Raw genomic sequence first — 72089 nt, forward strand, 5'->3', positions numbered from 1 at the left:
TTTTTTCCCTGTATTCCAGAAAGATATGAAAACGAATCTACCTTTAGGTTTGCACATTGACATACGTGATCTTGTTGAATTGTGGGTTTAAATGCAAACCTTTTGTATACCAGATATATTTTACTGGTGAAAAAATGGTTTACGGGCAAAATTCTGCCAGGCCTTTACCACAGACTTATACCGTAAGGACACAGAAACGTTTTTTCTTTGGTGCCAATAAAATTATCTAAATCACTTGTTTTTACCCTTTTTGAAACCTTTTTTATGAAGTGAAAGTATCTTACGATGAGTCACTCCACGATTGCGTAACCGTGGTGTTACATCATCACGTGATACTTAGTCAGACTAACCCGTCTTGTAACTGATGAATAAAACCGGTCAATATTGCTCCGTTGAGAATGGTGTAAAAACGCATTTAACACACAAACGGAAAAGCAATAAATTTCCTCTCTTAAAATCTGACAACATGACACATTAAAGCGATTTCAATGTGGTTTTGTTTAAGCCAAGCGCTGTAAATCCATTACTATATGCCACTAATGCTTTAGGACGATACGTGTGAGCAGTTATAGAGTTTGTCCATCAAAGTGTACGAACGATGAACGACGCATTAAACAATTTACTTTAGCTGCAACAAGTTTCCTGCACGCGGAAAACTTCTGTTTCATGCTTCATTTTGTTTTATGTTATTTTTTTTTTAACATTTGCTGTTTATCTGATTGCTTGAAAACTGCGTAGAAGCGAAATAAATACTGGTAATCTATAGTCGAGTTAACGAACCCATGTACGTGAAGCGCCATACTGTCTGTGGATATAACCACTGTCCAATCCACACGCAAGGAGAAAGGTGCGAGGGACGGCCTTGCAGCTTGTTCCCTGATTGATGAAATGAGGCCTGCTTATCTTATTGCTAAATTTACATTACCATTAAAGCCAATTTTATTGGTAATTACCAGAAGAGAATTTTAACCCAATTGCGTTGCAACAAATACCAAGTGCACAGCGCACATCAGCTGACTTATTATATTTTCTATCTAATTGTTGCAATATTTCATTTGTGTTAAGCGTATAAAATGGATTTAATGAAATATGGGATTTTTGAGAATACGTATTGAGTTATCGAATATAATTGAATTGAGTTCACCATTTTTCTGCTGTTGGCTCCAGGAATGTAAGGGACACATGTATATCCCTGAACTGTTTTTGTGCTCCAAATGTAAAGCCACGGAGCTATACATCTTACTGTTTCACGTGGGTCAGAAAACTCTTCATAATTAAACTATAGTAAAAATTCGTACAAAAATGTAGCTCATGACGTATTATATTAACTGGCCCTTTTGGGAAATTTGCGTCAAGAAACTGAACGTTTCAAAAATACTTCCTTTGTGACTTTGTGACATTTAATGAACTATTAAGAAAGAGATGGCATGCTCGTGATGATTTTACAAAATGTTTACCGGTAGTTAAAATTATAAGCAGATTAGTTTTTTTTAATCCGTGACGAACTATAGTTTATGAAACATTGTCTTTGGTGCTTTTATCTAAAAATTAGAGACACCATATTTGGACATCTACTTTTTATTTATGTGATTGTTGTTTAAATATGATTAAAGACGTACAGCATAGAGGGTAAACCAGAGCAGCGACGACATCGTGACAAACGTACAGCATAAAGAGTAAAACCAGAGCAGCGAAGACAGTGTGATAGACGTACAGCACAGAGAGTAAAACCAGAGAAGCGACGATAGCGTGACAAACGTACAGCATAGAGAGTAAACCCAGAACAGCGACGACAGTGTGACAGACGTACAACATAGAGAGTAAAACCAGAGCAGCGACGACAGTGTGATAGACGTACAGCATAGAGAGTAAACCAGAGCAGCGACGACAGCGTGACAGACGTACAGCATAGAGAGTAAACCAGAGCAGCGAAGACAGTGTGATAGACGTACAGCATAGAGGGTAAAACCACAGCAGCGACGACATTGTGATACACGTACAGCATAGAGAGTAAACCAGAGCAGAGACGACAGTGTGATAGACGTAAAACATAGAGAGTAAAACCAGAGCAAGGAAGACAGTGTGACAGACGTACAGCATAGAGAGTAAACCCAGAGCAGCGACGACAGTGTGATACACGTACAGCATAGAGGGTAAAACCACAGCAGCGACGACATTGTGATACACGTACAGCATAGAGAGTAAACCAGAGCAGAGACGACAGTGTGATAGACGTAAAACATAGAGAGTAAAACCAGAGCAAGGAAGACAGTGTGACAGACGTACAGCATAGAGAGTAAAACCAGAGCAGCGACGACAGTGTGATACACGCACAGCATACACAATAACCCAGAGCAGAGACGACAGTGTGATAGACGTACAACATAGAGAGTAAAACCAGAGGAACGAAGACAGTGTGACAGACGTACAGCATAGAGGGTAAAACCACAGCAGCGACGACAGTGTGATAGACGTACAGCATAGAGAGTAAAACCAGAGCAACGAAGACAGTGTGACAGACGTACAGTATAGAGGGTAAAACCACAGCAGCGAAGACAGCGTGACAGACCTACCGCATAGAGATTAAAACCAGAGCAACGAAGACAGTGTGACAGACGTACAGCATAGAGAGTAAAACCAGAGCAACGAAGGCAGTGTGACAGACGTACAGCATAGAGGGTAAAACCACAGCAGCGACGACAGTGTGATATCCGTACAGCATAGAGAGTAAACCAGAGCAGAGACAAAAGCGTGATAGATGTAAAACATAGAGAATAAAACCAGAGCAACGAAGACAGTGTGACAGACGTACGGCATAGAGGGTAAAACCAGAGCAGCGACGACAGTGTGACAGACGTACAGTATAGAGATTAAAACCAGAGCAGCGACGACAGTGCGACAGACGTACAGTATAGAGAGTAAAACCAGAGCAGCGACGACAGTGTGACAGACGTACAACATAGAGAGTAAAACCAGAGCAGTAAAGACCGTGTGATAGACGTACAGCATAGAGAGTAAACCCAGAGCAGCGACGACAGTGTGACAGACGTACAACATAGAGAGTAAAACCAGAGCAGCGACGACAGTGTGATAGACGTACGGCATAGAGAGTAAACCAGAGCAGCGACGACAGCGTGACAAACGTACAGCATAGAGAGTAAACCAGAGCAGCGAAGAAAGTGTGATAGACGTACGGCATAGAGAGTAAACCCAGAGCAGCGAAGATAGTGTGACAGACGCACAGCATAGAGGGTAAAACCACAGCAGCGACGACATTGTGATACACGTACAGCATAGAGAGTAAACCAGAGCAGAGACGACAGTGTGATAGACGTAAAACATAGAGAGTAAAACCAGAGCAAGGAAGACAGTGTGACAGACGTACAGCATAGAGAGTAAAACCAGAGCAGCGACGACAGTGTGATACACGTACAGCATAGACAGTAACCCAGAGCAGCGAAGACAGTGTGATAGACGTACAACATAGAGGGTAAAACCAGAGGAACGAAGACAGTGTGACAGACGTACAGCATAGAGGGTAAAACCAGAGCAGCGACGAAAGTGTGATAGACGTACAGCATAGAGAGTAAAACCAGAGCAACGAAGACAGTGTGACAGACGTACAGTATAGAGGGTAAAACCACAGCAGCGAAGACAGGGTGACAGACCTACAGCATAGAGGGTAAAACCAGAGCAACGAAGACAGTGTGACAGACGTACAGCATAGAGAGTAAAACCAGAGCAACGAAGGCAGTGTGACAGACGTACAGCATAGAGGGTAAAACCACAGCAGCGACGACAGTGTGATATCCGTACAGCATAGAGAGTAAACCAGAGCAGAGACGAAAGTGTGATAGATGTAAAACATAGAGAATAAAACCAGAGCAGCGAAGACAGTGTGATAGACGTAAAGCATAGAGGGTAAAACCACAGCAGCGACGAGATTGTGATACACGTACAGCATAGAGAGTAAACCAGAGCAGAGACGAAAGTGTGATAGACGTAAAACATAGAGAGTAAAACCAGAGCAAGGAAGACAGTGTGACAGACGTACAGCATAGAGAGTAAAACCAGAGCAGCGACGACAGTGTGATACACGCACAGCATAGACAGTAACCCAGAGCAGAGACGACAGTGTGTAGCGTACAACATAGAGGGTAAAACCAGAGGAACGAAGACAGTGTGACAGACGTACAGCATAGAGGGTAAAACCAGAGCAGCGACGAAAGTGTGATAGACGTACAGCATAGAGAGTAAAACCAGAGCAACGAAGACAGTGTGACAGACGTACAGTATAGAGGGTACAACCACAGCAGCGAAGACAGGGTGACAGACCTACAGCATAGAGGGTAAAACCAGAGCAACGAAGACAGTGTGACAGACGTACAGCATAGAGAGTAAAACCAGAGCAACGAAGGCAGTGTGACAGACGTACAGCATAGAGGGTAAAACCACAGCAGCGACGACAGTGTGATATCCGTACAGCATAGAGAGTAAACCAGAGCAGAGACGAAAGTGTGATAGATGTAAAACATAGAGAATAAAACCACAGCAGCGACGACAGTGTGACAGACGTACAGTATAGAGATTAAAACCAGAGCAGCGACGACAGTGCGACAGACGTACAGTATAGAGAGTAAAACCAGAGCAGCGACGACAGTGTGATAGACGTACAACATAAAGAGTAAACCAGAACAGCGACGACAGTGTGATAGCTGATTGCAACTGTTCACACCCAATGTGGTGATAGTATTCAACGGCAGGTGAATAGGGCTATTGTTCAGCTCGGCTATTGCTCTCGCCTTGGATGCACTCGAAGACTCCGTGCTACGAATGTCTTACTGTAGAGGACATGTTTGTTCATTTGTGAGCACACCGCCACTGGACAGCTGATTACAACAGAAATCGTTACCACATGCGTGATCCATAGACTGAGGAGCACACTTTAAGCTGTTTTAGTGATATCCGAAAGAATGCATGTATGCAAGGTTCTTGCCAAAGCGAAGTCCAATCGCCGCATCCAAATCTATCCTTGTCTGTCGACTTGACATGCCATGACTGATAGGCAAACTGAAACAAAATCGACACAACTATCCCGGCGTACTAGTATACTCTGATATGTGAATCCACCATGTGAGCAAGCATCACAAGCCGGAGAGCATGTTAGTAATTAATGATGAGCCAATGGTTTAGACATTTTAGACAGTTCTTCTTCAGTTCCAATTGAAACTGGGTAGAAATATTAAAATAATAGGACGTAGATCCTATGGAAGAGAGCTAATACCATAATTCGGAAGGTTTTACGATGCTCAGCACGACTTAACCCCTACAATTTTATCTTATTTTATTTACTTTATTTGATTGATGTTTTACGCCGTACTCAAGATTATTTCACTTATACGACGGCGGCCAGCATTATGGTGGGAGGAAACCGGACAGAGCCCGGAAAAAACCCACGACCATCCGAAGGTTGATGACAGACCTTCCCACTTACGGCCGCAGGGGAAGCCAGCATGAACTGGACTTGAACTCACAGCGACCACATTGGTGAGAGGCTTCTGGGTCATTACACTGCGCTAGAGCGATAACCAAGTGAGCCACAGAGGTTCCCAACCCCTAGAATTAAAGTCCTCAAAAGCAAAATTTTCAGCAGTTCCTGTAAAATTTACCTGTTGTGGGGTGGATATTTTTGTGACGTTAATCAAGCAGATGTTAGGTCGAACATGCTAAAGGTTCATTTAGGCCATATACTTCAGCGAATGGTTTGGCGCCATGTGCTCGTGCGTGGCGTCACACCACGTAAAATTGGAGCGGACAGCAAATTTTTTTTTCTGCATTATCCTTTCTGAATCATACAATAGCAGTTTTAATACGCGGTCATTTTTGTGTGATTCAGTAACGCAACTCAATCTATCATTTCACCTTGCTTTGAAGACAACGATGTCCTGACACTAATGTAACTAAGCTATACATGTACGTTTAAGTTTAGGTTGGTTTTATCTGTATAGATCAAATACAAAATACAAACAGATCTTAACAAAAGCGATATACAGGAAGCGTCTCTAATCCCTTTATTGTAGGTATATGCCCCCTGGAAGCTTATTCACTTTACAGCAATGTCCCCCAATCACTGACATGACACTTATGATCCGGAGAAAAATTTAACATGATTATTTAGTTTCTGTAAATCGTTATATTTAGTGGATCTGTACGTCGAAACAGACTTTCGAATTCCAGTCGTCAACTAAAATGGACGTTCCGGGTCAGTAATAGACAAGGTAAATTCCAATAAAACGTTTACCAGAAACAACTGGAAAAACTAAGAAAGTATACAAAGTACGAATTTTGGATGGAATCATACAACGAAAATTGATTTCCGAATTTTGCAAGCCACATCGATGGTAAAGTAACTGGATCACAGGTGTTTATTAAGAACCTCAATATAACTAAAAGAAAAAGACATAATGAGATAAAAATTTAAAAATACACTTTATATAACCAAAAACACTATGGTATAATAATAAAAAACGGATTTATTCATTTTCTATCTCAGGCCTGTCCACACAGCGTGACACTCATGAGCGGTGTTTACTTGATGTTTGCTGCAACGCAATTTGCTGCACTTGCATTAATTATATAAAGTTGTCAACATGTAGAACAGCAGATTTAATGCATGTGACATAAATCTCCAGACCTGCAGTTTTTTCCTGCTGCAACACTTTTTCTCCAGTTTCATTACCACATAAAGATCGACCTGTACACGTAATGTCGCACATGTATAGACTGAAAAACTCTGCCATTCTAAATTATCTGATTACTCAGACTGGCTTATATTTACGCTTCTATTACAATCCACTTCCATACGTCAAGCTGTTTCCTAAAAGTTAATTCCGACTGACCTTCCGAAAAAGTTCGTATTTGCGCATTTTTTAAAAAAATTCCAGTGATTTATCTTCGAGTGAAAAGAGTGCGAGGTGATTGTTTACATATTTACTTATCCGTCCGACTATCAACATTAACCTCAGTAGACTTGTGTAAACGTTTATGAAAAATGGCCAGTGTGTCCGAGTCGTAAGATAAATAAAGTATTCGCCTAGATTCAATATGCGCAGAAAGATAACTCTGTAGAGAGCAATTAGCTAATTTTCACACCGAGCTATGCGGGGACAATCTAATTTTTTCTTTCCTCAGAAGCTGAACTGCGTGGATTTTTTCAGGTAAACATTACGGTGCTTTACTGACGAAAACCAAATGCACAAAAAACGAGCGGGTTATCATAAGATCATAGATGCGTAATTACTACACCAGTGTGAAAGTTTGTTAGAAACCAGGCCATTTTCACGCCTGTGCCCTTGAGCTGGAAACAGTCAGTCCTGACTCACAGATGAACCCTTAGCTCGCTCAAAATCAGAACATTCCTACCCCCTCGACTATCCCCACGGGAAACTCCGGATGCAGACAGCAACTGCATGGGCATCTGGTTGTCAATGTGACACTGCACCACGCTGTCCCCTGCGGAGATGCAAGTATTAATAGACATACCCACAGGAACAAGCGAGGCATCTTGACAGTGTAACGGTGATTGCCGACAGCCTTAGGGTGCACACGTACTTTAAATTAATGTGCACAACTAATCATAAAGCTAACACAGCAGTTGTATGCAGTTCATATTTTCAAGAGTTAAAACAACTCGAGGGCCAAGAATCTAGTAGGATGTGACTCATGTTGCATATTTAATGTACTATGCATACTTTCTCAATTTTTCAAGATCAGCCGCCATTAAAATATTAAATAATACAACACCGCATACTCCAAATGACTGTCACTTTCTGTAACTGTCAAACAAGATGAAAGTCGCAACAAATATGTCCCTCTCAGTCTAAATCTTACACACGTATCCCCAAGTCTTTTCATTTTGCGCAATAAAATAATCGTATTTATCGGTATCACTATGGTGCTGACTGAACGCGTACAACTTTACAGAATAGTCTTGTCAGACTAAACATTACGCTATCCGTAAAAATGTTGAAAGAACGGACATATATAATTTGTGAAAAATATAACAGAATTTGAAAGATTACATGGTCGGTCGAATAATATAAATCTATGTGTCGAAACGGATATTCGCACGCCAGCCGTCAACCAATAAGGACGTTCCAGGTCAATAATCGCAAAGCCAATTCTCAAAACACAAACCACCAGAACTAAAAGAACTAAAAAAGTATGTAAAGTACGAAAACAGGACAGAATCATGCAAAGACAAGCAGTCAACAGATTTCAGTGATGTTGGAAAGACGCAAGGTTATATTCAGGCGACTTAGCGAAATCAGTATTCAAATCGTGTACCATGCTACAATATCAGTGGTCGACAGGAAAATATACATCTCGGTTGCGCTTTGATTCCAACTGTTCATATATCCAACTTGGCGATTTAATTCAACACGAGGAATATACAGCCCCCTAAGCCTACCGAGAGCCTTATACTGTGATATAACTCTGGTACTAGAAATACTAGAAGCCATATTTCACCGGTTACGGGTGACCGTTTGCCAGCCATCACACTGTCGCTAATCTGGTTTTACTCTTTTTGTTATCGATCTTTATATTTTGATACATTTATTATTTCACAATAATGCACTTATTTATATACTATGACAGTAAAACAAAAAATTAAACAGTGTCGTTTGATACATATGTATCATGCATTATTAAGCAAATGTTTTATTATTATGTCGAGGACGTGCTATAAATCTGTAACGATTATATACTTACCAGTTTAAGACAATTTACTGTTTGCTTTTTATGGTATATACATAGTCGACGATCACAAATGATACTAAAAACAAACTGATGCGTTTTTTTTCATTTTCACATGCCTATGTTAGCGGCATGCATCGTTTCATTCTTGCCGACTTACACTATCACCTATATACATATGACAGACTTATTACTTTAGTTTTACAATTACAATACAAGTTTTTACAATATAGTTTGTTGTGTTATAATTTGTGGACTAATTTACCAGAATGGAGCCTCTTGATTGATGCACTTATATCATGTCAATATCAGAGCTAATGGTTTTGTCAGAGCTTTTCTGACATGCGTTTATGTTAAGGGAAGAAATATATTACTTTGCAGTTATCAGATGGAAATATATATTCCAGTTAAAATGTTTTATCCAGTCAGCATTGACCTAATCACGCCCATCAGCGACAGTTGTTAATAAAGTAATAAAAAACGAAAGAAATTCATAAGCTTCAACCGCAAGATGACAGTAAACCATATTTAAACAACTTATTATTCTTATTATTGCTATTATTATTATTTTCTGGTTTGTTTATTTTTGTTAAATTTGTTGGTATGCTGACAATAAACCGATGAAGTGCTCTATGCACTGTTTGTTCAGTCGCACATGCTGTACGCTGTTTGCAAGACCGCTTGTCTGCAACCAATGTGATGTGCATACATGCGTTCGTCAGTATCAAGCCAAAGGTCGGTACTTTACAATTCACTCCGGTTATTTTACCCATACACCTAATCGCTATTGTGTAAGTGGAAAAAGTCTTCAGTATAATATAAATCAAGCCTGCTATCAATGAGAGTCAGTAGCTCTCGTGGCATCTGGAAGAGCTTGAGCCGTCTCAGACAAGGAACCTAACTAGAATTATACTTGGTGTAGAAAATAATATCCAGTTTTATTATAACAGAAAGGTACAAGCTGTTTTCATACTATATATATATCATATATTTAAGCACGCAGGTTTAGTTCCAAATGGACTCATGCCTGTATAGCCCTTAGCACCGGTTCATGCGGAATTAGATCAGTGAACGATAGAGTATACGTGCAGAGAAATTCAAGATGCTCTCACTTCATCTGGGCTGTAAAAAAATTCTTCAAAAAAAAAAATCTAGTCCATGCATAACATTAACCCAGTGACAAATTTAATCACAGCGTTATATCGAACAAATAAATCTTTACTGGCGGAAGCTTTTCTTGCGTGTAACGGTAAATGGCTATTTATCATTACAGTACAGGGCGAGGGAGCCTGGACGGCGAAGGGTTGGAACTATCGGATCCGGGTATAATGGCCAGGGCTGATCGACTGCTTTTCATAATTAGGAGACCTACACCCTGGTCACGGATCAATATTTCTTCTTCTATAATACACTCAACGTAATATTTCAAGCGATAATTTATTTATTTTATTTATTTGATTCGTGTTTTGTAAAATACTCAAGTATATTTCATTTATACGACCGCGGCCAGCATTATGGTGGGAGGAAACCAGGCAAACTCTATGCGACGAAACACATTCGTATATCAACCGTCAACCAAAAAGGACGTTCCAGGTTAATAAGCGCAAGGCCAGTTCCCCAAACGACATTTAACGCAAATTACCAAAGACGTAAGAAAGTATATAAAGTACGGTCAACAGTTTTCAATGATGTGAAAAAGACGCAAGATATGTTCTGGGCGACTGAGTGAAATCAGTATTCAAATCGTATAGCATGCGAGAATATCAGTGGTAGATATCAAAATATGTGTCTCAGTTGCGCTTTGACTGCAACTGTTCATATATCCAATGTGTCGGGGAAAACCCACGGCCATCCGCAGGCTGCTGCAAGACTTACGTACTACAATCCATAAATCGACCAACATACATGTACATAAACTTACCGGTGCCGTCAGAGAAGTGAATGAGATTTCGCTCTTTCCGCACAAAGACGTCTGAGCCATACGTCGATAGACCATTGTTCTCGCACAAGTGGTACATACAGAGTGAAGTATGTCACTGGGAAACATGATAGTCCGCATGTCTGTACGCCGTCCGGTCTGACTGGCCAGTGAAGCCATGTTACACTAAACTTAGACATTGCGCTACTGAGGAATTATTGGAAATACTTTTTCATCAGTTTGTTGTTGAATCCGATGCTCAAACCTCAACTCATTTGACTGTCTAGGGTGCTGGGACGAGATTAGTTGTTTTGTGATGCAAATTGAGGCGAATCCGCAGTTCTTTTGGCGTCTTATTTCTTCCAGCGTTTAACCCTTTTACATGTAAAAATTACCTACCCTAATGCATAGCGTTCATTTATGTATGGAAATGTGACAAAATTTGTTAGCGTCGTTGTATATGTGCCAATGAAAGAGTACTGGACTACGTAGATGGGAATCACATAAGGGCAGCGTGGCACACTTCTCTGTATTTATGCATAAACTACATAAGCAGTTTTTCCATCACAAATGTAGGAACGAACAATAAACAACACAGCTTTAACCTGAATTACTTTTGGCGGTGGAGGTTCGCCGTTGAACTGAGGTAGACGTGAAACACTATTATGCCTTTAACGTTGTAAATCTATAGGCGACGTATCAGACATTCGTATACCAGCCGTAGGCCCAGATTGACGTTCCACGTCAATAATGGCAAACTCCCAAAGCGACGCCCAACACCAACCACTGAAGAAATTGGAAAGTATATAAATTAAGAAATTAGGACTGCTTCTTGCAAAAAGAAGCAGGCAGCATCTTTCGGTGATGACGGAAAGATGTAAGGAATGTTTTAGGCGAATGAATTAAGTCAGTAACCTAATCGAGTACCATGCAATAGTTTAAACTTTTGTCATTTATCACATTGCTGTTAAATAACTGAGCAACTCGATAACGAGCTGGCTCATGGGTAAAGCATGGGTCAACTTTATAAATTACAACAATGGCTCATGGTTAAAGCATGGGTCAACTTTATAAATTACAACAATGGCTCATGGGTAAAGCATGGGTCAACTTTATAAATTACAACAATGGCTCATGGGTAAAGCATGGGTCAAATTTATAAATTACAACAATGGCTCATGGGTAAAGCATGGGTCAACATTATAAATTACAGTAATGGCTCACATAAATTATTTTCAGGAAAATTTGAAGTTTGAAATATATTAATGCTAGGGACTTACACTTCGTACTTAGAGTACAGATTATAGTACAAACAAATTGGCAGCTACACCATTCCTGGTTTCGAACCAAAGTCCACAAATCAATAAAAGCGTAACTGAGATACGTTTCTACTTTTTCTTGCTTCATAGCATGTTATTTTGTGTAATACATGTGTGGACCTATCCGTGTTTTAAACATGTTGCCATAGTTGTGGACGACGCACAGATGTTTACACGTATGTCTATCCAAAGTCAATGACAACTGCAGACTACTTCTACTTCCAGCAGGTAACTATCTCCTGATACATATATCATACATGATGCAGTAATTTTTTAGACATTGTGACGCTAAAGTATGCATTATTGTTATTGAGATTGGTCTTTGGGAATTTGACTTCCCACCAAGTAGGAGGATTATTTTCCCAGTCCGATAATTTTCTGCATTAGAATCAACTAATTTTCAGTATTAGAATTAACTAATTTTCAGCATTTAGAATTAACTAATTTTCAGCACTAGAAATGTGTAAATTGGAAATAACAGTTTTGTTACCGTACTTAAAGGTTCTTTATAAATCTCCTTCAAACCACAGGCCGCCGTATCGATCCAACAAGGCCGGTGATACTGCTATATGAAAAATGTTTTACCCATTTTAGAAATGGAGCATTTCTCCGTTGGCGTTATAGTCATCTGTACTTCATGGTGTCCTGTGAGTCTTACCCCAGCAACAATGTCTTGGAATTATGCCCAATGCGGACAGAATCCATCCAAAACGTCAGCACGTAGATTAGCGATTTATCAGGGCACAGGTCTATTGTTTAAGAGTCTAAGGCCAGCCCAAGAATTGTGCTTACTTTGCATTCAAAAGTTCATAAACGTTCTCTGTTAATGAGAGCATTTATGAACTTGTTTCCGTTTGCGTAGAAGAGGGATTATTCCTAGATTAGTTCTGCGGAGCGCGGTCACTATCGCGAAATTTTCAAACATTCCGGGTCTGGGTTACCACCTAGTCCTTTACTTAACGGCACCTTCAATTCATCATTGAAAACTCACATGGGAGCAATGGTACCCTTATAAAGGGCAACTTGCCACCCACATATAATATTCTGGTTCTCGGTACAAGTCAAATTTCATCGAAATCCATGCATATAGCTTTTTTCTGTACAGGGACAAATAAACCCGGCAAAACCATTACCTCCATGACGGATGTACCAGTGTTGTATGCCTTTGATACGTCTAACAGAGCTCCCTTCCCACAACGCTGGGTATTTTTCTGTCCGCTCTTAAAACCTTCTACCTGACATTTTCTCAATCAGCGATCTTTAGCCGAGGAGATATTACTTTTATTGGAATTTACGGATGGTCGTGGGTTAATAAAATAAATAAATACTTTTATTGGACCTGTTGTATCGTTATCATACGATGTCAAATTCATTAGGCTATCTATGTATGCTTGCATATATGTATGTATGCTTGGGCTTTAACGTCGCACTTAACATTGAATTGTTTATTATTACGCCGAGGAATCATTAGGTGCATGTACATATACTGTGTCTTCTTGTGACGACCGACTCCGATAGCACAGTTGGTAGAGCGTCCGCTTCAGGAGGCAGTAGATCCAGGGTCAGTCACACCTAACAGAGGAAGTTGTAACTTCCTCGTTTGGCATTCGGCATGTAGGGGTTAGTGCAACGACTGGTTGACCCGCATCAGTATTATTTGCTCGGGCGGGGCGGCTTCGGTAAGTCGTCTCAGTGAAGCAGCACTAGATAAAAGAGCTGTGGGAATCCGTCCTGCAACAAATAGGCACCTTTCATGCACTCAAAGGACTAATTCCTCGTCATGACTGAAAAAATTGTAAAGTACGACGTTAAACCCCACGAACCCAGGACGAGTCCAAACACCAGACCTGACACCCTACCCAGCCACATTATACTGACACCGGGCCAACCAGTCCTATTTCCTTACTCTAACCTCTCAAGTGTTGAGCGCCATAGTACCTTTGGTATCATCCGACCCAGATTTGATCCCTGGTCTTCTGACTTCGGGGCGGACGCTCTAACCAGCTGGCCATCATAACGGTTTTATTCTAACTATTCGACAGACCATTCAAGTAGCCACGCTACGGGCAGGTCCGTGAAGTGAGTAGCCGCAAACCTTCCGGCAACAGAGAGCCTGTCTGTTCATACTTCGTTTGGTCGAAGCCATTATCAGGAAATTAACCTAGATATAGCGATGTTCAACACAAATCCTGACTGTCGAACGGGAGAAACTTAATGGGCATAGAGTTCAGTAATGTAAAATTCCGTTTCTCGACATGGATTGTCGACAAATTCATAAGAGTGACAAGTGATCACCGGTTTATTTGATAACATGCACATCTGGCTCTTAAACGTGATTTTGACTGACGTGAAATTTTTGCCATCTTTAAAAAATTACCTCGTCAGTAACGATTCTCCATATTAAATGAAATCGAACACAAAGCAATTCATGTTGTCTTCTAGTTGAAGCAGTTTTGAGGGTGAAGACGGAACAACATGGGCAAAGAAATGCAGGCTACTCGTGAACCATATAAGTCGGAGACAGTCCTACATGTCAACACACTAGAAGACCTTTGGAGTGAACGACTATCCGGGCCCTTTGAGATTTGTGTACTACTCAGCATGCTAGTGTTGTGAAGATTATCTTTTTTTTAGAGTATCCGTTCTGTTTGTGTTATTTATTCATTTGATTGGTGTTTAACGCCGTACTCAAGACTATTTCACTTCCGTATATACGACGGCGGCCAGCATTATGGTGGGAGCTTGAGACCAGGCCGTGCCAATGGGAAACCCACAACCATCCAGGTTGTTGCCAGACCTTCCCAAGCAGCAGAGAGGAAGCCAGTTTGAACTGGACTTGAACTCACAGCGACCACTGAGACAGGTTGAGAGGCCCCACCTGTTTGTGTTATCTCAGAGACCAAACCATAAAGGATCCAGCTTATGACAAAGAATAAATAACTAACCCCGTGGACTGTAGGATCGCACCAAATGCCAACAACATTTAAAGTAGCGAGATATAACATTTAAATCTGTCTGGCATGTTCTTATATCAGTCTGGATATTTGTTGACTGCATAACTTCTGAGAAATAGATCAGATTGAGTGAGTGAGTGAGTGAGTGAGTGCATGAGTGTTTGGGGTTTAACTTCGTACTTAACAATTTTTCAGTCATATGACGACGAAGAGGACCTTAGAGTGCATGTAATGTGCCTATTTGTTGCAGGACGGATTCCATCGCTCTTTTATCTAGTGCTGCTTCACTGAGAGGCCTTACCGAAGGCAAGTAAGCTGTCCCGCCCGAGAGATCAGACTGAAGAATTTACCTTTGACTTACACTCTTTTTCTATCAGTCTTCATTGCAAAATTTTAAATTTGAAAATTGAGTAGATAAAAAGAATACATGTTCAAGTGAAAAACATTTATTTATATAAAAGAAGAAATATACACAGCTAACAGGGGTACATGTACATTCAACTGTAAAAGAAATTCCCTAAGGAATTATGTCTGTTATCCAGGGGGGCCATCTTCCATTGCGGCGTCTGGTGGTGGTGTCGGCTGTTGTCGTTGTTGCAAGGTTTGCAGATATTTCTCCTGACCATCAAGCTTGCTTACAACAGCATGGTACTCCTTTAGAGGAGGTAAAATAATGGCTAAATATCCATCCGTTTCAGGCTGAAAGAAGAAGGAACAAAAACAGTTAATACAAGTTAATTCAGTACTGCACATGAAAGCTAACGTCGCAAATCTGCAATATAGTGGTACTATATAAATCTCATCAAAAATCGGCATTGCTGCATTCAGCTATGTCATATATTTACAATGCCGTTCTTTGTCAAACGTAGATAAGTAACGCCATACACGATCAAATCACTAATATATGATGCCACTTACTTTGCATACAATCAACCAAATCACAAATATTTATTTATTGATTTGATTGGTGTTTTATGCCGTACTCAAGAATATTCGCTAATATGATGGAGGGAGTTAACTGGGCGGAGCCGGGGGTAAACCCACGACAATCCGCCTGTTTGGAAGCCAGCATAAGCTGGACTTGAACTCATAACGATTATAACTGTGCTGGCGTGCTAACTCCCTGGGTCACGCAAATCACAAATACACAATGCTACAAACATGCATACATGGTCAAAAAATATACCCACATTGCTATTAGTCTCAATCAAATCACAAGTTTACTTTGACATAGTCATTGCAATAAATCTGTACAGACACACTCACATCATTAATCTGCAATACCATACCTGAAAAGCAAATCTGCAACGTCATACTCAGTGACACCTCAACTGTGCACAGCTATACCCTGTCAAATCAAGACTCTGAAATACCATACCTGAAAAGCAAATCTGCAATGTCATACTCAGTGACACCACAACTGTGCAAAGCTATACCCTGTCAAATCAAGACTCTGAAATACCTTACCCGAAAAGCAAATCTGCAATGTCATACTCAGTGACACCTCAACTGTGCTAGGTTATACCCTGTCATATCAAGACTCTGAAATACCATACCCAAAAAGCAAATCTGCAATGTCATACTCAGTGACACCTCAACTGTGCACAGCTATACTCTGTCATATCAAGACTCTGAAATACCTTACCCGAAAAGCAAATCTGCAATGTCATACTCCGTGACACCACAACTGTGCAAGGTTATACCCTGTCATATCAAGACTCTGAAATACCATACCCGAAAAGCAAATCTGCAATGTCATACTCAGTGACACCTCAACTGTGCACAGCTATACCCTGTCAAATCAATGCTCTGAAATACCTTACCCAAAAAGCAAATCTGCAATGTCATACTCAGTGACACCACAACTGTGCACAGCTATACTCTGTCATATCAAGACTCTGAAATACCTTACCCAAAAAGCAAATCTGCAATGTCATACTCAGTGACACAACAACGGTGCACAGCTATACCCTGTCAAATCAAGACTCTGAAATACCTTACCCAAAAAGCAAATCTGCAATGTCATACTCAGTGACACCTCAACTGTGCAAGGCTATACCCTGTCATATCAAGACTCTGAAATACCATACCCGAAAAGCAAATCTGCAATGTCATACTCAGTGACACCACAACTGTGCAAGGCTATACCCTGTCAAATCAAGACTCTGAAATACCTTACCCAAAAGCAAATCTGCAATGTCATACTCAGTGACACCACAACTGTGCAAAGCTATACCCTGTCATATCAAGACTCTGAAATACCTTACCCAAAAAGCAAATCTGCAATGTCATACTCAGTGACACCACAACTGTGCACAGCTATACCCTGTCACATCAAGACTCTGAAATACCTTACCCAAAAAGCAAATCTGCAATGTCATACTCAGTGACACCACAACTGTGCACAGCTATACCCTGTCACATCAAGACTCTGAAATACCTTACCCGAAAAGCAAATCTGCAATGTCATACTCAGTGACACCACAAAGGTGCACAGCTATACCCTGTCAAATCAAGACTCTGAAATACCATACCCAAAAAGCAAATCTGCAATGTCATACTCAGTGACACCACAACTGTGCACAGCTATACTCTGTCATATCAAGACTCTGAAATACCATACCCAAAAAGCAAATCTGCAATGTCATACTCAGTGACACCACAACGGTGCACAGCTATACCCTGTCAAATCAAGACTCTGAAATACCTTACCCAAAAAGCAAATCTGCAATGTCATACTCAGTGACACCACAACTGTGCAAAGCTATACCCTGTCACATCAAGACTCTGAAATACCTTACCCAAAAAGCAAATCTGCAATGTCATACTCAGTGACACCACAACTGTGCACAGCTATACCCTGTCACATCAAGACTCTGAAATACCATACCCGAAAAGCAAATCTGCAATGTCATACTCAGTGACACCTCAACTGTGCAAGGCTATACCCTGTCACATCAAGACTCTGAAATACCTTACCCAAAAAGCAAATCTACAATGTCATACTCAGTGACACCACAACTGTGCACAGCTATACCCTGTCACATCAAGACTCTGAAATACCTTACCCAAAAAGCAAATCTGCAATGTCATACTCAGTGACACCTCAACTGTGCACAGCTATACCCTGTCACATCAATGCTCTGAAATACCTTACCCAAAAAGCAAATCTGCAATGTCATACTCAGTGACACCACAACTGTGCAAGGCTATACCCTGTCACATCAAGAATCTGAAATACCATACCTGAAAAGCAAATCTGCAATGTCATACTCAGTGACACCTCAACTGTGCAAGGCTATACCCTGTCATATCAAGACTCTGAAATACCATACCCAAAAAGCAAATCTGCAATGTCATACTCAGTGACACCACAACTGTGCACAGCTATACTCTGTCATATCAAGACTCTGAAATACCTTACCCAAAAAGCAAATCTGCAATGTCATACTCAGTGACACCTCAACTGTGCACAGCTATACTCTGTCATATCAAGACTCTGAAATACCTTACCCGAAAAGCAAATCTGCAATGTCATACTCAGTGACACCACAACTGTGCACAGCTATACCCTGTCAAATCAAGACTCTGAAATACCTTACCCAAAGAGCAAATCTGCAATGTCATACTCAGTGACACCACAACTGTGCAAGGCTATACCCTGTCAAATCAAGAATCTGAAATACCTTACCCTAAAAGCAAATCTGCAATGTCATGTGACTTCTTAGGTTAATCACAAATATGTAGGTTAAAGCTTGTCAAAGAAATCACAAATCGGCAATGTTATACTAAATTCAATCACAAATTGTCTGTCATTTTTTGATTTCAGTGATTTGATTATTTCTTTATGCCGTACTCAAGAATATTTCACTTCTATGGTGGTCAACACCACAAGACCATTTTCAGACTTCTAGCAGAACATCCCTGTACAGAGAGCAGGCAGAATAACCAACCTCATTGGTGGGAGGCCCCTAAATCCAGCTCCATGGGCATGATAAACACATCTACATGTAATTCTCTTGTTAAAAGCTCGATGTGAGAATGACAAAGCTTATTAAAACATCAGCTAGATTCACCCACAAAGAACACTTACATACACATGTCGTAAGGGTGAAAAGCCATGCCGTCTTGTCAAATTTGATCTTGGGAGTTGTTTCCCCTTGATTTGACGACAGCTTAACAGTAATGTACAAAAACAAGTGGCATCTCTGCTGAGCTACAACACACCTCTCCTACTGATTTCAATGGAGAAAGCACAAAGAGGAGCTCTGTTTATATTGTTAAAATGAGTAGTACAGAAGAAGGGAAGACTGGCAGAAATTCCTAACCTTTATCAACATGCTCATCATGGCTAAAGGTAAGGCCAATGGTAACCGCATTCTTGATACTGGTCCAAATATTTTGGATAATTGGTTTGGGCAGCAGAATAAATTTCATTTTTCACTATAATTATTTCATGATAATGTAGAAGGTAGAGGAATCCACCTGAGAATGCCACAGTTCAGCTTCAAACATAATTTATAAATACATTAACTTAAAACTGTGACAGAGCAAATTTTCTGACATCAACAAAGCCCAGTCAGATGTAAAATGAACAAAAGTTACAAATCTCTTCACAAGGATATAACAGGGATTTTCAGTCATAAGACAATGAAGGAGCGCATGCAATGTGCTAGGACAGATTTCCACTGCTTTTTTGTCTGGTCTGCTTCACTGAGATGATTTACCGAAGGCAAGTAAGCCACCCCGCCCAAGCCATTACACTGATACGGGTCAACCAGTCGTTGCACTATCCCCTTAATGCTGAACGCCAAGCGAGGAAGTTACAACTTCGTTTGTTAAGGTCTTACATGTGACTGGAACCAGGACTGACCCTGGATCTACCGCCCCCGCAACAGATGTTCTACCAACTGAGCTACTGTGGCCGGTTTTATGAGACAAGGATATGACAGTACAACTTGCCTTGTCCTCAATCAGAGTTACAAACTTCTTCAATTGTGAGGTCAGGAAATGACAGGAGATTTGCCTTGTCCTCAATCAGAGTTACAAACTTCTTCACTTGTGAGGTCAGGAAATGACAGGAGATTTGCCTTGACCTCAATCAGAGTTACAAACTTCTTCAATTGTGAGGTCAGGAAATGACAGGAGATTTGCCTTGACCTCAATCAGAGTTACAAACTTCTTCACTTGTGAGGTCAGGAAATGACAGAAGATTTGCCTTGACCTCAATCAGAGTTACAAACTTCTTCACTTGTGAGGTCAGGAAATAACAGGAGATTTGCCTTGACCTCAATCAGAGTTACAAACTTCTTCAATTGTGAGGTCAGGAAATGACAGGAGATTTGCCTTGACCTCAATCAGAGTTACAAACTTCTTCACTTGTGAGACAAGGATACGACACAAGGTTTGCGTTCTCCTAATCAGTTACAAACCTCCTCACTTGTGAGATAAGGCTATGACAAAAGTTATGCCTTGTCCTCAGTCAGAGTTACAAACCTCCTCACTTGTGAGATAAGGCTATGACAGAAGTTATGCCTTGTCCTCAGTCAGAGTTACAAACGTCTTCACATGTGAGACCAGGACATGACAGGAGTTATGCCTTGACCTCAGTCAGTTATAAACCTCTTCATTTGTGAGACAAGGCTATGGCAGGAGATCTGCCTAGACCTCAATCAGTTACAAACCTTTTCATCTGTCAAAAGCATATCACATGAGATATGCCTTGTCCGAAATCAGAGCTATAAACTTCTTCACTTGTAACACAGTAAATTTGCCTTGACCTCAGTCAGAGTTACAAACTTCTTTACCTGTGAGCCAGGATATGACAGGAGATTTACTCTGACCTCAATCACAAGTTACAAACCTCTTCACTTGTGAGACTAGGATATGACAGGAGATTTGTGTTGACCTCAATCAGAGTTACAAACCTCTTTATCAATGAGACAATGTGTTCTCCTTGACCACAGTCAGGGATGTGGCCGAGGATTTTCTATGCTATCAATCAGAGTTACAAAACCACTATTGAAGCTGTACATCTCCACCACATAAGGTTAGAAAAAACTCAACTTTTCCCTGATTTATTTATTTATTTATATGATTGGTGTTTTATGCCGTACTCAAGAATATTTACCTTATACAACGGCGACCACCATTATGGTGAGAGGAAAGCAAGCAAAGCCCAGTGAAAACCCACAACCATCTGCAGGTTGCTGGCAGATCTTCCCACGTACGGGCGGAGAGGAAGCCAGCCTGAGCTGAACTTGAACTCACAATGACCGCATTGGTGAAAGGCTCCTTGGTCATTATGCTGCACTAGCGTGTTAACCCATTGAGCCACGGAGCCACATAGCGTTAGAAAGAACCCACCTTTTCACTAATGAGGTCTAACATCTCCACCCAATAGGGTTAGAGAGAACCCACCTTTTCAATGATGAGGTCAAACATCTCCATCACCTAGCATTAGAGAGAACCCACCTTTTCAATGATGAGGTCAAACATCCCCACCACATAGGGTTACAGAGAATCCACCTTTTCACTGATGAGGTCAAACATCTCCACCACATAGGGTTAGAGAGAATCCACCTTTTCACTGATGAGGTCAAACATCTTTACCCCATAGTGTTAGAGAGAACCCACCTTTTCAATGATGAGGTCAAACATCTCCACCCCATAGGGTTACAGAGAACCCACCTTTTCAATGATGAGGTCAAACATCCCCACCCCATAGGGTTAGAGAACCCACCTTTTCAATGATGAGGTCAAACATCTCCATTGCCCAGCATTAGAGAGGATCCACCTTTTCACTGATGAGGTCAAACATCCCCACCCCATAGGGTTAGAGAGAATCCACCTTTTCAATGATGAGGTCAAACATCTCCATCACCTAGCATTAGAGAGAACCCACCTTTTCACTAATGAGTCCAAACATCTTCACCCCATAGGGTTAGAGAGAAACCACCTTTTCAATGATGAGGTCAAACATCCCCACCCCATAGGGTTACAGAGAACCCACCTTTTCACTGATGAGGTCAAACATCTCCATCACCTAGCATTAGAGAGAACCCACCTTTTCAATGATGAGGTCAAACATCCCCACCCAATAGGGTTAGAGAGAATCCACCTTTTCAATGGTGAGGTCAAACATCTCCACCACATAGGGTTACAGAGAACCTACCTTTTCACTGATGAGGTCAAACATCTCCACCACATAGGGTAAGAGAGAACCCACCTTTTCACTGATAAGGTCAAACATCTCCACCCCATAGGGTTACAGAGAACCCACCTTTTCACTGATGAGGTCAAACATCTCCACCACATAGGGTTACAGAGAACCTACCTTTTCACTGATGAGGTCAAACATCTCCACCACATAAGGTTAGAGAGAACCCACCTTTTCACTGATGAGGTCAAACATCTCCACCCCATAGTGTTAGAGAGAACCCACCATTTCACTGATGAGGTCAAACATCTTTACCCCATAGTGTTAGAGAGAACCCACCTTTTCAATGATGAGGTCAAACATCTCCACCCCATAGGGTTACAGAGAACCCACCTTTTCACTGATGAGGTCAAACATCTCCACCAAATAGGGTTACAGAGAACCCACCTTTCCACTGATGAGGTCAAACATCTCTACCACATAGAGTTAGAGAGAACCAACCTTTTCACTGATGAGACTTGGATGAGAGACTAAATTCTTGTTGACTTCTATCAACATTCCACGCACGCAGCTGTACAGGGTATAGGCAGAACCATCATCACAGTGAATGTAACACACAGGCGAATCGGCCTTCATTTTCTGAGCTCCCTGTAACAAAAAGGTTATGATAATGAGACATGCAGTCACTCACAATCTGCTAGCTTACGCCCAGTACACATCCATTGTAAAAATATTCTTGCAGGACCACAGCATCTAATTAAAAACAGTTGCAATGTTATTTTCATGGCAGTTTTTCATCAAGCAGCTGGCCCACTCAAAATACCTTTTGATGCATGACATTGTCTTTTTCCTGCTGTTTATTTCCAGTCTTGTATAAAATAAAGGTGCTAGTCATCATGAGGTGCCAGTCATCATGAGGTGCCAGTCATCATGAGGTGCTAGTCATCATGAGGTGCTAGCCATCATGAGGTGCTAGTCATCATGTGGTGACAGTCATCATGAGGTGACAGTCATAATAGGCTTCTAGACAATAATAAACCTCCAGTCCCTATATTAAACAGATACAGAACTGATCCTGAATTGGCCGGTTGGAGAGATAGGCCCATCTAGGCCTATACTATGCTGAGTTTCAGATATCACAGATTTAAGCTTGACCAATGCTGCAAGGATTCTCTCACACCAGCCAATCAGCATCCATTCTGTATCCCTTTAAGGTGCTAGTCATAATGAAAGTGCTAGTTGTAATAGTTTATTTATCTGATTGGTGTTTTATGTCGTACTCAAGAATATTTCACTTTATATAGGACGGCAGCTAGCATTTTGGTACGTGGAAACCAGGCAGAGCCTGGGGGACACCCACAAAGATCCGCAGGTTCCTGGCAGACCTTCCCACGTACGGCCGGAAAGGAATGAGCTGGACTTAAACTCAAAGCGACCACATTTGTGAAAGGCTCCTTGGTCAATGCTCCATGCTGGTGTCATAACTCCCTCTGCCGCAGCGGTCCCACTGGTTGTAATAAAGTGCTAGATGTAATAAAGTGCTAGATGTAATAAAGTGCCAGATGTAATAAAGTACTAGACGTAACAATGTGCCAGATGTAATAAAGTGCTAGATGTAATAAAGTGCTACCTTCCTGTCCTCACCCTTTTGCCTTTGCCCGAGACTTTGTTCTCCATTCTGTTTGGTCCACCGTCAACCTGGAAATTCACTGATGTGATTGTCTTGTTCTCTGCTAAGACTGGATGAGATTTGGCCACTGTTACCACACAAACTCTGCAGAATGTAGAATAGAAAACCATTCACAGAACACTGGCAGCTGCATGCATCACAACACAAACTCCATATACTAAAATTTGACATGAAACTAGAATTCTGAGTCTACAAAAGCACGTAGATTAAAACAACCCTGTGTGTCTGGAGAACAATGTTGAGGTAACTGATTACCGAGGACCAAGGTTTCAATAAATATTCATAATTGTTCTTATCCATACCCTAATTCTTCAACCTTTTGAACCATCTCAGTGAGTATTATGGGATGTATAGAAACAATCTGCGCAGTTTTATACAGCATTTATCTTAAGTGATGCAAACAAATCATTTTTGGTGTTATTTTCATAATAATTGTACGCATAAATTTCACTTAAAAAAGTGCTTTAGTAGTTGAAAGGTTGAAGATTTACAGTACTTATAACTGCCAAGATAAATCAAGTTTGGCAGTTTTAAAGAATGGAAATGGATAACTCACTTGTTTGAATGTAAGAGAATACACTGATCATGTGAAATGTTGCCCTGGACATCTGAAAACAAATGAACAAAGACAAATACAAGATTTAACTTCTGTTAGACACACACACACACACACACGCACAGGTACAAACGAGAGAAGAAGCACATTCATACCTAACGTAGCGAGGCGAGGCCAAAGGCTGAGGTGAGCAAAGAGAGACCTATAGGTATCGTCTAAGTTAACTTCATTTACCTGTCATATTCGTGAGACATGGTAAGTATGGCTGTCGAACTTCCGTTTTTTATGATAGCTGCCATTTTTGAAAGCGTGATGGGAAAAGTGCCAAAAAGTGTCAACTGCTCCAGACTGTAAAATTTCTCTGAGCTGAATGCTTTTGAGTTTCACTGCCTTATGACAATGACACAGAATCAGGTTTAAGCTATTGCATGGCGTTTTCTTTTTCAATGACTAGCTAGTTAGCATAAGAGCTTGAATACTCTACACAGTTCAGCCTTAATGTATCCTAGCAATCATACCCAAATCAGTGATATGGATCATGCTGTATGCTTGGCTGGTTCCCTGACCCTGATGTCTGATGGCGCTATTCCCTTCAGCCGAATTCAAGGTATGCAGAATACGCCAGGGAATCAGACTAGCTGTATGCTAGCTTCAACACACTTCAACACACTTTGCACTTCAACACACTTTTCACATCATGACATTGCACTCTGATTTTTTTACAAATGGAAATGGTTCTCTTGATACTTGCCAGATACTTTACTCAATACTTATTATTCACAACCGTTGCTCTTTTCAATTCTCTTTTCTTTGGTACTGAGATAAAAACAGCATCGGCCGAACGCTCACAACATCAATGGTATCACAGTATCAGGTAAAAAAGATGCAAAAACCGAACTCTGTGTTTTTTCACTTTTACTGAGAAGTGTTTTCAATAACTTTGCGTACCGTATAATTCATTAACAAATCTTTTTTTTTTAATTACATCACACTCGATTACATATTACACTCACGATGTGAGTATCAAACTCAAATTTTTCCACACCCCCACTTTCACTGTTCGTGGGTTGTTGGTGGCTATAAGCAGCCGAGGACGCAGTCGAGTCGTGCAGTCCAACATTCAATGAAGACTGTATCTCTCCTACCAACATGACCAATAGGCCCCTACGTGACATGTTGATTGATGTGAGCTCACTGAAGAACCAGCTTTTTACAATGAACATCTGAAAAGGGGTTCATTAACAAACAATAGAATCAACCTAGTCCTTACAACTCAAGAAAACACTTTAGCTTTATTGCACAAGTTTTGTTCCCTTGAAGTTGAATCTGGCACATGCATCTGGCGCAGCCTGCCATTACGAAGTGCTCATATTTTCGCCATGTTTGGTGTGTCACTTTTCAGTATTCTGTGAACTGTCATGTGCCAAAGGAGTCGAAAACTAACCCGTCTTGTACTTCCTGGTATAATATCTGTCTACCACAGACAGGTGTTCTTTCCTGTCTTTCACTGTGTCAGTTTCTTCTTTATTTTGATCATCCAAGGAAATTTCCCCATGCAGATCGTTTTCCATCTTCTCTGAGGGAGAGTTGCGATAGGGGAGACAAACAAAAAGCCAAGATAGAGGTTTTCGATTGAGATCTATATGTAAAGTGCTGTTTTTTTCTTGCGAATCGGAAAGTTTACACGACATTAAATCACCAATTTCCCATCTCAGTTTTCCAACTTTCATTTGCAAATTGGCTGTGTTTGGACGGTTGGCAGACAGGGAAAAGTGATTACCTCCCCTGTGTGCTCTTCAACTAAGAAATCAAAATGGCGGTAAGTCATGCTTTCGTTTGGTTAACTCCGTAAAAATAACATTTTTGTAGAGATCGTTAATTTGGTGTCGCGTGGTAACTTCATTTTTGAACTGTTAACCTCAATGTTGGAGACAAAGTACGGCGTTTACTTGGACATGTGTGATTTTCCAAGATAATTAGCGTAGAATAAAATGATATACCAGGTGCTTTGTGACAACAACAACAAAATCTGGACTGCTTAATCTTCCTATAATAGAAAGCTCCCTGAGCAGAATGGGCAGTTGGGAGATGATAATCGTGTTATTCTAACGGTTTTACGATTTTAATATTGATCGTGACAGTTACATTAAACAGCCGATATCATTAATTAATACTAATAGTGTCAAACAAAAAACAACTGAGTTGACAATTAGTAGAATGTTTGAATAACATGCTTTGACTTGGTGAAAAAATTGATCTCTGACTGTCTCAGCACCTGGTAGCCACATTCCTCTCCTGCTGTTTATCTTAACTGAACAATAAGAGCAATAAATCACAATTTTGTTTTCATTAAAGTTTAAACTTACCATTTCCTTAAACTTACCATTTCCTATAATGCCCACTTTAAACTTTTACATATTTATAATTATTAGGCATGAGATTGAGCGTATAAATTAAAAAATTAAACAGCCTTTTTCCCCTGCACTGCTATGTACATTCACTTGTCAACAAATATGGGAGTGTCTGAAAATGAGCAGCTTCCCTCTGAAGGCAGGGGGGTGAAGCATGTATGCAGTAAATCAATTTAATTTATGTGTTTCCCGAATTTTTTATTGGTTTTTGCATGATTTCTCTGTAAGTACGGTCATGTTGTGTTGTGTTGTTTATTTATTCGCATGACTTTATTGTCACCTGCTTATGAATTTAATTGAGAGGTGGGTTAAACAACTGTGAGAACCCCCCTATTTTGAAATGACATCACCCAAAGTGAAATGTTGTAGTAGGATAATCCAGAGTATAATAGAACTAAGTGTTAATCAAATTTCTCCTGAGCAGAGACAAAAAAAATTGTCGATGCTGTCCAACTTCAGATGTACCTGCTTCCCAGGCCAGCGAGCTCAGAGTCGCACATGCACAAAAGGATTGGAGGCTGGCTAAGTGTCGACCATCTAGGTAAATGTCAGAATGCTAAATGAGGAGGGAGATCATTTAGCCCGCTGAATTAATGTGAGAAGATCTGTCATCAACCTGCGAGTGGTCACAGCTTCTCCCTGGGTTCTGTTCACTTTCTCTCCAGCATAATTCTGTCCCCAGTAGTATAAGTGAAATATCCTGAGTACAGCGTGAACATGGTGAAACACCAATGAAATAAATAAATAATGTGAATTTATGGCAAGGGATGTTCACAAAAGGCAGGATAATTACAATATCTTGTTAGTTCTAGATTGCAAAGGATGATCTGCCAGGGTTTTCACAAGAGTCTTGCAAATCTTAAGTGTTAAACATTAGTGTGACCTATAAACTATCAAAGCAATAATAAGATGGTGACTAATACTTGCTGTATTACCGAATGTTTGGTGTGTAAAAATGCACTTTCAGAAGAACCGGTAGGCCTTAAAATGATACTTTTGATGCCAACACCTATTTTTTTTCTGATACAAAATTAATCAAAAACCTTACAAAAAAGTCTTTAGTGCCAATAAAAGGTGAATGAATTGATCAGAATCAAGCAAAATGTTAACTTAAAAAACGCTTAGCTTTAGGTGATAAACAGTCATTTGTTTAACGACCACCAATTCCGATGAAGGGTGCACCGTTTGCAGAATGTATCTCTGATCAATACTTCTCTTCGGTCATTAGACATTATAACCATTTTGAATAAATATATGCCATACACAGCATTACCAGGAAGTACATATTGCATTTTTTAGTAGTTTTAAATCTGAAGAGCAAAGTGAGCAATCATCAGGAGATAACCACATTTGGTAAACAGGTGTATTTGTGTCTTGGTTGATATTCAGTCACCATTCATAGTTCATATTATATGTATGTTCCTGTTTAATTTTTCAGGCCCCAAACCCAAGTGGGCCCCAGCCTCCAATGGGTCGACCCCCATTTGTAAGTCCTGGTATATCTTCTTTTAATCTTGGGTAATATCGCGATCATCAGCTTCTCTGTCTCATCTTGTCAGTCAGTCAGTCAGTCATGTGTTAAAGGCAAAAAAAAACCGCACTAAAATAAAGTATTTATCAGATGCATGACCATTAAACACTGTCCAGGAAAATAGTTTGATTTATTTTTTAAAAAATGTTTCTAACCGACCAAAATGCATTGAAAACATTGGATTCTGTGGTGGTGTGTTGGGACCCAAAGGGTATCAGTGACGTCACAAGAATATTTTGGCGAGAAATAGTTTGTTTAAAGGTCTATTCGTTTAATGCATTCATAGCTCTGAACAACGATGCATTTTGAATGATGGAATATAACATTCTGTATGAGTCAAGTGGCAAAAAGCTGAAATGACATCTCTGATCCCAGTATGGTCAGAAAAGGCCACAGTAGAATCCAAAGTTTTAAATGCAGTTTACTAGATGGAAAAATATTCTAAAAAAATAAATCAAACTATTTTACCAGACAGTATTTAATTGCCCTTCATCTGACACAAACTTCACACTTTGTTCTTTGTCTTTAAAGTGCTAGTAATCGTCTAAAAATTTCCATTGCAAATATTTTTCAAATAAGCCCAGAATTCAGGAACTCTGTAAGGGCCTAATATGCTGTTTTCCGTGGCTGTGAATGAAGATTTATGGTTGTTTAGAAAGTCTGGATTTCCTCGGGTAACAGATCAAGTGAAAATTTCCCACCTTGATATTTCCCATGTGCTGATCTTGACCTTCTGTGTACTCTTCTCAGATGCCCCCAGGTCCTGGTGGCCCTCCACCAGGGTTTATGCCGATGGGTGGCCCCACCCCGGTCACTGCCGCTGACTTGAGCAAAGGCCCCATTATGCCTCCAGGGGTACCTCCAGGTGTGCCTCCAGTTGTGCCTCCAGGTATGTTATCCCTCATAACGTTTGTAGATCATGCCTTCAGCATAAACCTAAATCATACAACGTAAATCTTCAACCTTTTCAACCGCTAAATCACTTACATGTATTTCGGTGGAAGCTATGCAAACAATTATTGTGAAAACGAAGCTAAAATTATTTGTTTGTATCAGAAAAGTTGCAAGCTTCATAAAACTGCGCAGATTATTTCTCTACACCCCATAGTTCTCTCAGAACGTTTCACAATATTGGTTTGCAGAGGCAGTCGAAAAGGTTAAGATATTAGTGTGATAATGATCATATCCTTACAGTATGTAATATTCATTTGAGGGCAACTTGGGGTGGTAGTAATCATAGTTGTAATAATTTGAGTATTTCATTTAGGTGAAATATGATATTTGTCAAACTTTGATCTGCTTCGTTAACTGAGGTTGCTGTTCTTGTTTTCAGGTTTCACCCCCAGTAATATACCACCCCCAGGCTTCCCCCCGGGCATGGCACCCCCGGGCATGGGACTCCCCCCTCCTAATTTCCCCCCGGGCCCTGTAGGTAAGTCATCAGTGTATACCTCATAATGGCAGGGCCTCCGTGGCCAAAAGGGTAAGCACGCAGGCAGCGCAATGACTCAGGAACCTCCATGGCTGAGGGTGTTAGCACGCCAGCATGACACAATGACCCAGGAGCCTCTGTGGCCTAGAGGGTTAGCATGCGAGTGTGACACAATGACCCAGGAGCCTCTGTGGCCTAGAGGGTGTTAGCATGCCAGTGTGGCACAATGACCCAGGAGCCTCTGTGGCCGAGGGTGTTAGCATGCCAGCATGACACAATGACTCAGGAGCCTCTGTGGCCGAGGGTGTTAGCACGCCAGCATGACACAATGACCCAGGAACCTCTGTGGCCTAGAGGGTCAGCATGCCAGCATGGCGCAATGACCCAGGAGCCTCCGTGGCCTAGAGGTTTAGCACACCAGCGTGACACAATGACCCAGGAGCCTCCGTGACCTAGTGGGTTAGCATGCCAGTGTGACACAATGACCCAGGAGCCTCTGTGGCCTAGAGGGTGTTAGCATGCCAGTGTGACACAATGACCCAGGAGCCTCCATGGCCTAGAGGGTGTTAGCATGCCAGTGTGACACAATGACCCAGGAGCCTCTGTGGCCTAGCGGGTTAGCATGCCAGCGCAGCGCAGCGACACAGGAGCTTCTCACCAATGCAGTCGCTGTGGGTTAAAGTCCAGCTCATGCTGGCTTCCCCCCCAGCTGTATGCGGGAAGGTCTGTCAGCAAGCTGCGAATGTTCAGGGATTTCCCAGTTTCCTGCCACCATAATGCTGGTCATGTAAGTGAAATAGTCTTGCCAATCACAGCTTTATAGTAGACCACTTTTTGGTGAATATTAACACAAAATTAGATGTGATTACTGTAAGTGGAAAGTTGTACAGACTTAGCCCATTCACATTGAGACCGTCACAGTATCACATCTGCCTATTTTATTTCCCCAGTGCCAGCAATTCCCCCTCCCACAGGTGTGCCCCCTCAGGTGGCCGCTCTTCAGAAAGCCACGGGAAGGTCAAACTCTCCTGTCCTGGAGACTAAACTCGACAAGGTAAGCTGCCCAAATCATCATTGAGCACATGCTGTCTGGTGAGGAATTTACCACAACAGAGCTCATGGAGTAGCAACCAATAGGGCCGGATCGAATTACCTCCCTTGAGGTCACTCTCCCATATAAAGGTGTTGTGACCAATTGCTCTGTGAATGTGAAAAATAGCAGCATAACAAGTAAATCCAGAGCAGCAGCAACATTGTGATGCTTGGCAAATGGTAACAGGTAAACAGCAAATCTGGCTTTTACAAGTTCACCTCAATAATTTTTTTTCCCAGTAGTTCATGAAAATTCTTTTAAAATCATAGCAACTTAAGTGCCTCCATGGCTTTAGTAGAATTCAGTGAAAAAAGTGCAGTGATATTTATGTTAGAATAGGGAGGTCTAGTATTACTCAAAATGCTGCGTTGTCATCACATTTAACATATATTAGCATGAAAATAACGAAAAGAAAATAGAAAGAACTGAAATTCGCCCAGTTTCTTGTTCTAATGCCAACATGGCCTAGTGGTTTAAGAGTTTAACTCGGCCCTAGCAGTGTTTGTTATGTAAGCCGTTTCTGCTAAACCTTGTTCTATACCGAGTCAAATCCTGCATTGAGCTGCATTTTCTGGATTTGACAAGATACAAAACAAAGCTCAACGGTCTAGGGTTACACAACAAACACCAAGACAAAGGTGCTAATGTCTATTCCACCCCAAAAAATGAAGAAAACAGAACAAAACTTGCATATTTCATGCAGCTTTTTGCCGCTGTTATTTTTCACTACCTCCTAAGCATGGTGCATTTTAGACCAATCAGCAGCAGTCTTAGGCCAATGCAGTAGACATAGATACTTCACAGATGCGTGCGACCGAAACGGATGGCTCAGTTGGTAGACCGTCCGCTTCGGGGGCAGTAGATCCAGGGTCAATGATGAATCCTGGGTCGGGTCATACCTTAGACTTTAAAAGAGGAAGCTGTGGCTTCCTTGATTGGAGGTCAGCATTAAGGGTATAGTGCAACAACTGGCTTACCCATATCGGCATAATGGCTCGGGTGGGGCGGCTTTCTTGCTTTCGGTAAGAAATAAACAGCATGAACTGATGTTATTAATTGTTGACACACTTGATGTTGTTATGAAATGTCATCTGTTTAATATGTGTATTTGATCAAGGCCTGCAATTAACAGTGTGATAGAATAGCATCTTAGTCCGGCACGATGACCTTGGGAGCCTCTCACCAATGCAATTGCTGTCCGGCTAATACTGACTTCCTCTTGGAATGTACATGTGGGAAAGTCAGGTAACAGCCTGCAGATGGGCCTGTGTTTCCTCAGTATCCTTAGCACGGTTTCCTCCTACCACATAATAATGGCTACAGTCGTATAAGGTATATATTGGTTGAGTACAGCTTAGAAATGCAATCAGATAAATAAATAAATTTAGTATCAGTCCTAAGTAATCTTTGTATCCCACCCCCCAGGTATGGACAGAGCACAAGGCCCCGGATGGCAGGACATATTACTATAATCAGCTGACAAAAGCCTCTGTGTGGGAGAAACCAGAAGGACTGAAATCAGAAGGAGAGGTAAGTGGCATGGTGAACTTTTTGTCTTAATAGAGAAGACAATGAATAAAACAACTTCAATTATTTAGGAAGGTGGGGGGGGACAACATAACGAAACTGCAACAACAATTTTGGTCTGATTGGTAACTCTATAAGGAAACTTTTAATCAGGAATTCTTTACTAGGCCGTGGGATGCACCATGTTAGGGAAAATTGGAAACACGATGTTGCTTTCCTCGCACCCCACGCTAGTATCGCTGAATGACGAAGCAATGTCTGTATTGTCAGCGCAAGCAGGGGCACTCCTGGGGTATGGAAACAATCGTGCCTACTCTGTAAAATTGCTAAAATGGTAGCACTTTATATTTTCCCATGTATGTGATTTTGGTCACTTTAAACTTCAGGGTGACCTATTTATTGTATAGCCCAATCTGTCCAGGAATTCTCAACTCTCGTGAAGATAACAATTGAAGACACATGAACAGTTCAGATTCAGCTGGCCTGGAGGAAGTTTTTCAGTCTCCCTGTTCACGTTGGGCAATGAACTCTGTATCTAGCACTTAAAGATTCCTACGTCACTTTTATCGTTGCGTTATTACTTTGTGGAATTTGGAAATCCACAAATATTGAAATTTTATCCACTGTCAACATTTTCTTGTTAGTGTTTACAGGAACGCGAAGAGGAAGTAATAAACACTGCACACTACACCACAAGCATGGAATGTTTTGAAAAGAGATGACACACATATACATTTATAAGTTTTTTTAATTTTGATGTCAGACGGTATGTTGAAATTATATTTCCAGAAGATTGTGACATGGAGTGGCCATCCTCTGGCAGTGTAAGAGGTACACGTACAACTGCATGTATAATGATAATCGCTAGTATCCTGCCAAAAAGTAAATCTACCCCTCGTCCCCCCTTTCTACAGACAAATAAAGTCTTTTTTCGTTTATTGTCAGGGATGACAAAAAAATACAGTGAATGACCTAAAATTTCACCCATGACTAATTTGCATAAATTTCCCTAATTCTAAAATTTTTATTGATCTTAGAAAAGGTATTTTGAGGTTCGGTTGGAAGTTGCAGTTCAAAAGTTTGTAATTTATGATGCTTGTTTGCCCCTAAAAATTGCAATTTTTTGGGGCAAAATTGTGGGTCATTTACCTTAGGTGACCATTTCCATATGTACAAGTGTTGCCTTTTCTGTCGCTTTCAGCGTCTGCTGTCCAAGTGTGCGTGGAAGGAGTACAAATCTGACACTGGCAAGATCTATTATCATAATAGCGAGCTGAAGGAATCACGGTGGACAAAACCAAAAGAGCTGGAGGAAATAGAAGGTGGGGATTTTATCTGAACTCAGGAAAGCAAACAGATACCCTGAATAACCGTAAATTTTGTCCATGACTTTGCCCATTTTTCCTGATTCTGAGAGTTCTGTAGATTTTAGAAAGGTGTTTTGAGATTTACTTGGAACATGGGATCATTTTCTATTGGAAAATTGTTTCAGCACCAAAAATAATGTGTTGTGAAATTTATTCCCCTTTAATAATGCACTTTTGCGGTCAAAATTTGAGGTCATTTAGGGTGCTTAATATTCCATTATATTCATGTTGTGCATGTACGTTGAACAGTTTGATATCCAAATTGTCACTATGCTTGTGCATTTGTCAATTTTGCCAGCTGCACAAGTATTTTGGACCATAGCTGTACTTCGTTTATCCAGATTCCATTTGTGTTAAGAAAAAAGTATCTAGATGAAAATGAAATGAAAGTAAAATGTTTTTGTCACAAAACTGTGGAGCAAATTGTAATTTATCACATATGCATGATAATATATGTTTCATGAATGGCACTTTACCTATTCACAGTGCTGCTTTACCTATTCACAGTGCTGCTTTACCTATTCACAGTGCTGCTTTACCTATTCACAGTGCTTATCTATTCACAAAGCTACTTTATCTATTCACAAAGCTACTTTCCCAATTCACAAAGCTACTTTCCCAATTCACAAAGCTACTTTATCTATTCACAAAGCTACTTTCCCAATTCACAAAGCTACTTCCCGATTCACAAAGCTTCTTTCCCAATTCACAAAGCTACTTTCCTTTTTCATGAAGCTACTTGTACTTTATTTATTCACAAAGCTGCTTTCCCGATTTACAAAGATACTGTCCTTTTTCATGAAGCTACTTATAGTTTATTTATTCACAAAGCTGCTTTCCTGATTCACAAAGATACTTGTGCTTTATTTATTCACGAAGCTACTTTACCTTTAACACTTTAACTGTATTTCTATCATCTATTCAACAGATACTTACATGTAGTTGTGTTGAGAATCTGAACTTTGGTTTACGAGACATAAAGCTTTTGTCTTCTTTTTTTGCAGCCATGATAGCAAAACAGAGAGCTGAGGAAGCCAAGTGAGTGGTGAATTAAATTAGGAGCAAAATAATTTTGCCCATCTGAGAATTGGCTGGTGTGGTTAAGCATATGCCTGAAATACTTCTTGTGTATTTCCAAAGTTTGAAACATTTTCGCCGGCAGATTTGGCTACAGCCTGGTTTGTAGCCTCAGCTGATGGACCCCTCATCAGTGAGACTGAGAAGATGTGGAGGTTGTCTCCCCTGACTTCTGGTCCTCTTTCTATGTAGAACAGGCATCGGGAAGAAAGATCTGTGGTAAAAGTTGTGTGTAAGGCTTGGCAGCATTCTGACTAAGGCCTTGTGTTAGCTACACTATTTCTTCTCATTTTTAGGACAGATATTAGTCGTGCTGAAATGAAAAAAAATTACATTGTCAGTTTTTGGGGAAGATACGAATATGCCGTTAGATGTGTTAAGAGTGTGAAAAAAGAAACTAAATATTTGTGCTCCATTTAAATGTATATTGGCTAAAGAGTGCAGACCAGATGTCCCAAAAAGTAGAACAGTTAGGGTACTGTCATTCTTTTTGACTGTCCTGGATAGCACAGTTGGTAGAGCGTCCGCTTCAGGAGCGGTAGATCCCGGATCAATCCTGGGTCCAGTCACACCTAAGTCTTTAAGAGAGGAAGTTGCAGCTTCCTCACCTGATGTTCAGCATGAAAGGGATAGTGCAGCGACTGGTTGACCCGTATCAGTATGATGGCTCGTGCGGGGCGGCTTACTTGCCTCGGTAAGTCGTCTCAGTGAAGCAGCACAAGATAAAAGAGCGGTGGAAATCAGTCCTGCAACAAGGAGGCACGTCACTTACATCTTAAGGATTCCTTCATCTTCATATGACTGAAAAATTGTTGAGTACGACCTTAAATACCAAGCACTCACTCACTCACTCTTTCTTCTTATATTTATGTCAGATACAGTACCTATGGTGCTGAAAGCTAAAAATCACCTTTCACTCCCAATTTTTTTCTCTCGGAAAAGCTAGCTGGTCTAGCTAACATTGTGAGAAAAGTGAAAAGGTGTATTTTTGTTACAATTACAAGTGTATTGGCTACAAAGGGCAGAATAGATGTCTCAGAAATGAGAAGAATCAGGTTACTCATGCACGCTGGGGATCATTCATAAGTTTTATAGATGATCTGTAAAATTTAGAAAAAATGCCGCTCTAAAGTATCATAGAGGTGTAGTGTGTACTGAAGCATCCGTATATGGAAGTGCCAAACTTACAAATCTCCATTGGTGTTCAGCACATAAAATCACAGGTTCAAATCCAGCACCTGGCTGGCTCTTTTGTAGCTTTATGTGTATTTTTTTTTTTAACATGTTTACATGTCAGTGGCAGCAATTGGTTTCTATTGTGTCGTAGAATTTTAAACTTTGACAACCTCACCAATGCTGTGTCATGACAAAAATGTCTTAATTTCAATTCCTGATGACACCGTGATTAGGGCTTCAATTTTGACTTGAGGTAAACAACCTAAAATTTTACTCCTGACAAAGCTGTGCATTTTGTCTGAATCTGAGAGTTTTATTGATCTTACAAAGGTGTTTTCATGTATCAGAAAGTACATGTAGGATTATGTCATGTTATGAAAAATAAAAGCCTCAGCATCAACGTTCATTTTTATAACTTTTATTGGCCTCTAAAAATGCGAAATATTTGTTCATTTAGCGAAAGACAAAAAATGGCTTTGTGGTTTCCAGAAGCTCCAGATCTGTTGTTGCTGATTCGAAGAATTGTGAATGTTCATGTGCGTATGTTTTATTTTGTAGGAAGCCTGAAGTTGTCAACCCACTCTCTCTGATGAACCTACCCCCAGGGTCCATGCCTCTCCCAATCCCGAAGCAACCTGCTCAGCCCTCCTCTGCTATCGAGGCAGCCATGCAGGCCACCCTGGCCTCAATTTCCCTGCCCCCACAGACAACTACCGCTAAAGTTGCAGAGCCTGCCCCTAAAGAGGACAGCAGGTAAGGCAAACACCTTATGGTCGAATTACCTCACCTGGACAAGCTTGGTGTCCTTGAGCTGAACTGCGTAATCAGGATTGAGCAAAAAAATTGTTTCAGTTGTTGGTTAGAATCATGTTATGCCTACTTCAGGTGAAGAGAATGCAAGTGTTTAGTGTATTACTGTAAAGTACTTACTATTCGCTGGAATTTATTTTTGCGGATTTTGTCCAGAAATGTGTTTGTGGGAATTAATTTTAAACACCTGGCAAAGTGACTTGTCACTGGTCAGAAACCACAAACATTGCTGTCATTGTGTTGTTGTACACACTTCACAGTGTGTTAGAAGCTCACTCATTGGGCCACAAGAGAGACACAGCCAATGGGACAGCGTGTATCAGAGCGACATTCATTAGAAGCCAGCACGTGCTGGTATCTACTTGTCTTTCACTTTACGGGCATAGCGAAGATTGATCAAACTGAAGACGAATAAACTCCCACTTTGTTTTATACCCACCAAGCCTTAGCACCAGAGTTTGCATATATTTAAACCCTTCCCTGCTGTTAAAAAGTTTAGCTGGCCTGTCGGGCTTTCTTAGCGCAACTCCCATCAGCCTGGCAAAGATTTGACATCATTATTACTACTACCTGTACTATGTGATTCAATATTGAATATTTTTTCGCTGGAATTATTTTTTACAGCAAATTATTGAGCATGAAATCCGGGAAAATTAGTTCCACAGGAAAATTAAGTACTTTACAGTATTAGAAACAAATTGTTTAAGATTTCTGTACAAAATTCACTTGTGGTGACAGTGATGTAAAGTGAGCCTAAAGAGCTGAGTGTGTGCTGTAAGGACTCAACAGGTAAGCACGAGGTGTGGTCTGACTGACAGGCATACTTCATAAACTGAAAATAAACAACATAGCCGTTATGAGCAACAGATTCCTTGAGATTTCTCTTAAACCAAGACATCCATGTCCGGTATTTAATCTGAAGTTTAGCATTTTCCAAACGACACATTTTGCTGGATTCTGATTGCTTCATTTATCTTGTAGAGCCTCAGAAGAGTTTGATTAATGTCTTAGAAAAAAAAATGAGGTGTTATCATCAAAAGTGTCATTTCAAGACTTGTATATGCCTCAGAAAGTGCCTAACAAACTTAAGGTGAAATACAGAAGTGATGCTGTCTTTTCTTTTATTGATTGTTTTGTAGTGCCACACTCTAGAATATATCACTTTATACTCAGGGGAGGTTTTATCAGTGAATAAAACTGCAGTGCCCAGTGACAAAGCTGGCAAACTTTCTCACTCGTGACCAGATCTTCAACTACACCTTTTGTGAGACTCTTACTGAGTGGACCTGTGGCATTATGTTCACTGCATTCTGATTCGCACAACACTATTTGCAAGAGAACAAACCCTTGCTTTCTTGCTGTGTGTTGATTTAAAATCTAAATGGCAAGATTGTTGACTAAATGTGGATACATAGCTCACCATGTGAAAATGAAAGTGAAAGTCATTGATTTCGTAGCCATTATTGACTTGTATGTTTATTTAGTTTTGTATTTGTTTATTAACTATAAATCTGTCTGTCTTTAGTGAAAGTGAAGAAGAGGAACCGCCAAAGAAGGAAGTGGTTTTGACGTTCAGGAACAAGAAGGAAGCCATGGAAGCATTCAAAACCTTGCTGAAGGAAAAGGTCAGACACAGAGTGAAAAACTGAGTGCAGAAGCTGACTGTAGCTATTTGGGCCTTTTTCAACTTTCATGTCACTTATTTTTGTGTGTTTGTGTGTGTTATGAAGGAATAAAGTTTTAATTTCGGCACTTTTCAATTTAATCAAGTAAAGTGCGTAAGTTGCATTAAAAACAATATCCATTTCACATAGATGCATGCCAGTTTTTAAGAAGAAAATTTTAACAGAAAAAAACCCTATTTCAATATGTAATAGCTTGTTATATTAATAAATTTTCATGCTGCTTTTGTGTGTAGTTCATCATTGCTAGGTTTATATTGTATGATACATGTATGGTATTTTTAAAAAGCTTTATGGTTTATGATGAAATAAATGATGTAGACTGAAAATGATGCTCTTGTTTCTCTCTAGGAAGTGCCATCCGCATCATCATGGGAACAGGCGATGAAACTAATTATAAATGATCCTCGTTACGGTGCATTGAAACATCTCAATGAGAAAAAGCAAGCGTTCAATGAATACAAGACACAGAAAGCAAAGGAGGAAAAGGTAAGTTGGCTCTCTTCACAACTACTGTAAGTGCCTTTTTATTCGCGTGGTACTAACATTCGCGGATTTCGCTGCAAACACATTTGCGCGAAAATAAGTGCCATCAAATATAAAACCCGTGTAAGCAATTTATTAATGTTAGCATGCGTTGCAGTTATTAATTCTTTAACAAGCACTACAGTTCTAATACTTTTTCAGACACGTTAATTAGAAATACCAAATTAGAATGTATTCTGGCTTTCGCAAATCCGGCTTACTTGATAGTCATTTAATCTCGCTTTCTTTTAAGAGAGGCTTAACCCCATCTAAGTATCGCCACAATGCGAAGTTGTTGTTGTTGATGATTTATTGCCGCGGTAAGAGACATGCAAAACGATAATTTGTACTGGGCATGTGTACGTGATACGATATACATGTGATGAGAGACTGTGATTGCCTTCCGATCACCTTTCCGACGCGCCTGATATATCGCTCTGGGGTTTCCGCACTTCAAACTTCCTTTTCATAATGATGATCTCTGAGAAATTTTACTCAGATTCTGTCACAGTTCACTCAAAGTTTCACTCACACTGCTGATGCATGAGAATTAAACAGTGGATTTATTTTATATCACATTTAATCCTTCGTCGTCCTCCCGAGTGAGGTGATCAGTTGTCCAAAAATCTGCGAAAGTTGATTCCCCGCGTATGTGTCTTCTTACACAAACTGCAAAAGTTTATGCCCGCGAATAAAATGGCATTTACAATATTCAGTAGATAATCCACAGCCTTTCAGATTTTATTGGTCATGCTGGATCAGGTTTTATTTTGGCAAAGTACTCAGTCAGCCTGGCTCAATTCTATCTTCATGCAAGTTTTCCCTTTTATGTAAAATGTAAGCTTTGATTTTAAAACAGATGGACACAGAAAACAGATGGTACAATGACATATATCTGTATCATAAAATTTTGTGTACAAAATAATCATGATGGCCACAATGTTACATGCACTTACACTAGTAGAATAGGTGAGATTGGGCACAAATCGGATTGCCAATGTTGGATAGTTATGAGAGCATTTTATTGAGCTAATGGTGTTCAGTATTGTCGATGGTCCAGAAATTTCCACAGCCCCAGGCTAATCAAACAGGTTGTGCCTATGCTCACAGCAGGAAAACAATTCATTCAGCCATCATCCTGAAGGCTGAAAATTGATGCAATATGATTGGTTAGGAGTTGATTTAGCTGAGTACATGTAGTTCGGGACACCCAAGTTGAGTCCAGACTGGTTGAATACGTGGGAAGATCTGCCATCAACCTGCAGGTAGTTGTGGGTTTCCACAGGGCTCTGCTCGGTTTCCTCCCAGTATAATGCTGGCGGTATATGTGAAGTATGTGTGATGTCTGTATCTATCATTATGTACTGTATTTGCCAAGTGTAAGTTTAGCATTTTTTAAGTGGTGCATTTTGCATCATTGGGATCAATTCAGCTACTTTCTAGTGCAAATTAAAGATTTTTTTTTTTCAGCTCTTATCAATTTCTGATCAAGATGTTGGCATCAGATGGTATCATTTTCAGGACTTTATGTGCACCTGAAAGTGCAATTGTACATAACAAGTTTTAGGTGAAATATGATAGTAGTAGTGGTAATGATAAAGATTGTTTGTCTGTGATATTGTAGGAGGAACAGAGACAGAAAGCTAAGCAGGCCAAGGAAGATTTGGAGATGTTTTTACTTAAACAGTGACAAAATGAACTCCACAGTTAAGTACTGGTGAGTTGAGACTGTCTGGGGACAGGCTTCTTGATACTTATGTCCCATTTATAAAACTGTAAACACCTTCACTATTTCGCTTCATCATGTATGGATTGTGTGTGAGAACCTGACACTGTTGACCTCATCACACTGCAGAATACTGGGTCTTGTACCACAAAATTGGAAATATGAAGGTTATTTCATGAAGGCAATTTATATAAAATGGCATGTTGTATTTTTCTGTGGGAAACGGGGGTAGAGAGAGTAGGTGCAAAAAATTGTTGGTAATTGTCTTTTTGAATTTTGAATAGTCATGAAGATTTTTATTTATTTATTTAATTGATGCTTTATGCTACACTCAAGAATATTTCACTTATACAACGGCAGCCAGCATTATGGTGAGGATATGTACATGTATTATTAATTGCTTGTTTTGTGTGATTAATTAAAGGAAAGCGGACGATATATTCAGCGACAATGAGATGTGGCGGACTGTTAGCGACAGAGACAGACGAGAACTGTTCGACGATGTCGTCCATTTACTGGCCAAGAGGGAAAAGGTTCGCTTGTACATTAGACTGAGAAATTCATGAGTTTGGTGGTATAAAACAACATTGAAATAAAGTAAATAAACGAATAAAAATGTTCACTGATTATGGATTTTTTTCTCTTATCAAAGCAAATGTTTTATCTGCCAAATTCCAGTCCTGGTGTGAATATTTCAAAATTCCTGTAGTACTGCGTTTAGTTCCATGCCTGGTGTTCACACACGCATAAACCTTTCTGACATTGAGGGAAGGCAAGTGTTCTTTTTTTGGGTAAGACATAAAACATGACTCAAAGAAATTGAATGTTTGGGTATTTGGTAGGAAGAGGCGAAGACCCTGCGTGAGCGTAACATCGAGGTGTTTAAGGAGATCCTGGACAGTATTTTGAGCTTAACCTACAGTACGACGTGGTCGGAGGCTCAGCAGATGCTGCTGGACAACCCACGATTTACAGAGGACCAGGATCTGCAGAGTAAGGAGGACACGTACTCCAAGCTTCCATAGGGGTCTTCATGGCATTTCTTGTACACATTTCATACCCTTTCAGTTTTTGGGACAGATATTAGTAGTGCTGAAAGCAGAGAATTACATTTCTTTCCCATCTTTTTGGTAAAGTAAGGAAATATAGATGTTGTTCATTAGTTGGCCTAACCATGTGAGACAAAAAAGACACTAAATATTCCTGGTACAGTTACATGTATATTGGCTAAAAAGATGAGACCAGTTGTCCCAAAAGTTAGAAGAAATTTCACAAAATTGGTCTTTCGTATATATGCACATTTTATTTGCATTTCGAGAATTGTCGTTATTTTTAGGTATAGTCGCAGTGTATTTTACCCAAATGTACATTTACTTGAATCTGTCTGGGATGTCATCCCTTTCAAAAAAAACTACTGCAAATAAGGTTTGCTCAACTTTCCTTGTAAATCACCTTGGTTTATTGCGATATCATCTAGAAAGGGTCTATTAGGAAAAAGTTACGAGAAATTTGAAAAAGTTTTAAGCATAGATAACCTAAGGAGGGAGATTTTTTGTTTAAAAATGAATTGGCAACACAAACAGTAAGTAACCACCTTTTTCGGCTCTCTTGCTAACCTCACGTGTATGGCAGAAGACATGATTGGTTAATTAATTGTTCGGATGTCACGGAATTGGGAACTTTATTTCAATCTTGGAATTTTACATGGTCTTAAGCTCTACTCATTAAATGAATATAAAATTTTTCTTTCACACTGTTTTACTTCTGAATGCTGAAATCTCATTTGTGTTAGTGTCTCTCAGCCGTTGATGCGTGTGTTGTTGTTGTTGTTAGATATGGATAAGGAGGATGCTCTGATCTGTTTTGAGGACCACATCCGACTTTTGGAAGCTGAATACGATGATGAGAAGGAACAACAGAGGCGGAGACTAAAACGCCAGCAACGGAAAAACAGAGAAGCTTTTTGTGTGAGTCCTCATCCACAGTGTCTGCACAGTGTCTCCTGTGCAAGTTTTGCAAAACACATTTGCTGAAAGCTTTAATATTTTCCTCGGAAACAAAATATTAGATTGGATTATTATACCTTGTTCGTAATATTTTCTGTCAGAGAAATACATAATACCTTGTTCATGTGTACTTATTTATGAACTTGACTGTGCAAAATGAAGAGCACTATTACCCCCCTCCACCTTGTTACTGACAGGCACTACTAGAGGAGCTTCATGACTGTGGGCGTCTCAACTCCATGTCTCTATGGATGGATCTCTACCCAGTGATCAGCCAGGATGTCCGCTTCCACAACATGCTGGGCCAGCCAGGTAAGTGTACGCTCAGTAGGGTCACCTGAAACTGAAACTTCAGGAGCCTCTCACCAATGCGATCGCTGCGAGTTCAAGTCCAGTTCAAGCTGGCTTCCTCTTCGGCCGAAGGCTGGACGGTGTTGCAGCAACCTGCAGATGATCGTGGGTTTCCCCTGGGCTCTGCCCGGTTTTCTCCCACCATAATGCTGGCCACCGTCGTATAAGTGAAATATTCTTGAGTACAATCCAATAAATAAATAATCAAATCGAACTGAAACTTTGTAATGTAGATACATGTACATTCAACATGACAAGTTTTTGACAAAATTATTTGCTGCTTTTGTCCTGTTTTGGACTTGCACAGTTTTGTGGACTTTTTTGCATAGTTGGTCATATTGAATTGATTTTTTTTCCATTTTTTGTTCATTTTCTAGAAAACATATGGCTGTTTTTGTTGTGTTAAAAGCTTTGACATACATGTAACTATTACACTGACAGCTCAAACCGGGAGAGGAAATATTGGGCTTCCTTAAAACTTCTAGATCGCTTGTGTATTTCATATTTAGCTCGCCGTTACGAAGTAAGGTGAGGTATTGTGAGTGTGAGGGAAAAGTGGTGTTGGTGTTGGTTTTAATGTCCAATTAAGCCTTTTTGTTTGGGTCAGTTGAGTAAGGTTTTATGTTTGGGTCAGTTGAGTAAGGTTTTATGTTTGGGTCAGTTGAGTAAGGTTTTATGTTTGCGTCCGTTTAGTAAGGTTTTATGTTTGGGTCAGCTGAGTAAGGTTTTATGTTTGGGTCGGTTGAATAAGGTTTTATGTTTGGGCCAGTTGAGTAAGGTTTTATGTGTGGGTCAGTTGAGTAAGGTTTTATTTTTGGGTCAGTTGAGTAAGGTTTTATGTTTGGGTCAGTTGATTTGAGTAAAGTTTTATGTTCGGGTCTGCTAGTCTCACAGTTTTCACATCAATTTTATGAAACTTGGTGGGAATGATGCATATGATTTGGACATTTACTCATTTTGATAATAAATAACGGATGCATTTTTGGTCAAATTATCAGGTTTTGACATCTTTGGTAAAAACTACCATGTTTTTGTACTTTTAATGATTTTAATTGATAGACTTTCAATTCAAAAATTTACCAGTTATATAAACTTCAATTTGAAATTAAGCCTCCATGCAGGGCAACAATTTCTTGTATGCATGGTTTCTGTAACTTTATTGTTTATAACATTTATGGACTCTGTAGGGCTACAATTTTTATGCACATTCCTACCTACATATAGGAAAGCAAGAAGGGTATTGGGTTCCTCTGGCGATTTTACCATTTTCCTGTTTTGTGGACATCATGCACACATTCAGATTGACCTCATTCTGTTCTCCAGTAAACATAGATTTCTACAAGGCTTTCTTGAAGGGCTAAAATTTCTTATGCAATCACTTGTCTAGATAAACCTTTTGTCTCTCTAGCTACTTTATAAGATTTGTATAGTGTATAAATTTACCTTGTATGCACAGTATTGGCAGATACATGTGCCTTCCTATATTGTTTAACGGAGTGTTTAAACCATCCACGCAGACAGTAAGTGTTATCAGCTGAGTATGTGCTCAGCCAATCAGAGGGTTGCAGTGGACACCCATAGTTCACAGACCACTCCAGCGAGTTGGTACTCGAAAACACCACATTAAAGTTTTTTTAGTACCACATCTCAACATTTGCTCAGCCATTCGCAGCAATTCAGTTGTTCACGGATTGCTGCATGCAGTTTACAATTTGCTTATCAAAGACCACTGCCTTAGTTTTGTGCATGATCTCCCCACAATGACATCTTTACCACAACAACACTTCACAACTTTTATCTTTATTCTGATTCCATTGTCTAGTTGACTGCTATAGCAGGCCAGCTGGTGGAATTCTCTGATTCCACTGTCTAGTTGACTGCTATAGCAGGCCATCTGGTGGGATTCTCTGATTCCACTGTCTAGTTGACTGCTATAGCAGGCCATCTGGTGGGGTTCTCTGATTCCACTGTCTAGTTGACTGCTATAGCAGGCCAGCTGGTGGGATTCTCTGATTCCACTGTCTAGTTGACTGCTATAGCAGGCCAGCTGGTGGGATTCTCTGATTCCACTGTCTAGTTGACTGCTATAGCAGGCCAGTTGGTGGGATTCTCTGATTCCATTGTCTAGTTGACTGCTATAGCAGGCCAGCTGGTGGGATTCTCTGATTCCACTGACTAGTGGACTGCTATAGCAGGCCATCTGGTGGGATTCTCTGATTCCACTGACTAGTGGACTGCTATAGCAGGCCAGCTGGTGGGATTCTCTGATTCTATTGTCTAGTTGACTGCTGTAGCTGGCCAGCTGGTGGGATTCTCTGATTCCACTGTCTAGTTGACTGCTATAGCAGGCCATCTGGTGGGATTCTCTGATTCCACTGTCTAGTTGACTGCTATAGCAGGCCATCTGGTGGGATTCTCTGATTCCACTGTCTAGTTGACTGCTATAGCAGGCCATCTGGTGGGTTTCTCTGATTCCGCTGTCTAGTTGACTGCTATAGCAGGTGGAGCTGGTGGGATTCTCTGATTCCATTGTCTAGTTGACTGCTATAGCAGACGAGCTGGTGGAATTCTCTGATTCCACTGTCTAGTTGACTGCTATAGCAGGCCAGCTGGTGGGATTCTCTGATTCCATTGTCTAGTTGACTGCTATAGCAGGCCATTTGGTGGGATTCTCTGATTCCATTGTCTAGTTGACTGCTATGGCAGGTGGAGCTGGTGGGATTCTCTGATTCCATTGTCTAGTTGACTGCTATAGCAGGTGGAGCTGGTGGGATTCTCTGATTCCACTGTCTAGTTGACTGCTATAGCAGGCCAGCTGGTGGGATTCTCTGATTCCACTGACTAGTGGACTGCTATAGCAGGCCAGCTGGTAGGATTCTCTGATTGCCTTGTTGTTTTAGGCTTACGTCACTTTTCACTTATGTCTCTGTTTATGTGTGTGTTTTGTTTTTCCACAATTTGTTTCATGTTATCTAATTTATGTTTTCAGGATCTACACCTCTGGATCTGTTTAAATTTTATGTCGAAGATCTCAAGGCAAGATTCCATGATGAGAAGAAAATTGTGAAGGAAATTTTGCGGGTAAGTACTGTGAATTGGTCCAGGTTTAATTTCTTCAATTTTGAGGGACAAGATGTTATTCCAGTGTCGACAAAGGTTCGTGAAAATTTGTTTGGTACAGACACAGAGTTGTCACAGTTCTCTCCCCTAGAATGGCTGCTCGCCTGTTTATACTTCAGCTTTGACTTATCGCTTGTCAAGCCAACCTTGATGGTTCGAAGCTGAATCCGCTTGACCAATTACATGCCTAAGATAACACCAATTTATTGTTTTATGGATGAGCCTGCATTAAAAAAGATCAAAAAATGGGGTCAAAATAAAACTAAAAATCAACCACTTTATTTTGTCTGATCTTGATGTTTTTGTGATTTTCTTGTATTTCATGTCTTCAGCAGAAAAAACTTGCTTAGATTGTCCATATTTTACACAAATTACATGCAGATGACTTTAAGGTTTTAGTTTATATCCTCCCCCAACATTGAAAAAAAGTATTCTACTGTGAAACAACAGCTTAAACTGGAGTGGCCGCATCCCCATGTAAGTGAAAGGTTTTCATTGGAAGGCAGTTACCAGATACTTACTGCTTCTGTACAAAATTAAATAGGTACATGTAGCCACTTACATTGGCGAAAAAAATATATTTTGTGTTTTACTTCATTTAATTCTCTGTCATGTCCCTGTTTCCTCCCACCATGTTGCTGGCCATTGTCGTATAAGTTAAATATTCTTGAGCACGGTGAAAAAAAAAAAAAAACAATTAAATAAATCAGATAAAATGTCTGTGAGTTAGCTATTGCTGGTAGCTAAGCCCTCTACTCAAAAAGATATTGAAAGCTGTGAATTTTATGTCTTGAACAGGAGCGTAATGTGTTTGTGGAGATAAGTACAACTTACGAGGAATTTGCCGGGGTAATCAGCACGGACAAGAGAGCCTCAAATCTGGATGCTGGCAACATCAAGCTCACATACAACAGTGTAAGTCCTTCACTCCCCTCAGTCCTCAACCTTGTACAGAAGCTGTTTGTTTTGTGCTATTGTGACAGTATTATCCTGTCTAGATTACAGTATACATGAAAAAGTTCTTCAAAACAAAGAGTATGGTATTATCAAAAATGAAGAAAGATATGCCAGAAAGAATGACAAAACATAAGTTCATTTTTGAGGTATATTTTGTATTTCTTAATAACCCCACTGTTTTATGCTGGTCAGGCTTTCTTGAACAGAGTTGTTTGATAGCTGTCACCCTGGCTGTCACCATAGTAGACCATTTAGTTTATGTACTTACCCTTGGGGCGTTACAAAAGCTGTAATTTAAAACCATTTTTATGCCCCAAGAAAAAGGCTGAGGAGCTTTTCTGTACATGTACTTTCATATGTTTACATGTCACATCCTTAACTCCAAAGTAAGAAATAAAAACCAAGTGTTTAAAAAATCCTTTATCAGTATAACACTTTTAAACACATGTTTACCAACCCAGCCAATGTAGTTTCATCTCCATACTGAATTTTTTTTTTTTTTTTTTTTTTATGGGGAATGGATTTCAAGTGGCCCATAAAGGCATTTTAGGGGCCAAATGCTTCCTGGTTTGGCTACTGGAAACTGTGATGTTACCCCATGTATTCCAAGGAGCTAAAATTGGGTATCGGTTAGATCATTGGCCCCAAGTTAAAAAGCCTAGACTGACAAAAAGAAACAAATTCTTGGGTATTGTTTATTTGAACAACAATCAAATAAATAAATACCCTAATTCTTCAAACTTTAAAAAGACAAGACATTAGTTGTGCTGAATGCAAAGAATTACATTTCTCCCGCAGTTTTTTTTTTTTTTTTTTTTTTTGAAAATTAAAGAAATGAATATGTTGTTCGTTACATGGACTAATCATGTGAAAAAAAGAAACTAAATATTCCTGCTAGGGTTCCTGAGAGTTTTCTGTAGTTTTTGCCTTCCAGTATATGTGTATATTTTTGTGTTCTAGCTGATAGAGAAGGCAGAGGCTCGAGAGAAAGAAAGGCTGAAAGAGGAAGCCAGAAAGGTGAGATACTGTTATACTGTTTACCCAGATCAATGCGTTTGCTTATGAATCAGGTTGACATTACGGGTGTGAACGCCAAGCAGGGCCATTCAGTCTGGTTTATTTGCAACTGCTAGTGACATGCCTTAAGAGAAAAAGTCAACAATTGACCAGATATATAGCTGCATGGATAGAGTAAGCCACAGGAAATTTAAAATCTTTTTATATTTATGATATGTGGGAAGGTCTGTCGGCAACCTGCAGATGGTCGTGGGTTCCCCCGGGTTCTGCCCGGTTTCCTCCCACCATAATGCTGGCTGCCGTCGTATAAGTGAAATATCCTTGAGTACGGCATAAAACACCAATCAGATAAATAAATAAATGAATATATTTATGATGTGTATACACAGCTGAGAGATCACGTTTCAAAGTATGCAAAATTATGCAAATTGAAATAACCAAAAGCGCTGCCATATTATCAATTTTAGCCAATCAGTTCCGAGTGACTTCTGTGACCTTATAGTGCAGCTGGTATCACTGACATTACCAGAACCCAGTTTTGCCTTTTAGCTATTTGTGGTTGAGGTATGAAGGAAAAAATGCTTTGATGTTAATTGCAATTTATTAATTTTCACCTGTCTGGAATTACTCAGAATGCTGTTTTGTCATCATATTTCATGATACCTAAACATGTCATGTATCACAAATCATCAGAGCCAGTCCAAGTCTCACAATCATGAACATGTTGTAGTGTTTATAGGGACTTTTCTCATACACACCCAAACATGTCATGTATCACAAATCGTCAGAACCAGTCCAAACCTCACAATCATGAACATATTATAGTGTGTATAGAGACTTTTCTCATACATACTCAAACATGTCATGTATCACAAATCATCAGAGCCAGTCCAAGTCTCACAATCATGAACATGTTGTAGTGTTTATAGGGACTTTTCTCATACATACCCAAACATGTCATGTATCACAAATCGTCAGAACCAGTCCCAGCCTCACAATCATGAGCATGTTGTAGTGTTTATGGGGACTTTTCTCATACACACCCAAACATGTCATGTATCACGTATCATCAGAACCAGTCCAAGCCTCACAATCATGAACATGTTGTAATGTTTATAGGGACTTTTCTCATACACACTCAAACATGTCATGTATCACAAATCATCAGAACCAGTCCCAGCCTCACAATCATGAACATGTTGTAGTGTTTATAGGGACTTTTCTCGTAGATACTCAAACATGTAATGTATCACAAATCATCAGAACCAGTCCAAGCCTCACAATCATGAACATGTTGTAGTGTTTATAGGGATTTTCTCGTAGATACTCAAACATGCAATGTATCACAAATTATCAGAACCAGTCCAAGCCTCACAATCATGAACATGTTATAGTGTGTATATTGTGTACTTTCTGTTTTTGTCAGCTGAGAAAACTGGAAAGCTCATTCAAGTCCATGCTGAAACAGGCCTCTCCACCCATTGATGTCGGCTCAAAGTGGGAAGATGTAAGTTATCTGGTGTTGCTCACGGCTCTGAGTCATAAATTGCAAGTGCTTTAAATAGACAAACTAAGAACAGGAAATAACTCAAACTGTGGCTGGTATATTTTTCTGCATTAAAATATCAGTGTACAGATGTTAATCTTCTTAGAGCAGCACATTTTAACTGTAGCCATGTTTCAAGTCTTAAGACACTCAATAACTTGAAACCCTTGAGAATACTTTGATTTTATTGAAGGGTTTCAAAGTCCTTCAAAAAGAGTTTATTTTGGGCAAAGTCCTTGAAAGTATTTTGTAATACGGTATATATCATTTTATATTATGTTCCAAATTGACCAATTATGGTACTAAAATTGTATTCTCAAAACGCAAACATTAAAGAAAACACTAATGTGAAGTATATGTCATGATGAAAGACCATTAAACTCTGTCCAGAAAAATATTTATTTTATTACAATTTTTTCAACCCAGTAATTAAAAAATATGCATTTGAAACTTGAAGACTTTAAAACTTTTCTGACTATATTTGAACCATCGATGTCACATCATATTTTGTCATTTATCACGCACCGACTACTAGATGTCATCATTCAAAATACATTAGCATATAGATTCTTGGAAAACAAACAGTTTCAAGCCAGAAAAATTAATGTAATGTCATTGATACTTTCTGGGTTACTGAAGACCACTTTAGAATCGCATGCTTTTAAGCCATGTTGCTTGGTTGGAAAAACACACCAAGCTGCCTTCCTAGACAGTCTTGAATGGCCTTCCTTTGATATATATGTTCTCATTTTAGTGTTTTCTTTGCCTTTAATAACCTTCACCTGAACGTTTTTGTAATGTCAATGAATCGTACTTCAAACTGCTGCAAATCATGAGAAGGCTAAAATGTGAGGTTCATCACACTGACAATTTAAAACTATGTGTTATAATACTTTCATTTATTTGTTTGATTTTTGTGAAGAGAGTTAAAGCCGTTTAAACCTTTGAATTACAAGGTGGTGCTTTATGTGCTGTACTATCCTGGTTTCATCAGGAAAACCAGAAAGATAATGTGACATCATAGTTCCTAAATACTGCCAATGCCGCCCATAAAGCCCACCATAGATTTCAAAATATTTCAACACTCTTAAAAAAATCTAAAAAATAAATGAAAGCCTTTTTACACAGTCTCAGTTGTTGGTACGATGAACCTACTTCATATTTTAGCTTTCTTTCACTGTAATGTTAGGTTCGTGGAAATCCCTGAAGAAACATTTTCTGTTTTTGTCATCTCCACAACATTGATTAAGTGTATTTGTGTTTAAATACAATGAAGTTAAAACATTTGAAGAGCTTCAGCACAGGCCAATAAAACCATTCCAATTCTTCATTTTAAGTCAAATCAGATTTTGTATTTAACTCTTGTTTTATGGCATCTGTGTACATATTCAAACCGGCAGTTGGGAGTAAGTGAAATGTTAATTTAAATTTCGAACTAACAATCAAACTTTAAAACCTCTATGAATTCAATTTTTGTTCATTGTTTTTAGTAACAATTATCTTGACCTTTGCCTGTAAGTTCTTTGTATATGTGGAAAGGTCCAGCTGGTGATGCTGTGTCTGAGATTGTAGTGCACTCTGTGATGCTGTGTCTGAGTTTGTAATGCATTTGGTGATGATGTGTCTGAGTTTGTAGTGCATTTTGTGATGCTGTGTCTGAGTTTGTAGTGCATTTGGTGATGCTGCGTCTGAGTTTGTAGTGCATTTGGTGATGCTGCATCTGAGTTTGTAATGCATTTTGTGATGCTGCGTCTGAGTTTGTAGTGCATTTGGTGATGCTGCGTCTGAGTTTGTAATGCATTTGGTGATGATGTGTCTGAGTTTGTAGTGCATTTGGTGATGCTGTGTCTGAGATTGTAGTGCATTTGGTGATGCTGCGTCTGAGTTTGTAGTGCATTTGGTGATGCTGCGTCTGAGTTTGTCATGCATTTTGTGATGCTATGTCTGAGTTTTATTATTTATATTATTTAGTATTTATATTTTGACATTATCATGATTTTGTCTATTTTAACAAATTTAAGCAATGTCTTTAGCTGTAGGCCTTGATAGATTTGTGTACATGTTTATAGCATGACGTAGGAATTGTATTGTATTACATGTTTGTATTAAGACCTCATCCCCCTGAAGGCATAATACTCGGTGTGGAAGGCCATAAAACAAAGTGTTTCTTTTTTGGCGTCATGGTAATTGGGCGTGTAATATCAAAGTGTAATAACAAAAGTGAGATATCACTTTTATCAGTGAAGAAAATCCTGACTTTTCACCGTTAAGTAAATAATGTATGCCTTTGTTTCACACGTTTGTGTCAGGTGCGGAGTCAGTTTGAGCGAGAGTCAGCGTTTGAGCTCATCACACTGGAGTCAGAGAGAATCCGGCTGTACAAGGAGTATTTGATGGCACTGGAGGAGAGTTGTAGTCATCATCACACCAAGAAGAAAAAGTCCAAGAAACACAAGCTAAAGAGATCACGCTCACGCTCAAAATCAGTAAGGACTTCAACTTTTGTGTGTGTACCATAAACCCCTTATGAAGCGCAAGAAAAAGTTGAATATTCACCACAAATCAGCTACTCTTCACCACAAATCAGCTACTCTTCACCACAAATCAGCTACTCTTCACCTTTTGTGATATAACCGATGACTCCAGAAGTAGACTGCAGATTCCCTGACTCTCACTGCTGCTGGGTGGGTGGGGGAGGCGCGGACCTTATACTCAAGTTCACACGGCCAAAATTTAAACCAGATCAAATTTGAACCGGTCAGAATCCAAGCCAGTTGTTAAAATGTGTGCGTTCACATGACCATGAGGTCAAGTCAGTTTTAAGTTGGTTCAGGCATTGACTCTTGTCACTTGTGTGTCTATTCACAGTGGTTGACGACCAAATGTCCCCCTCCAGTATGATGTATATTACATGTGAAAAGTTTGCTCATGACCCACTCACCCTGTCTGTTCTAAGTTTCCTCATCACCCCCTGTTTCTGCTATGTTTCCTCATCACCCACTCACCCTGTCTGTTCTAAGTTTCCTCATCACCCCCTGTTTCTGCTATGTTTCCTCATCACCCACTAACCCTGTCTGTTCTAGGTTTTAGTATCACCCACTCTCTTTTTTTCTACTACATTTCCTCATCACCCTCTCACCCTTTTCTGCTACATTTCTTCATCGCCCTTTCACCCTGTTTCTGCTACATTTCCTCATCACCCACTCACCGTCTGTTCTATGTTTCCTTATCACCCACTCACCCTGTTTCTGCTACATTTCCTTATCACCCTCTCACCCTTTTTCTGCTACATTTCCTCATCACCCACTCACCCTGTCTGTTCTATGTTTCCTCATCACCCACTCACCCTGTCTATTCCTGGTTTCCTGACCACTGACTCACTCTGTCCTTGTCATGGTTTCCTCTGAGGAAAGTGAAATAATTAATTGGATGGATTTCCCCACATTGTCTGCCAGATGAACACTCAGCCTGTCATTTGATCATCTGTTCTATTTCTTGTTGTAGTGGGGGCCTCTGTGGCTCAGTCGGTTAGCGCGCTAGCGCAGCGTAATGACCCAGAAGTCTCTCACCAATGCGGTCGCTGTGAGTTCAAGTCCAGCTCATGCTAGCTTCCTGTCCGGCCGTACGTGGGAAGGTCTGTCAGCAACCTGCAGATGGTCATGGGTTTCCCCCGGGCTGTGCCCGGTTTCCTCCCACCATAATGCTGGCTGCCGTCGTATAAGTGAAATATTCTTGAGTACGGCATAAAACACCCATCAAATAAATATAAATAAATATCTTGTTGTAGTCTGACTCAGAAGATGACTCATCCCGACACAAGACAAAGAAGAAGAAGAGATCCAGGTCCGAGTCAAGGTCACCCAGCTACATGTCTGACTCAGGTCAGTATCTTGTCTGGACTCATTCTTATGAAGTGAAAACTTCCATTTCTGTGTTGACTCATGACAGTGTGGTTTTCTCCACCCAGAAATCTGACTGTGATCTGAAACATGTACATGTATGTTTAAGTGTAAAATAACATTCAGTTAGTAATTGTGGCACCCACCACCCCAAACCCCCTCCCCCATACCCCACCCCCTCCCACCATAATGCTGGCCACAGTCATGTCAGTGAAATAATCTTGAATATTGCCTAAACCACCAGTGAAACAAACATATAAATAAATAATGTGATGGGTGTCTTACATTCTCTGCTGAAGCTTTTGTAAGCTACTCTTAATTCCGCCACCTTTTCGCATATGACACAGCAACTTTCAGTGCAATTTATCCCTTAAACGGGTTTGGCTGGATTGCCCAGTTTCAGCGCTTCACAAAAAGTATAATTTTACCAGTCCACATTGACTAATACTTTCAGAATACGCTTGATAAAACATACGAAAAGGCTGAAGAATCACGTTATCTGAATCTGAGTTGCACCAAAATCTTCCCATTCATCAGGAGCCCATGGACACACAATGAGACTAATAAGAATACATTGCAGACCATTTTAAAGTTTAATTTTGAGTCCATCTTGACCGTCATTTACACTTAAATAGTCCTTGACACTGTCGAACCATTTTTCATTGTTCCTGAGCAAGACTCTTACATAAGAAGTGGCTAGGAATTTAGGTACGCTAACTGAGGTTTAAACTCTTAAAGTATTAAGCCAATTACACCAGTAAAGGACAAATCTAGATGCATTTTGAAAACACAGCTCTTAGGATTTTGAAGACCAAAAAGCAATTGTTTTGATAGTCTCCTCCCGTTGATGTGGCTTGTCTCTTACTCCTGTCTACTTGTATTCAGGTCACAAAGGTCTTATAATTGTGAAATAGCCTTGAGCATGACTCTAAGACCACCCTCTTCAAACACGTTGTGAGGATTTGATTGTATTTTCACAGATGAAGGAGAAAAATCCAAAAAGCACAAGAAGAAAAAGAAGAAGAAGCATGTTTCCCGATCTGTGAGTCCCTATCTTTCATGACTACAATTGAAAGAAAACACTAACTTCATTTATATCTCATATGAAAGACCATTAAAGGCCGTTAACAAAAATAGCTTAATTTTTTTTTTCTTAAAATTTTTTCATCAGAGTGAAATGCATCTGAAACTTTGGAGTCTATGGTTTCCTTTTCTGACCATATTCGGACCAGTGACGTCACATGGCGTTTTAACACACAGACTGCTTCATCATTCAAAATGCATTGGGATATAGATCTGTGAACGCATTCTCTGACTGGACCTTGAAACGAACTGTTCAAATAAAAAAGCATGGATGTGGTACCCGTTGGGTCACTGCTCACCTCTATAGGATGTGATGTTTTAATACCATTTGAAAAATAAATCAAATCTTCAACACTTTTGAATGATTTTTTTTTTTATCTGATGTATATTCACTTTAGTGTTTTCTTTGCATTTAAAAACAGCAAATTTCACTAAATGTCAATGGAGACATTGTCTCTATCATGTTTGTGTTTGTGTAGATGGTTTCTGATGATAATCCTCGGGCTGCTGCTTTTCTCAAACGTCATCAAATTATTCACAAAATTATTTATGGCTTGGATTTGACGTTTTGATGTAATTACCATGTAGAGTGTGTCATCCAGCATAATCTCAATATGTTTGTATTTGTGTCCTCAGCCATCTCGTAGTAGCGGTTCTGAGGGTGAAGACAGGTCAAGAAGCTCCCGAAGGAAAACCTCCCCATCACCAAAGAGGGAACGAGAGAAGGTGAGGGGAAGGGTAGGGGCTGTATTACAAAAATTGATTTCTGACAGTAGTATAAGGACTGATTTGTAACATTATTTCAAGGGCTGATTTCTGACAGTAATGCCAGGGCTGATTTCTGACAGTATTACAAAGACTGATTTCTGACAATAGTGCAAGGACTGATTTCTGACAGTAGTACAAGGGCTTATTTGTGACAGTATTACAAAGACTGATTTCTGACAGTATTACAAAGACTGATTTCTGACAATAGTACATGGACTGATTTCTGACAGTAGTACAAAGGCTAATTTCTGACAGTAGTATAAGGACTGATTTCTGACAGTAATGCCAGGGCTGATTTCTGACAATATTACAAAGACTGATTTCTGACAATAGTACATAGACTGATTTCTGACAGTAGTACAAAGGCTAATTTCTGACAGTAGTATAAGGACTGATTTCTGACAGTAATGCCAGGGCTGATTTCTGACAATATTACAAAGACTGATTTCTGACAATAGTACATGGACTGATTTCTGACAGTAGTACAAAGGCTAATTTCTGACAGTAGTATAAGGACTGATTTCTGACAGTAATGCAAGGGCTGATTTCTGACAGTATTACAAAGACTGATTTCTGACAATAGTACAAGGACTGATTTCTGACTGTAGTACAAGGGCTACTTTCTGACAGTAGTACAGGGACTGATTTCTGACAGTAATGCAAGGGCTGATTTCTGACAGTATTACAAAGACTGATTTCTGACAGTATTACAAAGACTGATTTCTGACAATAGTACATGGACTGATTTCTGACAGTAGTACAAAGGCTAATTTCTGACAGTAGTATAAGGACTGATTTCTGACAGTAATGCCAGGGCTGATTTCTGACGGTATTACAAAGACTGATTTCTGACAATAGTACATAGACTGATTTCTGACAGTAGTACAAAGGCTAATTTCTGACAGTAGTATAAGGACTGATTTCTGACAGTAATGCCAGGACTGATTTCTGACAGTATTACAAAGACTGATTTCTGACAATAGTACATAGACTGATTTCTGACAGTAGTACAAAGGCTTATTTCTGACAGTAGTATAAGGACTGATTTCTGACAGTAATGCCAGGACTGATTTCTGACAGAAGTACAAGGACTGATTTCTGACAATAGTACAAGGGTTGATATCTGACAGTATTACAAGGGCTGATTTCTGACAGTAGTACAAGGACTGATTTCTGACTGTAGTACAAGGACTGATTTCTGACCGTAGGAATGGTTAGTGACAGTAGTGGGGCCTCCGTGGCTCAGTTGGTTAGCGTGCTAGCGCAGCGTAATGACCCAGGAGTCTTTTCACCAATGCAGTCGCTGTGAGCTCAAGTCCAGCTAATTTCTGGCTTTAGTACAAGGACTGGTTTGTGACAATAGCTCTAGGACTGATTTCTGACAGTAGTGCAAGAGCTTGTTTGTGACTAAAGCACAAGGACCGGTTTATGACAGTAGTACAAGGACTGGTTTGTGACTATAGCACAAGGACTGATTTGTGATAACAGTGTAAGGAATGACTTACAATAATACAAGGATTGGTGTATGGCAATAGTACATGGACTGGTTTGGTGCAATGGTACAAGGAATGACTTGGGACAATAATTCAAGGACTGGTTTGTGGCAGTAGTACATGGGCTGGTTTGTGACAGTAGTATATGGGCTGGTTTGTGGCAGTAGTACATGGGCTGGTTTGGTGCAGTGGTACAAGGAATGACTTGGGACAATAGTACAAGGACTGGTTTATGGCAGTGGTACAAGGACTGGTTTGTGACAGTAGTACATGGGCTGGTTTGTGACAGTAGTACATGGGCTGGTTTGTGGCAGTAGTACATGGGCTGGTTTGTGACAGTAGTACATGGGCTGGTTTGGTGCAGTGGTACAAAGAATGGCTTGGGACAATAGTACAAGGACTGGTTTATGGCAGTGGTACAAGGACTGGTTTGTGACAGTAGTACGTGGGCTGGTTTGGTGCAATAGTACATGTTGCTATACACTTAAACACTATGCACATATTTTTTCTGTATTAAAAGAAAACAGTGAAGAGGATGAATAGTAAAGTACCCATTAGGGAAACTGAAAACTTCCACATAATTAGAACTATTAAGGGTGTTAAGTGCTTATTTTCTGGTTGATTGTGTTTGGCGCGCAGAGCCTTAGACCATATCACTAGCTGTGTTATCAAGGACACTGGCATATCTCTGTACATCAGGGTGTTGGCAACACGATCTCATTAATTAGTTAATGACTGTGACAAGCAGCTGTTGGTGTAATCAGTGGAATTAGCCTGACGACTGGTGACAGGTAAGATTGGACGTGGGAATGCTCATGTCGACCTGGGAGGGGGGGGGGGGGGGCGTTAGGAGAGGTAATAAGCAGATGTGAGTGGTCAGGAAGCTGTGGTATGCAGAGACTAAATTGCGATCACACTACCCTTATTAATATAACGGTACATATAGTCAAACATATAATGTGTTAATTTCAATTACCAGGGTTCCTCGAAAAGCCTGACAGTGCATGAAAGATTTTCAAGACCTTGAAAGTCCTTGATTTTCTTATGTTATATATCATACATTCATGTTCATTAGTAAAGCGTAATACACCAATCAAATAAATAAATATATTATATGTTTAAAATGGACAAATTTAAAATCTACCAAAATAATGTCCATTAATCTTCACATGGAGGTTTGTACTGGAGCTGAATGGCTCTTGAAAATGCTGGAAATCACGTATATGTAAATAGCGTTAATTACATTTAAAAGCAAATTCAAAAGCTTGATTGGATCAAGTATCAAGACAATATGAGTGTTACTTTGCCCTGATTTGTTACTACATAGACATGTCGAAGGCCATGTTTGGTGTCAAAAGAACTACAGCTGATAGCTATGAAAGCTTTTTCATCTTAGAGGGACGGTGAAATGATAAGGATTAAGATAGGGGTTGGGTTGCTTTCCTAAATTACAAAAGTTTGAAGGTTGTTCATAGTTTTTCAATAAGTGTTTGGGGATCATATGGAAATGAAATATTTGTTTATTGTTGTTTTCTTTTCTGACATAGAGTGACTGATGGACTGATGACAATGTATTTTCATATGCATTTTCCGTCATTCCAGCAATTGCCCGATTGATGCAAAGTCACATATTGAATGTTATAAAATCAGATCAGACCAATTAGTTTTAATCAGTATTCTTCTTCGGGGGCCTCTGGGCTCGGTTAACGCGCTAGCGCAGCGTAATGACCCAGGAGCCTCTCACCAGTGCGGTCGCTTTGAGTTCAAGTCCAGCTCATGCTGGCGTCCTCGCCGGTCGTACGTGGGAATGTCTATCAGCAACCTGCGGATGGTCGTGGGTATCCCCTTTCTCTGCCCGGTTTTCTCCTACCATAAGTCTGGCCGCCGTCGTATAAGTGAAATATTCTTGAGTACGGCGTAAAACACCAATCAAAATATATAAAATAAAATCAGTCATGGAATAAATAACTTTTGACAGTAAGACATTTGTTTATGCCTGCTTTAGGGAGGCTGGGATTCTTCTGAGAGCGAACTGAGTGAAGGAGAACTAGAGAAGAGGAGACGCCATCTACTACAGCAGTTAGAAGCTGACTCCTGAGTCAACCTGCCTTAAGTCGCCTGTACCTGACACATTCTAGAAAAGACGTCATTCATTACTGCAGCAGTTAGAAGAGCATTGCTGCACCGGCCTATTCCATGTTAACTGACAAGTCCAAGCACATGATGCTTGGTGCTACCAGAATTCGCCAGGAACAAAGTGACCAATCAGAGATGTTTTATTGTCCATACACCCTTAGCCAATCAATGTGCCTGTTATAACTGTGGTTTGGTCTGTGGGCTGATAGTTCCATAAATGCAGCAAATTGTTACTATTATTCCACCAGTGAAAGTGTATTGCTGCTCTTTTTAAATCTCCCCGGGCGGTTCTTGTCTTTTCATGCCATAAATTCCTCCAGTAAATTATGTCAAATGTGCTCATGTATTGACCTTCAGTAAATTATCATGGTCACTCCATTTAATAAAATAGACAGTTTTTGTTCTCTTTGTTTGATTTTGTCTGGGCCGCTGTGTTCAGAGAAACATGTATATTTCTGATGGCATAAATTTGGCGTAAAGCGGGTAGAGCGTGATGTTATATTGTCGTGGTGAATATCTTAAAAGGCAATAAAAAATGTAACCTAAGTTATTTAGGAAGAGGACTGGAAACGGCCACAGCCATCTTTGTCTTGGTAACGCGCTTTCGATTTTCTCAGTTCGGAGATTTTCCTTACTTTGAACTGTAATATGTGGATAAAACAACGTCACAAAAATTAAATGTTTGCTTTTTATGTGGGCTACATGTGGGACACTTTATCGATGCATTTATGTATTTGTTTACTCTTTTAAGAAGCCAAACCTTCACACCTGACATATTTGACTTCATTTTACTCTGAATCAGTGTTACTACATCAAGATTTACGATAAGCCTTCTCGTCGTTCAGCAAAGGCATTATTCTCGCTACAGTTAATATCTACCTTACTACACTGTGGTCGCTGATTCAAATCCAGCTCTTGTTAGGTCGACTGTGGCTTTTAAATAAGTCATGAGGTATGTCGGGTATCTGGACAAAGTAGTTGGTTAAGGAGACCTAGCTGCTGAGCAAATGAGTATCCATGGTTCACTCGGATAAGTTTCCCCGTACATGCGCGCCACAGCATGCGCAGTAAGAAAGAGGCTATATCGGAGATTTGTGTTACAAAAAAAAAAAAATTGACCAGTGCAAATCTGATCCAATTTATGCTGGTATTTTAGAATAGCTCAAATAATTGTCTTCTACAAAATGTCAGCCGTATCTGTGCACGTGTTGTCGTTCAAGATCTGTAATCCCTAAACCAAACGGGTCGTATTATAACATTTTCAAACTCTTTCATTTTAACAGCATTGATACTAAGCGTCAGGTACTAACTCATGGGCTTCTAGTTGGTAAATAAACAAAATTTGGTTGTGATTAGCCAGTTTGGATATATTGCCAGAAATCTCCGATACAGCCTACATTTACCTGTGAAGACAGCCGGCCATGGTGGCGATACCCCGTGACACGTGGAATGCCCAAGTCCATTCAGTCTTCATGTTTATTGTCCATCCGCCCACACGTCAGTTAGCTTCTGACATATGCACACATTATTTCATCTTTATGTATCAGTAGGTCACATTATCATACAATGGTGATAACGAAAAATGAAAATTGTTCCATCACCCACATCAGTTCCAAAGTTTTCCAAAATATTCTGTCGATTTCTAGATTTTTCGGGCATAGGCTACAATCCAAAATTTCGCTTATATACGAAATATATATGTATCTTGTTGAAAATAGAGCAAGAATGCACATAAACGAAGATCTACATGAAGTTCACGCCGTTTTTCGCCAAAAAGGTGGAATATAATCTAAGAATTCCTTCTACTTAATGGTTGAAAGTCGACTTTGGTGAAAAATAGTATTTTGTTCACATTATGTCGTTATATGTAATTTCTGCACGGTAACATAACATTTTATCGAAACCCTCATATACTGATTCGCTTAAATCTTATGATGCTTTGTTTCACGGCAAAACCCACTAACTCCAGAAGTCACCAATGTAATAGTTATTTATAGGAGAAGATAGTGAAGTTAATGTCAACATAGAAATGAAGTTATGTCTGGAAATGACACTATGGACTATATGTGGAGAGGTATCTTTAACATTAGGAAAAATCTGTAGTGAGAGAAACTATTCTCACCTAGTCAAATTAAGGTCAAAGGAGTAGATTGTCGTTAGAGCGTCACGCATGGTGTTCGTGTGCACCTGTGTTCCCACAAACACGTTCTTGGACAAGCCTTAAAGAAAAGACCTCCAAAAATTGAAGCACGCATTACTAAATAGGCCACATAAACGCATACGTTAATATACTTTCATTTATTTACTATTATTTTTTTTAGATTTTTGTGAGAAGAGATAAAGGAGTTCAAACTTCTGAAAAGGGATTACACTGTCAGAGTTTAATCCTTCCTTCTGCATTCCAAAATAGAGATGTACTTACTGCCTCTATTGAGATTACATCTCTAACAGACTTGGGCGCCATATTTTTCACAACAGCGACGTCGAAAGCGAAGCTCGTGCATTACGTCACCTGATCTGAGATGACTGCTTTCGCCTTATATAAACAACTGCACCCAATGTTGAGCAGTGCGCAATTTACAGGCGTTCGTGGGTATTATTATCATCTCCGTCCGTGCTCAAGCTGAACCATGGCAATTTAAATATTGATTTTGCATAACAGAATAAACAGGGATACAGCAATAGTTATCGTGAGTTCTTCGCTGTGTTTTCGACGCTGAATGACCCAAGGCGTAAGCTGATATACAAGACTTACATCATTTTTATTTTACATGTTTTGATTAATTCAGATAAAGGTAGTTGCTTGATTTTATACCACTGATACAGATTTAGACTCAAGGAATCTGAAAATACTTATTAAATATCTGGTACTCCTCTATCAACAGTTATCCTCAACTTTTGTGGGGAAGTCACTGCGCTTATGGCGCCCATCTATACATGAGCCTTGTCTCGGTACCATAGGATCACGTAGAAAGGCGCGTGATCTCGAATGCTTCCCTCTGGTGAACATCAGGGGAACAAAAGGTGATGTGACGTCGGAGTTCCTAGATACCGTCGGTACTGCTCATAAATTCCACCATAGTACTCAAATATTTAAATGCCTCTCAACACTCTTCAATAAAATCTGATAAAATAAATAGAAGTATTTTACGTAAAGTTTTGAGTTATGTGTATGATGAACCTTTTTTCATATTTTAGCTTTGTTTTCCTTTAAATAACACAATCAGATAATGAAGTGAAGCCTAAAAACTATTAACCTTTTTTTTCAACGTTTTTTCGGATGTTTAAGTCAAGTTGTATGGTGGGTTCCTAACTCGGGGTTGTCTCTCGCCTTATTATGGCGAAGGTTACCAAAGCGTGTCACATATGGGTCGAAGCACAGGGACGCGAACCAGGGCATACTGGGTGGCAGTAACCAGCGCCACACACGGAGACATACTGAACAAACCTTTTCCATTCCGAAAACAGCCTAAAATAATTCCTTTCAAAAAGTGTTATTTATGGTACATGGTATGGTCGGTTTGTTCCATGGACCGGGTCAGATCACCCCAAAATCTTTCAAAATGGTGCTTGCTCACTCGCTTGGAGTTCAGCACTGAGAGGTTAGAGTAAGGAAACTTGAGTGCTTGTCGGAGTGTCAGTATGATGCGTCTGGGTGTGGTGTCATGCCTGGTGTCTTGGGCATGACATTTAAGTTGCGACATGGACTCGCCCTACACACACGCATAAATGACTCGTCGTCGTCATATGACTGAAACACGAGGAAAAATCTCAAGTTCATCAATTCGGTTTTGATGTCATAGAAGATTCCACGCTGTATTCTGATTACCGATTGGCTGTGGTACATGTACTCCCAGGGAGGTGTGTTTGGGGAAAATGACCTACAGGTAAAGATCTCGAGTTAGTGGTGCACACGGTGTGAAGCGTGCCATTGAACAGCCATGTGGTTGTCTTGTTTCAATGGCATTTACAAGCTGGGCTGAAAACATTAGATATATATAGATAATGAATTATGGTATTTGAAAAGAGGATTGTGTTGTCGATTTCAACATATGAACAATAGATGAAACAGATTAACAACTGGTACTGTTTGCTGTTATCCCTGCAGACAGACTCTAGTCTACCGTCTCTCATCGTCTAACACCTTTACCCATAGTTGTCATTGTTTATTGTTAATCTATTGTATTTTTCATCTATTGTTTATATCCTGGAATCAACAACTTGGCCCTCTCTTTAATACCAGTTATGAATCCGCTGTATGTTTGGTCTATTGTTCATATGCTGAACTCTACAACCGCCTTCTCTTTCAATACCAATGGTTGTCACCAGTTGATCATTATACTTGATAACGGTATTAGTATATATACCTCACTGAATGAACAGAAGTTGCGATCTATACGTATGTTGTGTCAGGCATCTGGTAGTCTGTATTACAATAATTGTGTACGTTTAACAAGGTACGTTACAGAGTGCCGCGGGCATGATGACGAATATCTGTACGCCATGTCAGACTGGACCCTGTGGAAAACAGAGACCCGCTGATGGAGAAGTGCTACCCATGGGACGCGCGTGTCTCTGTATCTGCCCCAAGGGTAGGTGCATTAGGTCCATGGTCCATGAAATGACGGCCAGTCTTGTTACACGTTTAAATATAGGCATATAGCCAGCGAACAGACGGCGTCAGCTAAATTTTATCCACCGGTATGGTACATTTATTCAAGCGTGACGAAGGCTGCAATATCTATCCCAGGAAACTCAGTCTCCACTGTGTGCCAATCAGCGTCGATTCTGTATTCATTTAAAACAACAAGAAGGGATGGATGTCCTGACTATCTGCTGATGATGCGAAGCCTGGAGTCATGGAAAGGTCGATAGCGGTGCACACAGTAATAAAGCCCTACCCGTTGTCACGCGACACGATGAGACCTGTTCTTTGGGGAGACTATAGAATGGTCACCAGCGCGCATGCTCTTTTTCGCACTTAACAGAATCGTTACCTTTGTACCCGTGGAGACACGTTCTACTTTAGGCTCATCCCTACTGCTCGTTGTGTCAGCGCGCCCATCAACTATCAACAATCACAGATGGTTTGAGAGTATCCATGGCAGGTGTTATTTGCTGAGAGTTGGACAAAAGGTAGCAGAGTTTAAGTTAAGCAGCGGCAAAGCCAGAGGAACGTGCTCTACATTTTGATATAATCAACATGTGATGTCTGATCACCTCACTTTACGCAAGAATTCTGCCCGTTCTTTCCATTGGTGGAGGTGGATGACGCGCTGTTGAGCAGTTACACTCGAAAAAATAATCTATTAGATCGGAAGAACACTATTTTCTGGGTATAATGGCGCGATAAATTATGTCACTGCTATAGAGTACTACGTTATATGTACAACAGACTTGTTTTGTTGCTCCAACAGTGTCCTTTGTTTGGTGTAACTGGGCACTGTATATATATGTATGCTTTTGATTTTACGTCGCACATAACACTTTTTCACTCATATAAAAGCGAGGAGTCATTAGGTGTGTATACAGATTCTTTGTCTTCTTGTGGCAGGGCGAGTTCAAGGCGCCAAAGTGCTGCCGCCACTGAGGTATGATGCGGAAGACACCAGACATGACACCCCAGCCAGTCACATTATACTGACATCGGGTCAACCAGCCCTGTTTCCTTGCTCTAGCCTTCTCAGTGCTGAGCGTCAAGCGAGGCAGCAACAAAGTCTTTGGAATGACCCGACGTAGGTTTGATTCCGAGCCTTTAGATTTCGAGACGGAAGCTCTACCCATTAGGCCACAGAAGCGGTCCCAGCTGGGCATTGTGTGTTTTTTTTTTCTTTTTTGGGGTGTGTGTGTTTCCATTAACGTGAACCAGGAGGCCTGGCAAAACGCTCCTATCCAATATATTTCTAAGGAAAAAACCCGTTGGTGAATAATTGCAATTTACATGTATACGGCTATGTCTAGCACACCAATTCTCAAAACTCGCTTTTTTTCTTCAAGCAATCTTTTTTATATATGGTTCTTCATTGATGTAACTTCATCAGTTTTTATTCAGAAAGAAAATGGACATGTCTGACTGTTTTATTTTCCCCTTGGCGTTACGCCTGTGATGTATATATTGGATTTGTATTCAACATCGAAAACCCAATATACCTAATTTAAGCTTTTTCCTTTTTTCGAAGAAGCAAATGTAAATAATGTAGTAGCCATAACATCATGTAAAGGTTTATCTTTTACAATACAGAATCAAAACATCGAACCTTATATGATACCAGTATAATTTAAGTTGAAACAGCCTGCTACATGTAGCACACTCGGGACAAAACTAATGGACTATTTTCCAGATTAAAGTTAATGTTGGGCTTAACTGCTAATACACTTTTGATCAACCGTGCCAAGAGTACTGTCCGTTTTTGTGCATATTGGACCGGTTTACGGCCCTGATATTTGGTCTTCACATATGACATGCGGTCATGGCTGATCGAGTGAAGAGCAATTATGCTGTGAGGTAGCGTATTCGAACCCAGACCTCGTCGTTTTGGGCCAGGCTTTGTGCCAGGAGTTCTTCGAGTATTTTGGTACTTTTGTCCGTTTCTCCACAAGGAACTCCCCCGTTTGAAGATTAAATATGTTTAATCACGGTGTGAAATTCCAAACAAACAAACAAAAAAGCAAGCTGCTGTGATGAAAGTTGTCACTGTAATGAAACTGGCTCTAGGCTAATCGTTAACCAACGTTTATGTTTTATTTTGGGAGAAGAGGTGAGTTGCTCGCTGGCCCAGACGACCAAAAGCTGTCTCGATACACCCAACAAACCCGTGATCAATGTGGTCGCTGCAAGGATCGAATCCAGATCTAGCTTTTGTGGCTGCGCTTGTAAATCATGGGGTTTTACTGGTACATAGCGAGGTGCGTTTCCTCAACCCATAAATCCAAACACCGTCATCAAAGTGATAAAATCTACAGTACCCTTTAAACATCAATCAATTAACAAGTCAGTCAATCAACCAACGTTTTATCATTACTATTTACAACTGAGAACGGCGTTATTATTTTGAGCTGTAAGCCTTGCAAGTTGATATTGAAGTTGCTATTTCTGCATGCAACTGAAAATAAAATCGATTTTTCTAATCGTAAAGAAATGTCTGATTCTTTAAAAGTTTTTAGCTGTTTGTTCAAAGTAACACTTTCGCTGTGAATAAAAACGTATCAAATGAGTAAAAAGGTATGGACACAATAGATTTACGTTCATATTTTATGACCTCTAATTGGCTAATTTTGTTGGAATCCCTACATTTAAAGATGCATCATGGGAATGGAAAAATGAGTTAATATAATATTGATATTGCCGCTTCGTGTGCGCCCTTTTAACATAATTACGTGCATTTTTATTCTGCCTCGAGGTGCTATACTTCCCAACTATACAAGTGTCGATAGAAGTCGTGAGCACAAGAATAAAAACACGTCTGACTGAAGCTGTGGTTGTTGGCCGTTGAACAAGAGAATGGGATGGATTAATGGAATTGCACATTGGATGATGTTCAGTGTCGATTGTTGGAACAGACTTGTGTACACATACAAGAAGTGGTTGATTACATGTGGATAAAAACTAGCTGTGTTATAAGGTGAAAGGAAAGTGTTACAGGATCCGTATTGGTTATGGCGATATAAGTAAAGCACCCTGGCTCTTTTCCAAGTCGAGCGTAAAAAACGTCCGAACTCCCATTAACAAGACCGCATATTCTGTACAATTTGGGGAATCAAGGCTTGAAAAGCTTGGTTATAGAGTGAGTGAGTGAGTGCTGGGGTTTTAACGTCACACTTAACAATTTTACAGTCATATAACGACGAAGGAATCTATAGAATGCAAGTAATGTGTCTCCTTGTTGCAAGGCGGATTTCCGCCGCTCTTTTATCTATTGCTGCTTCACTGAGACGCCTTACCAAAGGCAAGTAAGCCGTCGCACCCGAGCCATTATACTGATAGTTGTTGCACTATTCCCTTCATGCTGAACGCCAAGTTGTAACTTCCTCTTTTAAGTCTTGGGTGTGACTTGACCCAGGACTCACTCCGGAAGCGGACGCTCTACCAACTGTGCTAACGGGGCCGGTACTTTGTTACAGAGAAAAGTTCTCTGCACTTTCTCACATCATGAACCCACCGATTTTCATTTAAAGGCAAAGTAAACACTAAATCGAAGTACGTGTCAGATGAAAGACCACTAAACACTGTCCAGGAAAATAGTTCGAATTATTTTTTTAGAGTGATTCCAACCGAGTAAAATCGTTTTAAAACATCAGATCCTACGGTAGTCTGTAGTGACCCAGAGGGCATGAGTGACGTCACATCCATATTCTTTTGCTTGAAATAGTTCGTTTCGAATAGTTTGCGAACAGCGTTTATTGGTCTTTCATGTGAAACACTCGTGTTTTCTTTGCCTTTAAAACGGGTGACATTCGCCACAAATGTGGACGAAACCCTCAACCCCACACCACCCATCCCACTCAACCGGTTTTCTTGTAATACAGACAAGTCACATTTGCCAGTAATGTCGACAGCCATGTCACTTGCCGGCTTTCGTATCGGCCTAGAAAGAAATATGGCATTGGTTAATTATATTGTCTGGTTTTATACTTTGCAAACAAGCCGAAAGGACCGGGTACGGTAAGGCGGGAAATCGACCCCAGAGAGATACGATAAGAAAGTACAATTTTCAATATCCCTGCACAGTTCTGTAAATTTCCAGATCAGAAGTATAAAACCTGGTCGAATCACCAATAAAAGTGACATGCCCATAAAAGAGATGGGTGCTTAGTAACAACCCGCCCAAAATGCACTCTCGATCAAAAACGCCGATTTTTGGCTCAAACGAGGCAATGGGTTTTTAATTGATTACATAAAGATCAACGTTACTAAGGAAATATCTTTACTGAATCTGTCATGAGTGTATCTCTACGTGCTGTCAAGGTTTCGTTTTGGTTAACGTTTGTCTTCTTTTGTAAAAAAATAAACTATATAATGGATCAGTTGTGTTAATTTTTGGTAAGTTTGAAATCCGTATTTGTGCGAAATGTCAGGTATATCTCAAAGTATGCAGTGATTATGGAAAATTTTTTGCATCTCAAGAAAGAGTTAGAAACTTTTGTGGTTCTTTATTTTTCTTTGACAACATATTTTTGTGTGAGTGAAGATATAGGCTGTCTTGCATTAAATAAGTGTTATTATGCATTAGAATGAATAATTGTTGAACTATGATAGCTATCATTAACATTAACATGTTATGCGTAGCGGAACTATAAGGCTGAACATTTGTTACATATACGTATTTAATTGATTGGTGCATAGCTGAATGCTCAAGAGTTTTTCATTTGTGGTGCAGTGTGGTGGACTCTACAGTGTCTAATTTCAATGTGACTGGAACAGGCAACCATTTTTCGCTTTTATGACCTATACATTGCTTCAGTGCATGTTCGGAGCTTTATAAGTTGCATGCTTGGCATATAACAGGGGGAAAACTCACAACAACAGCCTGTTTGGCTTCTTAAGGTGCACAGTTTCTTGCACTGGGACCAATTCCCCGCCTTACCATACCAGGTCCTTTGTCCCAACATTGCAGTTATGAGCTACATATATCCAAAGGCTAAATCGAAAGCTGCCTGGAGCATATGGCCACATGCACATATAGGTTGTACTGAAATGAAGCCAACAGTTGTTTGTTGAAAAACTGTACTGAGCAGACATGAATGTTTTGTAAGGGATCGGAATAAGTAAATCAAAAAGGAAGAGGGTGAAAGGAGAAATTAAGAAAGAAAAGGTCGATACAAGGTCCATCGTTATCGCCCTTCACGAACAGCCCTTTCCCTCTGTTACTTACTATACATGGTATGTATGATATTTGGTGTGTCGTGTTATATATGTGCATCGATTGGCTTGATTATTTAATTCCTTTGCGAATTAACCGCTCAAACATTTTCAAGATAGTAACATGTTGATTCATCGATTACGCTGGTGTCTAGCTCCTTATAAATCCCAATCCTTTGTTGCCATCTTGATGGTGGTCTTCAAATTAGATCGTAAGGAGGTAATTTGTAAATTCTCCCTCTCCTACTGTTCGTAATAAATAATTATAAATAGGTCCACGATGCTCCTGTGGTCGTATGTGCATTCCGACTCTACTTGGAGACCATTTGCCTTCCACCAGTATAGTGAGCGTTTCTCTACATCACATGTTGGAAAATATGACAGCAAATTGCCAAAGGTCAGTGGTTTATCACAGGCGCTCCTGCTTCTTTCAACCATAAAACTGACCTTCATCGTATAACTGGTAAATAATCTCGAGTGTGGCGGTAAAAAAAAAAACAATCAAGTCAAACCAATATCAGCTGTACCATGCATACAGTGACGAACTGGAGAAACATCTTGTCGCAGATTTGGTACTGTAGGGAGGCCTACATCCATCGACACTTGACAACGAAGGACTGGCTCGATCGGCTACACAGTTTTTCACGCCTTCTCGGTACCAATCCCTCACTACCAAAGAAAGAGAGCGAATCCTGAAGTTTCCTCTACAGGATTTATATTTTGGACCCGAAACTCGTGCACCTCTTAGTTGGGAGCGGCGCTGCCCATTGTTCTATTTTCGCCCCAAGATGTACACAGGCATGGCTAGAGGCGATCCCAGCAGCTTCCCGGAATCGTAGTAGAACAGAGCAGAGCCCGTGTTTATCAAGCACCTTAAGACTTAAGTCATGAATTGCAAGACCTTAAAATGCCAAAATGAGAACTGGAAACTACCCAAATTGTGGTTTGTACTTTGTTCTGCAGTAAAGAATCAGTGTACAAATTTGAGACTTTCTAGAGCAAAGCATTTTATTTGTAGCTGTGTTTGAGTTTTTGACGTTTGATACATACGAGCCCTGGCTTTAATCCCTTAATAAACATAATAATAATAAATAAATAAATAATAAATAAATGATAACGAATTCAATTACAGCGAAAACAGGATTTTTGTCGAGTCACCGATGTCCCATTTCCGTAGCTTTAGGCCGCAGGCAGTTGCCCATCTGAATGGGGTTTATTTGTTTGTGTACTTTTTCCTTTCGAGAAGTGGAATTAGAAAGTGAAATTACAGGGAAATGAGTTAGAAGAGGACGGAAGTTAAAAAAGTGTCACATTCGTGACGAAAACGAGGCTGAGTGAATTGATGTTATAATGAGGTCGAACTACTTTTTGAGTGAGGGGATTACTTTTTTACCCAAGGACAAAGCATTTCTTCGTTACTGCATGCACGCATGTTGGCTGAAGTTCATGAATTAATCTTCGATCAAAGGAGATATCAGTGATGACTCATCTTGATCGATAAAGGATTATTCCTAAAAACTCGTGTCCACGGCAGTCATTTTGAACTACTCCAAGGACAAGAACGTTCACATATTCTGGTTGGAATGAAGCAATGCGGCTGGCTGAACACCGGTGGCGCGTGCGTGTTGTCTGAGATAGCCCTGTAACCAAATACTTGCTTTTCTAACAGTAACAGACTTTATTTCTTGGCGAAATGATGATACACGGTATGGCACATTTCATCTTCTGTATTTGACCTACAATTTCGGGCCAAAAATTACTTTTTCAAAGGAAAATACAGGTCATAATATATCACTTTTGGTGCTGAATTTATTTTGATTTATTTCATTGGTGTTGTACCCCTTCTTGTAGCGGAAACTAACACTGTTCCACTAGGATATCATTCTATCTTCCCCATAACACTCAAAACACTTGTATTCAATATAACTCTCAGAAAAAGGCAACATGAGAACATTTGTCATGATCGAAATATTACGTCGAACACGGTAAATGATAATAACTTTTAAAAGAACGCATCTATATCTAAGTCTTGTCACTTCACCCTCCAAAGGATTTATTTCTTGATTTCATTTGGCGTATAACGTGTAGTAGTCGATAATTTTTCACTTATATACGATGACGGAGGAAACCGGAGTTCCTCCAGATAAACAACTACCTTTCTGGGAGCGGTACACGACTAACCCGCTGTTGTAAACCAACAGACGAAGCGTCAAAAGCTGGATTTGAACAATCGATCGCATTCGTACCAATGGAGGTCTTGCAGCAACTTGCGGATGGTCGTGCGTTTTCTCCGGGCTCTGCCCGGTTTCCTCCCACCATAATGCGGGCCCCTGTTGTATAAGTGAAATATTCTTGAGTGCGGCATAAAACACCAATCAAATAAATAAATCAAATCGTACCAAAGGAGCCTTAATAAATACAAGGACTGTTTGTATTCTTCACACGAAAGACGTTTCGACTTTGTTTCAGATGTGTAGTAACGCAATTTGTCCACCAATGCTGAAGGCTGCAAGAAGTTAGTTCTTGTAGGTGAATTCAGTTCACAATACAAGGATCATCTTTACTAGCATTGGAGGTAGAACGTATATAAAACCTCCGCACACCATCAAATGTCCATTTTTCTGCATAATACGCATAACCATTTTCAGCTATTGAAATGGTTTAACGTACGATCTCCTCGACAAGACGTGTCGTATTTATGTGAAGAATCCAACACTTCCAGTCCTCAATCTTTGCTTTGCCACGTCTGTCATTGCCAGTCATGACCTGCACTATTAAGGCATAAATCTCAGCATGACCGAAATCCGGTAAAGTTTATGTGTTTTTATTCATTGGCATGCCATTTTTCTCGACCTTACACTTTTTTGGCGTAAACGGAGTTTTCTGATGATCATTGTTAATTGGGAAATGGTTTATTACGGCCAGCAAATCGATATAGGCCTAGCCAAAAAATAAGCAAACACATTAAACGATGCCAGTGAGTTCCATTTTATTGATTGTAACACAGTAAAATGCTGCTCTTATATTTCATGTAACAGCACGCGATCGTATTTAATAGAAGTGTCATAATATATTCCGCACCTGGAAACTTGGATAGCTGATGTAAATCTCGCAGTCAGTGATGCTTGTGTGCGTGTGTTCTTT

General features: G+C 40.0%; 2 protein-coding genes across 2 annotated transcripts; one reads left to right on the top strand and one right to left on the bottom strand.

Annotated features, from left to right (window-relative positions):
• Positions 1-15378: 15378 nt before the first annotated feature.
• LOC135477975 (protein Abitram-like) lies at positions 15379-25951 on the bottom strand. The gene is made up of 5 exons (XM_064758212.1): positions 25798-25951; positions 24354-24405; positions 23752-23881; positions 22609-22755; positions 15379-15647 (listed from the first exon to the last, which is right to left on the bottom strand). The coding sequence occupies exons 1-5, from the start codon at positions 25922-25924 to the stop codon at positions 15483-15485; spliced, it is 621 nt and encodes a 206-aa protein (XP_064614282.1). The 5' UTR covers positions 25925-25951; the 3' UTR covers positions 15379-15482.
• A 2267-nt stretch (positions 25952-28218) lies between these two features.
• LOC135478075 (pre-mRNA-processing factor 40 homolog A-like) lies at positions 28219-59852 on the top strand. The gene is given in 25 exon segments (XM_064758345.1): positions 28219-28250; positions 29046-29184; positions 29629-29727; positions 30678-30781; positions 32246-32350; positions 33549-33669; positions 34719-34752; positions 36526-36720; positions 38303-38402; positions 38811-38948; positions 40609-40662; positions 40664-40701; positions 41135-41243; positions 41553-41703; positions 42544-42677; positions 42914-43028; positions 46057-46148; positions 46986-47102; positions 48105-48161; positions 49588-49668; positions 52017-52193; positions 53495-53588; positions 54587-54648; positions 55326-55415; positions 58956-59852. Coding segments are annotated over 25 exon segments (2517 nt in total). The 5' UTR covers positions 28219-28232; the 3' UTR covers positions 59049-59852.
• Positions 59853-72089: the final 12237 nt, after the last annotated feature.

The sequence above is a fragment of the Liolophura sinensis genome, chromosome 11 (assembly GCF_032854445.1).
Source record: "Liolophura sinensis isolate JHLJ2023 chromosome 11, CUHK_Ljap_v2, whole genome shotgun sequence".
In the NCBI taxonomy this organism is placed as follows: Eukaryota; Metazoa; Mollusca; class Polyplacophora; order Chitonida; family Chitonidae; genus Liolophura; species Liolophura sinensis.

Bases quoted from the DNA above. Each gene is read 5' to 3' on its own strand.
- LOC135477975 (XM_064758212.1), bottom strand. From the start codon at position 25,924: ATGGAAAACGATCTGCATGGGGAAATTTCCTTGGATGATCAAAATAAA. The intron at 23,882-24,353 runs GTGAGTTATCCA...TACATTCTGCAG, and splicing joins ATTCTCTTACATTCAAACAA to AGTTTGTGTGGTAACAGTGG. The intron at 15,648-22,608 runs GTTGGTTCTCTC...TTCTTCTTTCAG, and splicing joins CAAGTCTCATCAGTGAAAAG to CCTGAAACGGATGGATATTT.